The 72,089-nt window shown below is 36.7% G+C and overlaps 1 protein-coding gene across 1 annotated transcript; it reads right to left on the bottom strand.

Moving 5' to 3' along the window:
* Nucleotides 1–47,060: 47,060 nt before the first annotated feature.
* LOC149170203 (protein SENSITIVITY TO RED LIGHT REDUCED 1-like) lies at nucleotides 47,061–47,945 on the bottom strand. Its single transcript, XM_089425477.1, has one exon. The coding sequence runs from the start codon at nucleotides 47,943–47,945 to the stop codon at nucleotides 47,061–47,063; it is 885 nt and encodes a 294-aa protein (XP_089281603.1).
* Nucleotides 47,946–72,089: the final 24,144 nt, after the last annotated feature.

Here is a 72,089-nt window from a genome sequence, read left to right as displayed (position 1 = left end):
CAGGCTGAAGATTTCCATATGGTTGAAAATTAGGAAAGAGAAAATGTTGTTTCAGATCTGTCCATAGAAGAAGACAGCATGCAGGTAACATAGGAAAGTAATGTTCCAATCTCAGAAAGTGATGATGATAAATCAGATCGGGAGGTAAATTGTGATGAGGCAAAACATGTTGTTCCGGATCTCTTAAAAGAGAGTTGTATTGTCACGGCTGCCTCAAATGAAGAAAATGGAGTAGCAGACCTAAATGCTCTCATCTCACCAGCACTAGATCTTCATGAGGAGGTAGTTCATTGCCTCTATGAAAAACAAGACAAGATCTTCGTTCAAGTAAGTGAAAAGGTTTCTCTGGATGAATCTATGATAGCTGATAGAAATGTTAGTGTTGGGTTTCACGAAACATCTGAAATTTCTTTTCTCATGATTGATGAATGTAATGAGAATCTGGCTATCATGGCGACTGATTCCATTTCAGATTCTTCCTCATATGTCTCATGTTTTGAAATGTTATTTCAAGAGGAGATCTGCTCATCTACTTGTTCAGAATTTTTTGAGGACCAGGAACATACTCTTTCTGGAGTACATGATGAAGGCAGATCAGAATTTGAAGAAAAAGACACCTTGCTCTTTCAGCAGGAGGAAATACTTTACGTTTTTCAAGATCCAATGGCAGATCTCTTGCAGTCAACAGTGAAGGTGATTATTGCAGTATTCAGTGACGAAGGAGAATATGGTCAGCTATGTTTTTGGATGCCCAGTTACCAGTATTTAGTGTTGACCAGAGGATCTGATCAGGAGAACCAATCAAGAAGGCATCTGCTTGATTGGTTGCATTGGCATTTTGATATAGTTTGATGTATATTGTCTTGTAAGAAACACAGGTGGTTGTCATCATGATTTCAAATCTTGATGGACTGCTGCCTTTCAATAAGCTTTGTAAGTTCTTGTTTTAGTTAAGTCAGTCATGAGTCATTTGTAAGTCAGTTTTCAGTCATGTAGGTTTCATAATTGAGTCGGTTTGAATCAAGTTTCAGTCAATAAATGAGTCAAAGTCTTGTATTGTTTGTCAAATAATGACTCCATCGCCCAATGGATGAAGGCACTGTCTAGCTCTTACAGAGATCTGCGGTTCTTGGCACCTCCAAGGAGCTACCATCCCCATTGGAGCCAATGTTAGTGTCAGTCTTTCCAGCCTTCCTCCAGTGATCAAACGTGCTCTTACAAAGTGATTTTGAAGTGTCAAGGTCAAATTTTGTCATTTCAGTGAGTCTTCAAGCAAAATTTGGTCACTAGACATTAGGTCTAGGGTTTTCTTTCACTCCTTCTAAAGTTGCCCAAATGTCAGTCTATGTTACTATTCAGCTGAGTCTATCATCATTCATAGGGTTGTCATTATCATGTCAGTGTCTAATGAGTCATTTTACACCTTGTTCATGCTTCAGTTGCGCCTAGGCAGGGTCATTTCCCTCTCCTAGGGTTTTGAAAGCTAATTTCTTTTGGACGGTCAAATCATCGGCAAAACTTGTATCCAGATGTTCATACACCTTCCCCTATCCTTCATATACCTTATCAAATGCTTCCCATCACTGATATCCCCCAAAATCCTCATTTTTTCACAAACCCTAGTTTCTAGCTACAACCTAGCAATTTTCTAGGTTGGGCCTGTGTTTTGCCCTTTTGGACCCCTTCCCCTCACTCAATCTCTAAGATTCCACTTTCCCCTGCTTCCTAACATTCCTCCCTACTCCCAAAAATTTCCCCAAGAATTTAGAAGCCTCTTATCCCCTTCATTTCGCTCCATTTCGACAAAATTCCTTGTTTCACACATCGGGACAAGTTTCACTCAAAAGATGTTTCAGAGCAATCAAAGATGAATTTTGGAAAACTGAGAGAGGTTTTTGTCCACAATAGGCCAAGGAATAAAAACCTCCTTCACTTTTTTCACAGGTGTCATGGTTTTAGAGAAATGTCAAAAATACAATCGCCAGATCCAAGGAGGTTGGCCAAGGCACTAAAACGACGGAAAAGGCCCGATCCACTCCAAATTTTGGCCAAAGCCTCTTTGAATGAGCATGGTACTTTATTGGTGACTCCGAGCCCAAATTTCAAGAAATTTGGAGAAAATTTTGTCAATTGTGAATTTTTTGTGCCAAACACAGGTTTTCTTCACCAGCGGCGCGCGACCTTTTCGTTGGGCAACTCCTTTTTGCGAAAACTCAGCATTTTTGGATTTTTCATGCAAAGATACACTTGCTCAGCCATTGCCAAGAAATTTCACCAAGTTTTGGGCCTGTAGAAGGTCAAAAAACATGCAAAAAATGACTTTCTGCCACCTTTTTGACACACAGGAAGCAGTCTTGGGAGATTGCAATTTTGGAGGGGCAAATGACCACCAAATTCAGAAATTCTACTTGGGTTGGAAAGTAGACATCCAGACCTTTCCAACAAGCCCACCTTTTCCTTATTGGGACACCTGGAAGTGCCTCAAAAGCAGCTCCAACGTAGCGCGACCCGTTCAGGATTAGGGCGCGACCTATTGGGAAAGTTTGCCAATTTTTCATCTACAGCTCAGGAATTCGCCCAGCTTTGACCAGTTTTGACTTGTGATGGGATTTTTCACCCTCTTTGATGTAATTAATGTATTTTCATGTTGACATGACACTTATTTACCTATTCTAGAAGATTCATTCATGAAATAGCAAACATTTAATGAATGAATTGGTTTCCTAGCTTATAGAGGCAAGTTGTTTTGACTGCCTAGATTTTAGTGCTCAGTTTATAATTGGTTGAAATAGCTCCTAGAAGGATGAGCTCGACCCCTAGAGGCAAGGAAAGGTGTTAGCTTGCCTATATTATGTATTTTCTTAGTCATTTTCAGGGTTTGGAGAGGTTGGACTTTTGAGGGAGAAGCTACTATTGTATTATTCATTGTATCTCTGCAATTTTGGCAAAGGAAGAAAGACCAGGGTTTTGCAGCCTTTTTGGGATTCCTGTGGTTACATGTATTGATGGTGTGTATCTCTTTGTACTTGTAAATTTTTTATGTGATTCATCATCTTACTTTTCCTTCTGCAAATTAGGCAAATGAAGTGTTAAAGTAGAATTCATGATTGTCATGCTCTGCTTTTAAGTTTGCTTAGTATTTATGTTTTCATCTGTCTAAAGAGAATTATTGAAGGTTTCTTGCTCTCTTTAGCTCCTCACCGGTCATTCCCATCCATCCATTTAATTTAAAGGCATCAGTACAGTCTCCTACCTTGCCCCAAAGAACCCCCTACAAAAACTGTGTCCAATCCCCGCACCCAGAATTGCCTTTCCCCAATTTTCCACCAAAACCCTAAAAATCGCACACCAAACCTTTAAATCAGTTTACTAGCCTAAAATCAGTGTTTCCTTGTTGGTTATCTCGCCTGTTGAAAATCTTTGCCGAGATAGACCGGAGAGAGCCCTCTCGTACCCCGTAGGGCTAGCTACGAGGCTAAGTGGTTTGACGTTACCTTGAAGTTTACCTTTCTCAGCCTGAGGTGAAATTTCAAGCGCTAACAGGACCGAATATTCCAAATTTGTCAAAAGTTTTCCCACACCTGATTTTTTGAAGGATACTTTTCCTAAAGATAGTAAAATGGTATCTCATGACGAATCCTCCTCATCCATGTCGGCAGATATGATGATGATGTCTTCCAAAGTTATGGTAGCAACGAGATCCAATGATTACGCATCAAAGAGTCCTATTGAAAATGGAGATGACTCCAGTTCATGTAGTCAAACTTTTGCACCTACCCCTCCTCCTTCTGAACCATTAACCATATAAAAACCAAATCCTGATATGGTAATTTGTTCGCCTCCTAAGGGTATGCTTCGTAAGTCAACCTTTAATCCTCATTCGAGGGCTTCCCAAAATTATAACATTATCGAAGATCTAGCCATGTCACCTTCGGCCATGTATGCCCTTGAAGTGCTGCAAACTTCTCCAGCACAAAGGAAATTATTATTATCAGCCATAGGAGTTGTAGATCCTCAAGACTCCCATTTGATTGTTTTTTATCTCAAGAATCATGTCCTGTGTCTCCCACATCAACTAGCTTTTCAGATACCAGTTCACGTCAAAACTCATTGAATTTTTTGAACAATGATTGATGAAGGAGCGTCAACATGTATTATGTCCATTGCTTGTTGGAAAGCTTTAGGTTCTATGACAATCAATCAATCTCCCAGGACTTTGAAAGCCTTTGATGGAATAGGTTTTCTTCCATATGGAATTTTGAATGATTTGCCAATCAAGTTAGAGGGAAAAATAGTTGCAATAAACATTGAGGTTGCTGATGCTCAAGTTCTTTACAACCTTTTGCTTGGATGGAGATGGACTTATGCCATGGCGGCAGTAGTCTCGTCATACTTTAGGATGATTGTGTTTCTTGACAAAGGAAGAATTGTGAAAGTAGATCAATTGTCCTACTATACCTCAAACCCTAATTCTACTAACAGTATCCCATTTGTTGGAAAATCAACCACTCCTAATGAAGAAATTGGTGTTGGCCTACTCAAAGACTCATCTTTGATGGGAACTTTTACGTTCCCTCCACCCATTTTTCTTCAGAATGAAGCACAGATCATCATGAGTACATCAAGTAATTTTGAAATGGAAGATCCATGGAAATTATTGTCGGAATCAGAAATGATCTTATCTGGTGATGAAATGCATCACAGTCCTTTTGAGTTAGAATATGAGGCCATTTAGTCTTTTTCCAACCCATCAACATCTGATTACGACCAATGAATATGATCATTGATGAATATTCTCATTTGTTACGCTTGGAACCAATCTTTATGCCTGATCCTTTTAACAAAGATTTTTTAACTGATGAAGGGATTATGGAAGTTACGACCTTGGATGAAATTCCATGGGACGATACTCATCATTGTTCAAATTTCTTACCATCTTTTGATAAAATTGAGAATAAATTTTCATCATTATTTTCATCTAAGACCCTTAGCAATCCTCAAAATCCAATATCTACCCTTTCTTCCAGTTCTGAAAAGAATTTAGGGAACATATTAGAAACAGTACCTATCGATATCTCAGTGAAACCTGGAATAATTGAAAATATTCATATAGGAGCCTCTTGTTCGTTAGAAGAGATTTCAACTTACAAAGCCCTATTTTAGGAATTTTGTGACATTTTTGCCTGGTCCTATGAAGAGATGCTAGGAATCGACCCTAGCATTTTTGTACATGAAATAAAAACTTATCTGGATGCTAAGCCAGTTAGACAACGATTACGTACTATACATCCGTGAAAAGCTGTTGCTATCAAAATTGAGGTTGAGAAATTGCTAAAAGCAAGATTCATTTACCCTGTTCCTTTAACCGATTGCGTATCAAATACCGCGCCCATTAATAAAAATCAATGAACCATTCGAGTGTGTGTTGATTACCAAGATATCAATAAAGCTTCTCCCAAGGTCTATTATCCAACTCCGTATAGCAACCAAATTGTCGACGACTATGAAGGAAATGAAATTTTTTCCTTCATGGATATATTTTCTAGCTACAATAAGATAAACATACTCCTTGCCGATCAATATAAAACCACATTTATATGTCGATGGTGGACTTTTTCTTATCGCAAACTCCCGTTTGGCCTTAAAAATGCTGGGACGACTTTTCAACAAGAAATGTCTTACGTATTCCACGATATCAAGCATATTGTTTAGACTTATTTAGATGACCTCCCGACTCATTCTATGAAATGACAGGATCACCCAATGCACTTAAAAACGATTTTCATTAGGTGTAGGCATTACAATAATTGCTTGAATCTGCACAAATGTGTTTTTTGTGTGCAATCCGGTCGCCTTCTAGATTTCATCATTTCAAAGGAAGGCATTGGTATCGATCCTCTCAAGGTAGAGGCAAGTTTGAATTGTCCTGCTCCTTCTAGCTCGACTCAACTCCAAAGTTTGCAAGGGAAAGCAAACTTTTTGTGTAGATTCATCCAAAATTATGCTGAACTAACACATGGTTTTACTTGACTATTGTGAAAGGGTATTCCATTTTTCTGGGATGAGCTTGTTGATAAAGCTTTTGATGCATTAAAGCATGCACTGACTAATGTGCCTTCACTACATCTGCCCAATTATCATCAAGACTACTTTTTGCACTTAGCTGCATCTGATGCCACCATTGGCATGGTGTTAGTCCAAGATGATGATTCTAGCTACGAACATGTGATTTACTATTTGAGTAGGAGTCTCACTAAAACTGAGATTAAATAGGCACATGTGGAGAAGCTAGTCTTGGCAGCTGTGCAAGTTGTTCAAATATTTCGTCACTATATACTTCTCCAAAAAATGACTGTCATTTCAGATTGCAACCCTATGATGTATATTCTTATGAAGCAACTGCTGGGGGGAATATTTGAAGTGGATAGTAATTTTACAAGAGTTTGATCTGGAATTTGAAAAATCCAAATCAAAGAAATCCTTGGTTTTCATCGAACTATTGTGTGACTTCCCCCAGACTGATATAGAAACTATAACATAAGACTCTTTTGCTAACAAATCTCTCTTTCTTATTAGTGTGTCTGATCTGTGGTATGGAGATATCATTATATATCTCAAAACACAAACTTTTAGGCCTGACTTATCCAAAATTGATCGTCAGTGAATCTGATACCAATCCCAGCAATACAACATTATTGGCGACACTCTTTATCATCGTAGTGCTGATTCTGTATTCCAACATTGTTTAACTCTTGAAGAAGCCAAAGAAACTTTGAATTATTGCCACTTTGGAGCATGTGGTGGTCACATAGCTAGGAATTCTACTGCCCAAAATATATTACATACTGGCTATTTCTTGCCATCAATATTTAAAGACTGCATCACTACAGTCTGAAAAATGCCATAATTTCCAAATTTAAGATTGCAAAATGCGAGAACCTCCCACTCCTCTTCACCCAATCGTAGCTCTCGGTCCTTTCTCCAAATGAGGCATTGACTTTGTCACTTGTAACCCTTACTCGGCCGGGAGGCATGGATATATCATCCTTGCAATCGATTGCTTTACAAAATGGGCCAAGACGATGCCTACATATAGAGATGACGGTGAAATTGCAACTATTTTCATTTTCAATCATGTGATTGCTCGGTTCGACTTCCCACAAGCTATTGTTACAGACCATGGTAGTCATTTTTGCAACTTTATGATGGTCAAACTGTCTACGCAACTTGGCCTCCGCCATTATATCTCTACTCCGTATTATCCATAAGCTAATGGTCAGGTTGAAGCTGTCAATAAAGTTTTAACCAATATGATTAAACAGATGTTTGGTATCCATAAAGGAAACTGGCACTCTATGCTCTTTTCAGCACTGTGGGCTTACCACACTATTGTAAAAACATCGACCAATTTTACCCATTTTCAACTCGTTTATGGTTTGGAATCCGTATTACCTATTGAATGTGAAATTCCATCTCTTAGATTATTTATAAAATTATTACCTGTTGCCTCTGCAGATGAAGAACACTTTGTACATTTATCCCATCTAGATGAAAATCACTGTAATGCTGTATTGGCTAGTGAAGCTCACTAGAAACCTGACAAAGCTCAATACTATCAGAATGTTAATCCTCGTGCATATTCAAAAGGTGACCTAGTCTTGGTATATGATAAAGCTCATGACAAGCTAGATGCAGGGAAATTTGAGCCCATGTGGCATGGCCCTTACATCATAAAAAGCGTATTAACTAAAGGTTCCTATGAGCTGATTGATTATGATGGTGTTCCTTTGGGAAAACCCAGAAATGGTCTTTACCTAAAGAAATATTTTGCATAAATTTTTGGTGAATATTTGTACATTATTTACCATTTTTAGGTATGTGTGGTAGATTAGTGTTTTTTACTACTTCTTTTGCTTATCTCGTTTTTACACTTGATTTGCAGATGTCGATATTTTCTCCGACTTACATTGGCTTTGTTGATGGCGCTAGTTGTAGTACTCAAAATTTATCTTCCACAACCTAGGTTATCTATTCACCTAGTAACGAGCTAGTCTCTATTCACGGGATATGTCTCGGTCAAAAAACGAACAATATAGCAGAATATAGCACAATCATTGAGCTATTTGCTGATGCCATCACATTTGGTATCCGACGTTTGATTGTTAGGTTGGATTCATAGCTCATAATATTAAATTTAAACGATGTCTATTCAGTTAGGAGTCCAACCATGTTAAGGATGTTTTTACGAGTCCGTCTCTTGGAAAGATGTTTTGATGATATCGAATATCAATACATTCTGAGATATTTAAACACATTGACAGATGCATTGGCGAATCATGTGTTAAATAGATATTTGAAACATTTATAAATTAAAAACAATATTCATTTATTCATTGATTGAGATAAACATAGATAAAAGTAGAAGATTTTTCATTAAAATAGAGTTTGGGTGTGTCTAAAAAATATGACATCCGAGGACATAAGGCCCCGTGGCCTTTTATTTTAAGAATAGTATTAACACCAAAAGGTCAAAAATAGTCCTAGAAACTAGAACAACTAGGCATGGTGATTCTCATGATAACACACGATAGCACGAGCAACTCGATGCAAAAAACGTCTGAGCAGCCCAGGAACCCCAACTACGTGCCTCTGATAGGTGTGTGGAATGTCATCAACTCTAGTCTCTGGGATGTTGGCAATCACCCTCTCAAGGTTGTGCTCCAACTCTGTTAGGATGTCATTCGCCTCTGGGTTCACTATCGTGGCAACCATAGGATTCTCATCTCGTCTATCATACCATCTCATCCTGACTAGTTGGTTTGGACACACATCTACACATACATTTCAAATAATTAGCCTCTGAAGGCAAGAACACTTAAAAATTAAAAAACTTTGAAAATATGCCAAAATGAGAAAATCTTACCTAGATCACCCCACTGCGCCCCGATTGGAAGTGTGATATCAGGGTCACCTCTGTAATCTATCCCGACATATGAAAAGTCATCGATTGGAACAACCTGCTCGCTCAGCTAGTCAAAAACTCTGACGTATACCTCACTACTGGACTGTCACCACCATGGCATGCCATCAGTGCAACCCACCTCATCAAGTGTGGATTCCTCGAACCCCCCTCATTTGCCTGAATTTGCTGGGGCCAAAGAATAGGAACCCTTTCTAGGGAAAAAGCAACTAGAATGGCACCATAACCAAAAATTTTCAGCTTACCATTCTTGCACCTAGTTAGTTGACCCTTCATATTTACCACTACTACCTCGTACCAGTTGTATACCTTGGACTCCTAGGATTCCATGACTGTTTGCATCTGTGCCTAGGTGGCTAGATGGAGGGTAGCACTACCACACAATTTACGGATAGTGAAAGAAATGGTCATCAAGGGTAAAAGTTTGATGGACTGAATATCAATCCATCCATCTTTGGGAGGTACACCCCTGAAAAAGCGCTGTAAGTATCCATCAGTAGTGTCTCCCCCTATTCTCAATCCAAAAAGTGAAAGATTGAATCCCTAATGAGATAACCCAGCCAGGAAATATATGTCACTGACATCAATGGTGAGGCGATAATCAACAATCACGAAACACTGTTGCTGGACATTCCAGGTCCTCACCAACCATGTCATCAAATCTACCTGGGCTTTCATTCCAGGGATTAACTAGCATTTCAAGAGGTCAGAATTCCCGAGAGCTTGCAAAGTGTCCAGATCCACCAAAGAAGCCACATCATTGGCTTCGTGCTCTCTCTCTCCCTCCATTCCATTTTTTATCAAGCAAAATGACCCAAACTGACCATTTTAAACCAGTTAGAATCTTTCTTGAAATTAATTTCATGTTTTTTGGGTCCCAAAGGTTGTTTTAAAAATGGCCCACAACACCTGTGTGATCGCCCTTTTATCGATAGGGTGCTGTTGTGCAGAAATTTCTAGCAGAATTCCACGCAGTCCAAGAATTTCCATATGGATAATTTCATCGACCTCCGTGGGCCCGATTGAGCGAAACCCGTGCAAGGTCGAGGGCACATTTTTGGACAAATTTTTGTCCCAAAAAACCAAATGCAAGATTAAAATGAAAAAAATAAACATATAGAAAGCTAAGTTATGGAAATATCTTCTACCTGGAGGAAACGACGCGTGATTTCATCCACTGGTTGGTTTAGAATCAGTCCTTGAAGTTTTATGGTAAAACCCCCTCTCTCTGCTATGAATTGGTGAAAATGAAAATGGTAAAAATAAATTACTTTTTCCCACTTTTATAACTTTTTAAAGCTTAAAAAATATTATTTTTTATGTTTTGAAGCTTTTTAAGAGGGAAAACATTTGTTTGAGCAGTTAAGATGGGTTATTGAGTTTGAATGTGTAGGATCATTTACAGAGTCAAGATGAATAATTTTTGATATTTCAGCAGACCTTTATCGCTTTTTATGCTCTCTAAAAATTACGAAAAGTGAAAAAATCATGAAGTCTTGTTTTAAGCCCTTTTCAAACTTTTTCAAAAAAGAAAAGATTGTCGAGTACTTGCTTATTCAAACTTGAGAAAGTAAATGAAAAACCATCCACTCAGTATAAGTTTACCCCTTTTATGGACTAAGCCAGGACTATTTACGAAAAAAGTATACACTGATCGAACATGGTCAATAGAGTTCTCTCTCATAGTATTTTATCATTTTTCGGACTTGAGAGACTAAACTAACGAAAAAGAACCTGATGGATTCTACTTATGTTTTTCTTTTGACTCTCTAAAAATGAAAAACACCAAGCTTTACTTTCTTCGGTTTCATTAAGATTTTACGGTGAAAGAGATGAATGAGTTTTCTTTTTGTGTCTTTTTCAAATCTCTTAAAATAAAATGACATCGAGTTACACCTTTACTGGACTCATTAAAATTAAACAGAATAGGACTCGTTAAGCATGATGAGACTGGACCATTCCTTCTTAGGGTTCGTTAAGAATACTTTGATCGACTCATCCAAAGGATGATCTTATAGTCCAAACATATGTTATCCTCCTCAATCTTGTAAAAAATAAATAGGTACTTGCTAGTAATGGTGGGGGAAAATTGGAGAAGATGTCCATTTTACATCGTTAGTTAAAAGGTAGCATGTTGCTCTTGAACACGACACTCCGTCAAATTCATGTCCTGGTTGGGAAATCCCTTTTCCTTATAGTTAATAAAACCTCATTGAAAGTATTCATGGTTTTGGGTATTATTGTTGAGTCAAATGCTGCCAAATCATTAAAGTGTCATTATGTGTTCAAGAGAAGTTCAACCTTGGTTCAAATCATTTTGCAATTTTTTTTTCTTCATTCGCGTTGGCCATCCTTGAGTTAGTCCTTCCAATTATTTTCAAAAATTAATATCATGTTTCGTGTCGTAGGATTTCCTACGATGAATCACTTCCTATCACCTTCAGCTCATAATATAGGAAGATGATTTAGAAATCTTCAGTACCTTAAAGCCTGCATGCCTTAATGGTAGGTTTTTCACTTTTGACAATAGGTTCTCATCATTGGCCTTCGATCGAATGATTCTATGAGTGTTCGACCTCAGATCACATATTTACACTTCATAGATTGTACTGGGAGTACCTTGAGAACCATTGTCATTATTGGTGGTTTCTCTCGTGCTTGTTAATGGTTCACATCATTGATTGGTAATCAAGTGGTTTCTTCCATGTTCGACTTCGAGACATTCACTCGCATGGTTAGAATCATACTGTGGATCGAGAGATGGAGATCAAGACCCTGGATCTAGTTTCATCAATCCAAGTTGCAAGGAGATTTTATATTCATGATTATGTAGACAGATGGTTGTGTCCATGTTGTGTCTACCATCTATATGATCTTAGTTTTTCCATGCTTGTTCATTGAGTTCACTTTACTCTGAGTATGGGAATGCCTACCTCAAAGATGATTTTTGATATATATTTTGCATTATGTTCCCTTGAATGTTCCTTGCAGGTTTCCAACCATTTCCTCTAATCCAATCCTTGGAATGATAAAGCGCTTCAATATTTTAAACTTATTTTTTAGACTTTGCAGTTTAGGGGAAATCTGTTACACATCATATGTCAACATGACACTTGGTAATTTTATGGATATTATTACCATCTGTGAACATGTTGAAACTAGCTCCCTTAGAAGTCCACCAACTCAAAATATGTTAATATCCATGAGAAATTTGGGTCAAATAGCTCTAACACCTTGTTAAGTTCCACCTGCGCCAATTTCTCTAGTGTTTCCTGCACATGCACTGAAATCTACTCTGAGAACAGCACAGAGCTACGCTTTGTCTGTAACTATAAACCCACACAGGTGAATTATAGAAAGTAAAAATAAAAATTACATTCTAGAAACATAGTTGGTAGAATATTTCCCAATTGAAATCTTTCAAGTGATGACTACTCGAACTATAACCATCATAAGATGCATCTCCATCCCTTTTCTCATGGAAACTTAATCCTTCACTAAAGGAGGTTCATCCTCTTCTTAGGGTTTGAAACTTCTTGTTAGGTCCCTATAATACTAGTGATTCTCCCATTACTATTGTCATTTTAGCCCTTATTGTTATTGTTATGCCCCTATTGTCCCCATATTGTTATTATTGCGCCCCATAGAATCTCACTATTGTTATCTTTGTGCCCTTATATTATTATTGTTATGTTGGCTTTGATTATATTGTGACCCCTTAGAATCCTATATATAAAAAAAAGGTTTTGTCATTTGTATCATCAAAGAATTGTTCATTTGTGTAATATAAAGGAGGTTTCGCCCTTGAAGATGCTGATTTCTAAGTTGATGATCTATCTTTTCTATCTTTTTGTGAGCTGGTTTCATAACATTTGGTATCAAAGCTTTGGATTCTAGGGTTTTGCTGCTCCAAAACAAGTCATTGTGGAATTTTCGCTGTAACTTTTTTTATGTAACATTTCAGAAGACAAAAAAAAAACCCATTTGATCCAAAATCACGATGATCCTCAGGTCAAAATTTCAGATCTTGTCTTGCTATATTTTTAGAGATATGATCAAAGGAAGTTAGGGTTTTGTGTAGTCTCCCGAATTACATCCTAAACAGGCGACCTTGGGAAAATTGTCATAACTTTCTCTTTGAGTATCAGATTAAAATTTCATAAGAAGTTATAGAAAGATGACAGATTGTAGTTTTCGATGCATTGTTTTCGGGTCTGAATGATGAAACAATGATACATGGAACTTCGTACAAGTTTTCTCTACTGAAAAAGTGTATAATCAGCTCATCTTGGGAGATTGGGCATAAAATGTTCTTGTAGAATCCAATTTAGATCAGAGTTGTGGTGTTGGAAAGAGGACTCAGGGGGCTACCACAGTGCGTAATTTCAAACCTTGAAGACGTAATTTCAAAGATACATCAGATACAATATCTAGCTCCTACATAGTGAAAATAGGTGTGTAGTTTTTTTTTTTTTAATTTTGAATAAGTTTGGTTTGAAAAATTATTTTGAAGGAATTCAAAGGGCATAATGAAGCATAATTATCATTAATTGATTCCCTGAAGAAAGAAAATGGAAACACCTAGTAAGCAACTTGAAATATCTAGCATGACTCATGAAGAAGAGGAAGAAATGCAACATGATATATCAAAATTACGAGACCAAGTGCAACAAAATTCATTCTCACAAAAAGTAACAGAATCTAAGATGGATGGTTTAAAGAAAGATGTAGAAGCTAATATGGATGGCATGGAAGCTAGGATGGATGGTTTAAAAAAGGGTGTGGAAGCTAAGATGGATGGTTTAAAGAAAGGTGTAGAAGCTAAGATGAATGACATGGAAGCTAAGATGGATGGCATGGAAGCTAAGATAGATGGTTTAAAGAAAGGCATGGAAGCTAAGATGGAATATTTGAAGACAGATTTGACAAAGTTTCTACAAGAAATGCTTACTAATGGTGAAAGGGTAGTAAAGAAAACTCATGATGAGAATAAAATAAATGTAAATCATGATTTCATAGACTCTAACATTGGATCAAAGACCCACCGTGTTCCAAAGATCGATATGAGGAACTTTTATGGCAAGGATCCTGTAACATGGATACTACAAATGGAGCAATATTTTGATCTCCATAATGTGAAAAACACACAAAAGGTACACATTGCAACTTTATATTTGGAACCAAATCAGTTTGTATGGTATCGATGGCTTTGCTCTCCTAAACAAATTGTCACTTGGGCAATTTTTACGGATGAAATGATAGCACATTATGAGGATTCAAAAATCAAGAATTGCTTTAGATAATTCGTAAATCTCAAAAAAAAGGGTTCAATGATGGAGTAGATTGAGGAATTCCAAAAATTGGATATAAGGGTAAAATATATTCCAGAGGAGCATAGGATTGATGTGTTCATAGGGACTTTAAAGGATAACATCTCACATGAGGTTCGCCTTTGGGAACCTAATTCATTGGAGAAGACATTCAGGTGTGTAAGAAAAATGGAAAGAAAAATTATGGCAACAAGGAATGCTACCACTCACAATTATAAAGATGGAAATGTTGTTTCCCCTAGCCTTCCACAACCTACAAGGTTTACACCACAAAAATTGGAAGAAAAAAGAACAAAAGGGCTTTGTTATAGTTGTGATAGAAAAGACACTAAAGGTCATAAGTGTGTTGAGAAGAAATTATTTTACATAGATTGTGAAGAGGAGGAAGAAAAGGAACAATAAACGTCAAAAGAAGAGGATATACACCAGGAAAAAACCCTATAAAAAGAAGAAATGAATCCGACCATATCTTGTAATGCATTGGCTGGAATTACCACTCCTCAAACTATCAAGATAAAGTGACATATCAAGAAGAAAACGGTAATAGTGTTGAGTAATTCTGGCAATACCCATAATTTTATTCATTGTAAGATAGCCTAGGAATTAAATTTATTCCTATATCCAACACCAGAGTGTCAAGTGATGGTTGCAAGTGGAGGAACCATAAATTTCTCTCGAAAGTGCCATAATATCAAGCTATCCATGGGAGAATATGTATTGAATAGCCCAATTCTTACCATTCCAATGGGTGGTGTTGATGTTGTACTAGGAGTTCAATGGCTACAATCCTTGGGTACAATAGCTTTTAATTTTCAAGAACTTTTCATGAAATTTTCTTCATAGGGAAAGGAAGTTTAGTTAAGGGGTATCATAGGGAAACACTGAAAGATAATCAGCTCTAACAGAATGACAAAGCTTCTAAAGAAAGAATAATGAGGAATAACTGCACAATTATGTTCACTAGAGGTTCCCACATCGAAATCATCTATTTCTCTAGATCTCCAAAAAGTCTTGGACAATAATTCCAAGGTATTTGAGACTCCCAAAGGCCTCCCAACTATTCGTGATGATGATCATGTTATTCATTTGATTCCAGGAAGTGTTCCTCCAAACATCACGCCTTACAAATATCCCTATGCCCAAAAGAGTGAAATTGAACGTATGGTTGCAGAAATGCTAGAGGCTGGTATAATTCAACCTTGTCAAAGTTCTTTCTCTGCTCCAGTAGTATTGGTTCACAATAAGGATCGATCATGGCACATGTGTCTAGATTATAGGGAGCTCAACAAGCTCAGTATTAAAGATAAATTTCCCATTCATGTCATTGATGAATTGCATGGATCAATTTACTTCACCAAGTTGGATCTTCATTCATGATATCATCAAATCAAATTGAAGACTAATGATATTCCAAAAATACCATTTAGAACTCATAAGGATCATTACGAATTTTTGGTCATTCCTTTTGGCCTTACCAATACACCTTCTACATTTCAAGGTTTGATGGATTCCATTTTCAAACCCTTCCTTAGAAAATTTGGGTTAGTATTTTTTGATGATATACAAATCTACAACAAGTCTTGCAAGGATCATGTTCAACATGTTGACAGGGTGCTCAAACTATTGGAGGAGAAACAATTATATGGAAAAATCTCCAAATGTTTCTTTGGAGTACAAGAGGTGGAATATTTGGGTCATATTGTATCTCATGAAGGTGTTAAGGTAGACCCTAGCAAAATTAAAACCATTAAGGAATGGAAAATCCCAACATCCATAAAGCATATGTGAGGATTTCTCGAGTTGACAGGGTATTATCGTAAGTTTGTTAAGAATTATGGGAGAATAGAAGCACCTCTAACAAAATTATTGAAGACAAATTCATTTTCATGGACTCCAGAAGCAACGAAGGAATTTGAACATCTTAAAGAGGAAATTTTCCAAACACCGGTCTTAGTTACATTAGACTTCACAAAACCTTTATCGTGGAATGTGATGCCTCAGGAAATGGAATTGGTGTTGTTTTAATGGAAGAATAAATACCAATTGTGTTTGAAAGTTGTCCAATCAAAGGAAAGTATTTACACAAAGATATTCATGAGAAGGAAATGTTGGCAATACTACATGCACTTAAGAAATGGTGACCCTACCTAATGGGAAGACACTTCAAGGTAAAAACAGATCATGATAGTCTTAAATACTTTTTAGAACAAATATTATCTTCAAAAGAGCAGCAAAAATGGGTCACAAAGATGTTGGGTTATGAATTTGAAATCATCTACAAAAAAGGGAAGAAAAATGTTGTGGTAGATGCACTCTCAAGAAAGGATGAGGATGTGGAATCATTTATTTGTGCCATTTCTATTATCCAACCATATTGGATAAACTTAGCAAGGGATGAATGGAAGAATGACGAAGAAGTGTAGGAACTCATTGAAAAGTTACAACAAGATCCCAATACATCTGATACATTTAGATGGAGATATGATTTGTTATGGTACAAAGATCGGTTATAACTATGTAAGAATTCCTAACTAAAACAAAATATTCTTATGGAATTGCACACCTCTCCCTTAGGAGGGCACTCAGGATTTCTAAAAACTTACCACAGGGTTAAGAAGGGATTTTTTCGGGATGAACTTAAATCGAATATTCAAAAGTTTGTGGCAGAATGTTTGGTTTTCCAACAAAATAAAGTTGACACAATTAAGACCCCAAGTCTATTACAACATTTATCCATTCCAAGCCAACGTTGAGAGGAGGCTTCAATGGATTTCATCACAGGTTTACCCAAGTCTGAAGGAAAGAGTGTTAACATGGTGGTAGTTGATAGACTTACCAAGTATGCACACTTTTGTGCATTATCTCATCCATTTAAAGAGAGTACAGTTTCAACTGCATTTATGGAAACAATTCAAAAGCTACATGGAAACCCAAAGATTATTGTAAGCAACAGAGATCCCATTTTCACTGGAAATTTTTGGACAAAATTATTTTCTGGTGTTGTTACTTAGTTAGCTCATAGCTCATCTTATCATCCTCAATCTTATGGGCAAAATGAGATAGTAAACAAATGTTTGGAAGGATATCTTCGTTGCTTTGTATCTGATAAACAAACACAATGGGTCAAATGGTTGCCTCTGGCTGAATGGTGGTATAACAATTCCTTCCATACTGGAGAAAAATGACCCCATTTATGACACTTTATGGATATCATCCACCGTCCATCACATCATATTTAATAGAAAATTCTAAGGTTCAAGTAATGGAAGATCACATCGATCATCAACAACAATTTCTCTAACTCTTAAAGGATAACCTCACTTTGGCGCAATATAGAATGAAACAACAGGTAGATCAAAATCGCAGCGAAAGAAGTTTTGATGTAGGTGATTGGGTATTTCTATGGCTACAACCATATAAAAAAAGTCCCTCAAGCAAGCTAAGAAGGATAATAAATTATCACCAAAGTATTATGGTCTGTACAAGGTGTTGCAAAAGATAGGTACTATGGCATACAAATTGGAGCTTCTTGCAGCTTCCCAAGCGCACCTAGTTTTCCATGTTTCATGCTTAAAGAAGGTTATAGGTGACAAGATCCCAGTTCAAACAATATTTCCAGAACTTGATGAGGAAGGAAAAATCATATTGGATCCTGAAGCAGTCACAGAAACAAGAACTCGACAGCTATGAAATCGATCAATTTCAGAGTATCTCATCAAGTGAAAGAACTTACCCACTGAAGATTCCACATGGGAGGACGAAAATTTTATACAGAAGCATCTAGAACTACTCAAGTGTTGAGGACAACACTTTTTTGAAGGAGAGGGTCATGTTAGGTCCCTATAATACTAGTGATTCCCCCATTACTATTGTCATTGCAACCCTTATTGTTATTGTTGTGTCCTATTGTCCCCATATTGTTATTATTGTGCACCATAGAAGCCCACTATTGTTATTTTTTTGCCCTTATATTATTAATGTTATGTCGACTTTGATTATATTGTGACCCCTTATACAACTATATATAGAAAGGAGGTTTTTTCATTTGTATCATCTAAGAATTGTTCATTTGTGTAATGTAAAGGAGGTTGCCTCCTCAAAGAGGATGATTTCTAAGTTGTTGATCTATATTTTCTATCTTTTTGTGAGATGGTTTCATAACAGTCCCCCTCTTTGATCTATAAAAGGACTAGAGGGTTGAGGGATGTGGGAGGTCAACATTCAGAGAATACAAACTTATGTTATTAGTTGGAGATTGGAGAGCTTGTTATCTAAGGAGGAGATTGAAGGCATTTGGGAGGGACCTAACGACATCAAGGCAAAGGTTGTAAGTCTCCTCTTATCTTCTAATTAATACAAATGAGCACTTTCTCCCATTGATTTTGTCTTTTTTGAATGATGAATAGTTTGCAATTGTTTATTATGTTCATTAATGCAAGTTCAATCCCTAATTTCCTTGATCATTAGGTTAATTTGTTTGAATTACTATATCACAAGTGCTTTTGATCCTTTTTATGGTTTATGTTTGCAGGTTCTACTAAGCATTGAAGAGTTGCATCACGTCACAACCAGGGATATTCATCAGGCATTTCGTGAAACCTGTAAGAGTTCTATCCATTAGTTAGACTGCTTGTAATTCGAATGAGTTCAACTTAGGGAAATAGTTAGTTCATTTGTTATGATTGTTTCTAGTTTCCATTTAGGATCTAGGGAGATCGCTCTTGTCCACAAGAGGGATTTTCTGGTATAACAACCAACCATTGAGAATGTTGTTAACCAATGTAATATATCCCACCTTTGATGTTAATGGGAATCAAGGCACTAGGTACATTCTACTAGCCATGAATGGATTTTTTTAAGTCGAATGGACTGCAAAATTCATCCACCAAGAAAGATTGATGTATTTCCATAGTAGATGACAAGGACAGCTACCATTAAGGCATGCAAGCTCCTAGGATCCCAGATAATGTGTTGATGTCGATGGGTCAAGGGTTGTTGGAAGGTGGTCCTTAAGGTATCCCACATCAACCAACTCGAGTACAAACATAATGACTTTAAAGATACATGATTTGAAGAACTCATAGAAATTTACAAACTTTATTGGGAACTTTGTGCGCTAGTTACCTAGTTTTCAAGAAAAGTCCGTGTCCAGTTGCACCAAACAAGTTGGTTTTCACAAAATAACTTATTTTTCTCTTTACTATTTTCATTTGCTTATTTATTACAGTACTAACTTTCCTACTATACTAGAGAAAATATGTCATCCTTCAAGTAAAAGAGAAATTCCAATGAAGTGATGTGCAGATTAGGTAAAAAGTTATATTCATGCCCATATTTAACATATAAACTTTAGAAAGTACACGAGCATGAAAAACAAATAGTTTTGAAAGATGTGATACAAAGAGTATTTGAAGATGAGAGTGGTACTTTGACTAGATTTTTATCTGGAACCAATGCTCGGTGTAATCCTGGTGGTATTGGCCCATTTCTTCATTTGGACCACTCTGGAGGTCTTCCTTGATCATGCTAGGCAATCTTGGATAATTGGTCTATGGAATGCATACAAGACTTGTTGCTGGGCATGGTAAAATTTCCTCGATATCAAGTTTAAGAGGATGCTCTTCATCGGATTTGGTACATAATTTCTCGATCTCCTTGGTAGATAGGAAAGAGGAATCAAGGGAGACTTCCAACTCCTTTTCCAGTTGTGGAGAGATAGATAATTTCCTGAATGTGGCCAGGATGAAATCTTCCTGAGAGGGAGATATCCCGGCTACTCCTAGGATATGAGAAAGTGCTTCAAGGGGAATTATTCAAACTCTTAATGATTCATGAATTTCTCCTGCTGGTTGATGATACCTATCTTGCAACATGAATGAGTACACATGGGTTCTTACAACACCCCAAAAATGTTTTATCTTTAAAGAGCTTGAAACTTTAATCTAAATGAATTAAAACTAGTAATTGCAATAAAACTCACCAAAATTTAACTCCTAGCTTACTTCGACAACCAAAATTTGGAGCAACCCCACCATAGTGGATGCATGGCTCTTCACTCACGTCCTACCATACACTATCTACCCTTTGATTGTCCTGTAAAATACTCACCACACAACAACTACACTCAATTCCATTTAGCACCTCCCCAACAACGACGACAAAAATGTTGGGGAAATTATATGTGTTATAATTCCAACATTAAATTATCAATCCAGGGTCATAAGACTTAGAGGCACAAGCACAAGTAACACATGATCAGAGCGTCTAATCTAAACTAACATCATGAAATCTGAAATCTATTCCTAAATTAAGTATGAAATTTCTATTCCTAGTTTGAAACTAATCTATTAATAAAAATATGCTCAAGAAAAGGAATAAATCTAATCAAATGATGAACTAAAAAATTACTAAGAACTAATGAGCGATCTATTTAAATGAGTGCTATTTGATTCAAAACAACTCAACATGTAAATGGCTAAAGCTAATTTCTCACAACACAACACAATTTATTAATAATACATAAACTGCAAAATCAACAAAATATTAACTATGACGATTACTCTATTCACCTTAAGAGATCATAACAGGATTAATTGAAATCACACAACACACACTTCCAAAATAAATTCTACCAATCAACTAAAACAAATCAATTTTGAGTACAGAACACAACTATAGGAATCCTGAGTACAAAATCCAACTACATGAATCCTAAGTACAGAACACAACTACAAGAATTTACAACATTTTAATTATGATCATAATAGTTACCCTTTCCAAAAATCATTCACGAATCAAAATGTTAACTCTTAACATAATAATCGTTCTTCCAAATCAAAGATAGAGTGCTCAAATGAAGACCATTCATGAATTCAGGAGGATAATGTCGTAGTGGTTAAGTGTAGAATATTCAAATGATTCTCATGCAAAGGGTTGAAATGACTACAATAAAAACACATTTCAAAAATCACGAGAAATTAGTCAGTTATGACTACCTCTCATGGAAATGGTCATACATTAATGACTTACTTAACGCAGTTGAATCCCAAAAATGATATCTAATATAATGCACTGCATAAACCCCTAATACTTAAACACCTATGAAATCAACACACAACTTGCATCAATAAGTATCACTCTGTCACAAACCACAAGTCTATCAAAACTTGTATCATTGGTGAATTCTCATGATCTTGAATGATAAGTACAGAATTTAGTTCGAATTGAAAGATTAAGTTCATAACACAGTCATCCCTTTTTCTTCAAAGTTTAAAACACTTCCTTCTAAATATTCATGAATATAAATATAGTTTATGAGATCATGCATATACAAAATTAACGTTGTTCTTCTATTTGTAAAGACTTAACAACAATGTATTTATGGTTCTTTCCCAGACTTAAGAAAACAAAGCAAACAACGTAAGTACAAAACGAATCTACAAAAAACTTCGGGATCTATTTAGAAAATGATTGAAATAAGAAACATAAATATATGAATGAAAATGCCTTTCCTATGATCTACAATGGTTGCAGGACTTGGTTCCAGGTGGTGGTGGGCCCTTGCCACTTCTCGGAGCAAGTCTTAAATTAATTCAATACCTTAAGAATAAATGGACATAAAACTTACAAAAGAATATATGCCGAAACCATAATTATATTAAAGTTAAATGGAACATCAGTTCAGACATCGATAAGAAATATTTCACAATACCCAATGTTCTCTAAGTGTATATATCCTTACAGAAAACTATTCATCTCCCCTTCTTTACATACAAAAACATCGAGCTTTTTAAGGAGTTCAACTAATGGATAAATAGTTATAACAAATTAACTAAGTAGAGTAAAGAATGGATCAGAGCCAAGTAGATCAAAGATAATTCAAATGAAAATATTCTAGAGGGTGCAACCAACTATCCCAATCACCTCTGTGTGGCTGGTTGCTGAAACCGTCAAACCCAGGTTTTTTGTACTTAACTTAGAATTTCGGCACTGACTCTGTACTTAAGAATTACGCTGACCATAACCTCTTTGTGGTGATGAATTTTGACAAACTATTTCTGGGTTACTTGAATGAGGGTACTTTGAACAAGCTCCATGTCTCAGAATCCCTAGATTCTTCTTCATTTTATCACAAATTGATATTTTAATCTACAACCATTCTGTACTTAACCTGTAACAACTAGTTTATCTGAATGATGAAGAATTTCAGCAATAAATCCTTGTTGTAAATAAACTTGGCCAAACCATAATTAGAAAATTAAAGTCATCTCTAATCATTGAAAAGTTAAGAAAACTAATGATAATCAACCACAAAGTGTAAGATGCGTATTTGGCGGCAAGTTGTGGAATTGTGGTATGAAATGTGTTAAAAATATAGGAATTTAGGTTATGAATAGTGGTATTGTATGGTGGAAAAATGGGCATATTTGAGGCCCAACATGTTGTTTCAACCATTTTGTTGAGAATGACAAAAAAACCCTATTTATTAGAAAACATTTATCACATTATCAAATTGGTGAGAAAGACACATGTCAAATTCCTTGGATTTTCCATTCTAGATTAATTTGGCTTCAATAGAGGTGTGTGAAGAATTAAAAAAAGAATTATGCAGTCATATTTATAAAGAAAAAGATATTTTGTTTGATTGTGAAAATAAACTTGTTGTTATACAACCCAAAAGAATGTTGAATCCGTTAGGAAAAATACTTGTGGGGGTGGTGGGGGGGGGAGGGGTTGAGTGGGTGAATATGTATTTTTAAATTTTAATTTCTGAATTTTGTATGCTACTATTCATCATGCAACCAACGCATATATGTGAATCTTGTGAATAAAAACAATGTATATCCAGTTAAATTAATTTGACATATCTTTCATGAGTGAATTAACCAATGCATTATTAATTCATTCACCATCCATAATGCAGTAAATAATAGATAAATCATAGCACAGAAGAAACATACATAGAACACCAAGATTTTAGGTGGAAACCCAATGTGGGAGAAAACCATCATTTCCATTATCTCTATCTTGTTTCGTATTATATAAATAAAATCTTCATTACATTTTTGTGTTGGTGCAGATTCTTACTAGTATGCATGCACCCACCTATAGGAGGCTACAACCTCCACTTATCCTCTAACACCTACTAAAAGGGAGCTACAACCTCCTGAGTTCATTTACCAACTCCTACTGGAAGGGAGCTCCTATCCCCTTTTTGAAGGTTGCAACCCTCAGCTCCTTGTGGACCACTTTTCAGAACATTTCAAACATGATCTACCTATCAAACAATCATCAAACAACTTGTAGGCCACCTTTCATCAAATTTTCATATTGGACCCACACCATCAATACCGATATCCAAACTGAAATACTGAAATACAAATCTGAATAATAGAATCTCTATAAATCAAATGAATCTTTGTAGCATCAAACTATTGAATACAGAACCCAACCAGAACAAATGAATTTTAGAATATATACATGATTGTTCTTAATAGAATTAGTGTATATATTCACTTCCTCTGCATAAAACTCATGTACAGATCCTAGATCATTGAACGATGAATCATTTGGATCTGAATCACTATAACATTGAATCACTCACTAAATCAAGTACTGAACTAATCACATATCATTGAACCATACCCAATCATCATAACTGATCAATATAACAATCCATAACTCAATCAACCCAAACAACACTTCCAGATACAGATCATGCTTATCAAGACATCATTGACAAAAAACAACAAATAGAACAAACATCATCAATAATTATCTTTAAGCAACACTATAGACCAGATATAACTTAGATATATATGTGACAATTATTAAGCAGACCAAATTATATATGTGCTTATAATGTGAAACACCCGCGTATTGATCTGAACACACTAAAAAATACATTAATGAATATATACACGACTACCCAGACACAGATCCACGTATGTACGTGACTATTTAGAAACAAACCTGTGTACAAATCTGCAAATTTTCACTGCAAACACAATTCCCATTCCACAAACATCACTGTCACATATTCATATTACTACATCATTATAACCATAGATCTATCATTATTAGCTATAAGTATAAACATATAAAGAAAGTTTATTCATTAATCTTTTCTACACTTTCAGATCAATAAGATATGAGCCATCTCCATACTCCCTGATACACACATATTTCGGATCAAATCACATATGAATAACTTATTTACTTTCACATTTGACACCTTGATCTCCATCTCCTTATATATAGCTTTAGTCTTGGCCAATACCTTAGGTAAATACTTTGGTAATGTTGATAGTATTTTTTGACGGGATCAAATGTGTTGGGGGTGTGTTATAATATTTCCACGACTAGTCACATGCATGGGGGGGTTATAGGAGGGTGGTATCCCCCCTGAACAGGATTCGTGGCATGTGTCCCAAGTTTTTTTTTTGGACCCTATGTTAGGTGGCCGTACCTACCTATGGTTTTTTGCATGGGTTTTGCACAGGGTTTTGGGCATGATGGTTTTCTACCCATGGAATTTAGTAGATCCGGTTAATGGAACTGCAATTATTTTCTAATCGAGGGTTAATGGATTGGGGTCTATGAATGCTTCGACATGTATATGTATGTACTGTAACATTGAAAAAAACATAATGAAAAATCAATGTGGTAGTCCTGGTTTTGGGATCCAGGGGAAATCTCTATGTATGTGTTTTATATTCTCATCATTGTTTATTTTCTAGGTTTTAGAATTCGTCTGCAGGTAATTTCTGTATAGGGTTAAAACCTACATATGGTTTTAGAGTTGTTTCAACTTCAAGGGGACACCTTTGATGCTGAGGGGTTTTTCTCGGGCCTGTAGTAAACCATGTTTAGTGGGATATCTGCGGATCGATTCTTGTGATGAAAGAAGATGGTGAGCAGTTGGAAGATAGAGACCGATAAATTTAATGGCCAGATTTTTGAGTTTTGGAAACTCAAGATGGAGGATCTAGATGTGGATAAATATAAGTGGATCGCGGTAGATCCGTGAACTAAACCAACGATAATGTCAGATGAAGACTGGGTGAAGTTGGATCACAAATCAAGGAGAACAATACAGCTGTGTATCTCATATTCAGTATTATTGAATGCATTAGGGGAAGATATAATGAAGGCTTTGTGGGACAAGTTAGGGACTTTGTACAAATCTAAGTCTATGGTGAACAAAATGTTCCTATGGAAAAAGTTGTATAAGCTGAGGATGAAGGATGGAGACTCAGTGATAGATCATCTGAACACCTTTAATATTATGGTAAACCAATTGTTATCTGTTGATATTAAAATTTTAGATGAAGATAAATGCATCAATTTTATTTGTTCTCTACCAGATTTGTGGGATAGTCTGGTTGTTTCAATAGGAAAAAATACAACTACCTTGAAGTTTGATGAAATAGTCTCATCCTTGCTGTCAGAGGAGATGAGTTGAAAAAAATATGGAGGTCTAGAATGGAGATGTCTTGTCTGTATGAGTAGAGTCCTAGAATGGAAACAAAAATAATTCCTTGAGTGGGAGATCTAAATATCGAGGAAAACCCGTAAAGGTGTGCTAGAAATGTGGAAAGGACGGGCACTTCAAAAATGATTGTAGATCTAAAGCTCCTGAGAAAGGAAAGGGATCTGATTGTGCTCCTACTATTGAGGTGAAAACCACCTCAGATGAAGGTGGGGATGTGTACTTGGCTTCTTCTTTAAGTACACATGTAGATCATGAGGCATGGTTGATTGACTTAGGTGCATCCTTTCACTTCACTCCCCATAGGAAGTGGTTTTGCGAGTATGAGAAATATGATGGTGGTGAGGTTTTCTTAGGGGATGAAAGGAAGGCTATAGTCAAACACGGACAATTCAAGATGAATTTGTAATGTGGAAGGATTAGAACACTTTGGGTGTTCTTCATATTCCTGCATTGGCAAGAAATGTGATTTCTTTAAGCAAGATGGATGATGCAGGTGTAAAACAATGTTCGAGAAAGATAGTTGCAAGATGGTTTGGGGAGCACTGGTATTAAAGCGGGGAGTTTGGATTCGAACTCTGTACAATATTCTGGGTAGCACTATTATTGATGGGTACAACAATTCTGTGGTTCCTGAAAGTGGAGGAAAATCTAGTGGTCTCTTAAGAAAAGACCACGTTATGGCATCAAAGGCTTGGACATATTTGAGAGAAGGGCCTTCACATACTTCATAGTAATGGTATGGTAGAAGGTATGTCTAATTTCTCTATGGATTTCTATTTCTATGAACATTGTGTATATGGGAAGAAAAATTGGGTGAGTTTCCCTTCTAGTGCTAAGAGGTCGAAACGAGTATTAGAGCTTGTGAGCAATGATATGTTTGGAGTTGTGTTGGTTCCATCACTGGGTAAGTATGTGCACTATGTATCATTTGTAGATGAATTATCAAGGAATAGATGAATTATCAAGGAATACATGGATATATTTCCTCATGAAGAAATTTGAAGTCTTTGAAAGATTTAAAGAATTTAAGGCTTTGGTGGAAAACCAGACAGAGAAGAAGATAAACGTGCTGAGGACAGATAATGGTGGAGAGTTCTGCAAGAAGGAATTTGAAAAGTTCTGTAAGAAGTGTCGTATAACATGGCAGAAGAATACTCCATAGAAAACTCAAAAAAAAGGATTGGAAGAAAAAATGAACGGGATACTGATGGAAAAAGCAAGAAGCATGCTCAGTGGTACCAGGTTAGGAAAGGAATTCTGGGAAAAGGCGGTGGAGATTGCATGCTACTTGGTTAATAGATCACCTTCATCAATGTTGGATGATAAGAATCCACATGAGGTATGGACTGGTAAGAAACCCACTCTTTCACATCTGAGGGTATTTTTTTGTGATGCATATGCACACATTCCAAAGTAGAAAAGAACCAAGCTGAATAGTAAATCTGAAAGGCGCATATTTATTGGATATAAGGATGGTTTAAAAGGTTATAAGCTTTGGAACCTAGAAACAAGGAAGGTTGTGTATAGATGAGATGTGGTGTTTAGAGAGGTGAAATATGTTATTAAACATGAAGTCCTACCAAAGGAACTTGAGAAGATAGAGTTTGAGCTAAAGGAGGAAGAATCAGACTCTACAACATGACATAAATCAGAAGATGAAAAGACACAAAATCAAATTGTGAGAAGATCAATTCGAGAAAGGAGGAAACCAAAAAGGTATAGTCCATCTGCTTTCTGTTCAAATTTTTCTTTACCTATTATTGATGATGATCCCATAATTGTCAAGGAGGTAGTAGATTCAGAGGATGACAAATTTTGGAAAGAAGCCATGGTTGATGAAATGGAATCTTTGCAAAAAAATGAGGCTTGGGATCTTGTAGAGTTGTCAACTAGAAGGAAATCCATTGGAAGAAAATGGGTGTTTAGGAAGAATAGGAATGCAGAAGGAAAGGTGGAGAAATCAAAAGCTCGGTTAGTAGAAAAAGGTTATTCCCAGGTGTTAGGAATTGATTTTGGTGATTTTTTTTCTCCTGTTGCCAAGGTAGCTTCTATAAGATTAATTTTATCTTTTGTTGTTGCTTTTGATTTTGAGGTAGAACAGATGGATGTGAAGAAAAGATTTCTTTACGGGGATCTAGAAGAAGAGATCTACATGAAGCAACCTGAAGGCTTTGTGGTGAAGGGAAAGAAAGAAATGATATGCAAGTTGAAAAAGTCTCTGTATGGGTTAAAGCAATTGCCAAGGATGTGGAATCAAAAATTTGATACATATATATGGGGAATTGGCTTCACCAGAAGCAAACTGGATCACTATGTGTATATTAAATTAATTGGTGACCATGTTATTTATCTATTCTTGTTTGTGGATGATATGTTGTTGATTGGAAATGAAAAAGTAATTATCCAAGATTTGAAGATCCAATTATCCTCCAAATTCGACATGAAGGATCTTGGTGCTACAAAATATATTTTGGGCATGGAAATTAAACAAGATCGAGCAAGGAGGAAGCTTTGGTTAAACCAAAGGAAGTATTTCGAGACAATACTACAAATATTTAATATGCAAGATAGTAAACCAGTGAAGGTTCCTATTCCTGTAGGTGTAAAGTTATATGTTGAACAATGTCCCAAGGCAGAAGAAGAGGAAAAGGACATGTCTCGTGTTCCAAGAAGATGAAAGTGATCGAAAGTTTCAGTGGGACCTAGGGGCAAGCTGCCTGAAGTGTTGGCATGGGTCTCAGGGGTCTTGTCGCTGATGTGGAAGGTTTGTGCCTTGTATTTCCTTCGATTCCATTTCCTTAAGGTCACATACGATGTCGAATCCCATCATAGCAACCTATTGTCACATGTTTACCCTGATTGGCTAGTTACTTGGTTAGATGTGGGAGGAGGGTGTTAAATTTGTATATATAAGAGTCTAAGGGGTCATAATATAATTAGAGCCTACATAACAATTATAATGTAAGGGAACAACAATAAAAATAGTGGGCTTTTATGTAGGAGAACAATAAAAACATGGGGGATACATGGGCACAATAATAATAATAGGGGGCTACACTAAAATTAAAAATAAGGGCAATACACTAGTATTGTAGGGACCTAACATTCCCCTCTACCTCAAAAAAGTGTTTCCCTCAATTCTTGAGTAGTTACGGATGCTTCTGTATAAAATTCTTATCCTCCCATGTGGAGTTCACAGCGGGTAAGTTCTTCCACTTAATGAGATAATCTAAAATTAATCGATTATGTAGCTGTGGGGTTCTTATTTTCATGATGGATTCAGGCTCAAATATGATTTTTCCTTCTTCATCAACATCTGGAAACACTATTTGAACTAGGAGCTTGTCACCAATAACCTTCTTTAAGCATGAAACATGGAAAACTGGGTGTACTTGAGAAGATGCAGGAAACTCCAATTTGTATGCCATAGTACCAATATTTTTCAACACCTTGTAAGGACTATAATACTTCGGTGATAATTTATTATCCTTGTTAGCTTGCTCGAGGGATATTTTTTTGTATGGTTGTATCTGTAAAAACACCTAGTCACCTACATCAAAAATTCTATCACTACGACATTGATTTTCCTATTGTTTCATTCGATTATGCACCTAAGTGAGGTTATCCTTGAAGAGTTGGATAACTTATTGTTGATACTCGATGTGATCTTCCATTGCATGAACCTTAGATTTTTCTCTTAAAGTTGATGTGATGGATAATGGATGATATCCAGAAAGTGCCATAAATGGGGTCATTTTCGCTGCAGTATGGAAGGAATTGTTATACCTCCATTCAACTAGAGGTAACCACTTGACCCATTGTGTTTGTTTATCAGATACAAAGAAACATATATATCCTTGCAAAAATGTGTTCACTATCTCAGATTTCCCATAAGATTAGGGATGATAATCTGAGCTATGAGCTAATTTAGTGCCAAGACAAGAAAATAATTCCGTCCAAAAATTTCCAGTGAAAATGGGATCATTGTCACTTAAAATAATCTTCGGATTTCCATGTAGCTTTTGAATTGTTTCCACCAATTTAGTAGCAAATATATTGGATTTAAAAGGATGATATAATGCACAAAAGTGCACATACTTGGTAAGTCTATCAACTACCACCATGATGACACTCTTTCCTTCAAACTTGGGTAAAATTGTGATGAAATACATTGAGATCTCCTCCCAACATTGACTTGTAATGGATAAATGTTGTAACAGACCTAGAGTCTTAATTGTCTCAACTTTATTTTGTTAGAAAACCAAACATTCTACCACAAACTTCTGAATATCATATTTAAGGCCATCCCAAAAAAAATCCTTCTTGATCCTGTGGTAAGTTTTTAAAAATATTGAGTGCCCTCCTAAGGGGGAGGTGTGCAATTACAAAATAATATTTTGCTTGAGTTGGGAATTCTTACAAATATATAAGCAATCTTTGTACCATAATGAATCATTTTTCTAGCTAAATATATCAAATATGTTGAATCTTGTTGCAATTTTGAATGAGTGTCCACACCTCTTCGTAATTCTTCCATTCATACCTTGATTCGGTTATCCAATCAGGTTGTATAATAGAAATGGCACAAAGAAATGCTTCCACATCCTCATCCTTTCTTGAGAGTGCATATGCAACAACATTTTGCTTCCCTATTTTGTAGATGATTTCAATGTCATAACCCAACATCTTTGTGACCCATTTTTGCTGCTCTTTTGAATATAATATTTGTTCTTAAAAGTATTTAAAACTATCATGATCTTTTTTTACCTTGAAGTGTCTTCCCATTAGGTAAGGTCTCCATTTCTTTAGTGCATGTAGTATTGCAAACATTTCGTTCTCATAAATAGGTTTGTGTAAATACTTTCCTATGATTGGATGACTTTCAAAATCAATGGGTCTTCCTTCTTGCATTAAAACAACACCAATTCTATTTCCTCAGGCATCTCATTCCACAATAAAGGTTTTTTGGAAGTTAGGTGTAGCTAAGACCGATGTTTGACACATTGCCTCTTTAAGATGTTCAAAGGCCTTAGTTTCTTCGAAGTCCAAGAAAATGCATCTTTCTTTAGTAATGTTGTTATAGGTACTACTATTCTTTGATAATTCTTAACAAACATTTGATAATACCCTGTCAACTCGAGAAATCCTTGAAGATGCTTTATGGTTGTGGGGATTTTCCATTCCTTAATGGATTTAATTTTGTTAGGGTCTACCTTAATACCCTCATTAGATACAATATGACCCAAATATTCCATCTCCTATTCTCCAAAGAAACATTTGGAGGTTTTTTAATTTAATTGTTTCTTCTCTAATATTTTGAAGACCTTGTCAACAAGATGAACATGATCATTCCAAGACTTTCTGTAGATTGGTATATCATCAAAAAATACTAACACAAATTTTCTAAGGAAGGGTTTGAAAATGGAATTCATCAAACCTTGAAATGTTGAAGGTGCATTAGTAAGGCCAAAAGGCACGACCAAAAATTCATAATGACCCTCATGAGTTTTGAATGTTGTTTTCGAATTTCTTCAGTCTTCATTCTAATTTGATGATATCTTGAACAAAGATCTAACTTGGTGAAGTAAATTGCTCCATGTAATTCATCCAACAATTCATCTATGACAGGAATGGGAAATTGATTTTTAATAGTGATCTTGTTTATCTCCCATTAATTCAGACACATACGCTATGATCCATCCTTCTTGTGCACTAATACTACTTGAGTAGAGAAAGATCTTTGACTAGGTTGAATTATACTAGCCTCTAGCATTTTATGCAACCATACATTCAATTTCACTCTTTTTGGCATAGGGATATCTATAAGGTATGATGTTTGGAGGAACGCTTCTTGGAATCAAATGAATAACATGATCACGATCACGAATAAGTGGGAGGCCTTTGGGAGTCTCAAATACCTTGGAATGATTGTCTAAGACTTTATGGTGATATGGAGAAATAGATATTTTGATGTATGAACCTCTAGTGAGCATAATTATGTAATTACACTCAGTTGTTATTTATTCAAAAGTTTTTTCATGCCATTAGAGCTGATTACATATCCTAGTTTCCCTACAATACCCCTTAATTCAACTTCCTTTCCTTCCCAAAAAAAAATCAAGAAAGGTTGTTGAAAATTAAAAGCTATCGTCTGCAAAGATTGTAACCATTAGATTCCTAGTACAATATCAGCACCACCCATTGGAATGGAAAGCATTGGACTATTCAATACGTATTCCCCCATGGTTAGCTTGATATTATGGAACTTTCCATAGTAATTTATAGTTCCTCTATTTGCAACCATCACTTGACACTTTGGTGCTAGATATGTGAAGCAATTCAATTCCTTGGCTATCTTGTAATGAATAAAATTATGAGTACTACATGAATCAATTAACACTATTACCTTTTCTTCTTGATATATCCTTCTATATTGAGCGTTTGAAGAGTGGTAATTCATGTCAATACATTGCAAGATATGGTTAGATTCATTTCTTCTTTCTCAAGGGTTGGTTCCTGGTGTATATCCTCCACTTTTGATGTTTCTTGTTCCTTTTCTTCCTCCTCTTCACAATCTATTTAGAATAATTTCTTCTTAGCACACTTATGACCTTTAGTGTATTTTCTATCACAACTATAACAAAGCCCTTTTGCTATTTTTCCTCCAATTTTTCATTAAATTTGCAATAAGAAATGTTAAAAATAACATCTAGAAATTCCAATATAATTTGTCGTTGAATTAAATTGTGAATTAAATCAAAGTTCTATTCTCATAAAAACTTGTAATAATTAATTAAGTTAAATTGACTTAATTGACTTAGGAAATTCAAGTTGGAAGTCTATCTAGAGTCATGTAGAGTAATTCCTAAATTTTAGGGGCCCAAGTTGAGTTCTTTGGAGTTGTAATTAGATAACTTAGTTAGACTGAGTTATAGTAAGTTAAACTAGTTCTAACTGTTGGAGGAACTAGTAGAGGTCTAGTAGTGGAGTACTTCATGAGTGAATCACCAATACCACACTAGTTAACTGAGGATTCATTCATAAATAACTCATGCATGTCAGTTCAGAGGAAGACCCAGTTGAGATTAGAGTTAAGGGACAATGTATTGTCAATTGTATAATTTTCCGAGTTGTACAAATAGTGCATGCAATCAATAGAAGGCCTATTTTTGGATTGTACAGTTATAGAGAGGGAATTTACACATTAAATAGAGGATGATTCTCTTAGGAATTGTGCAAGGAATTAGAATATTGGAGGCTTCGAAATTTGGCTAAGTATTGGCCAAATGAAGTCAGTCAGGAAGAGGATAGAAAATACTTGTGCAGGTTGAACTCAAGGTTGAGCAGAGCATATTGTATTCATGCAGATTGTTTGACATAGAGCACAAGGAAGTAGGGGCTTGGAAAGCTATTAAATTGGCTAAGTGTTGGCCAGATTTAGCCTAAGAAGTAGAGAGTTAGATTGTACTATTGTTGGAATTTTCAAGACGAACAAGAATTGTGTTTTATTCTCATATCTTCTAGTTAATGCAATATAGATAGGTGGGGTTTTTAGCAGTTGCTTTCCCCAAAGAAATATTGTATTATGTGTGATTGATATTCTTCCTCTTTTTTTTTGTTTTCATCGATCATTTTTGGTTTCCGCTGAGAAGAGTAAAGTAGATTCTTGTCTTGTGTTTTAGAAAATCACGTAAGTTGTTGAATCTACAGTAAAAATCTACATGGTATTAAAGCAATATTTCTAGAAATTTCTACATGGTATTAGAGCTGAAGACATTATAAAAGATAAGAATTTGAAGTTGTCCTTGCATATTGATGGAGCTCTAGTTCATGGCAGATCCATAAGACCCTATGTGCATACTTCTTAAGGGAGCTAGAAGGCTTCTAGTGGGCATATCAGTGAGCCAATGTTTAGTGACATAAAAGGAGTTGTGATCATTGATATTGGTAGATTGAGGAGCAAGATATTTTTTGGGTAGAGATTTTGCAGAGAATATATGAACTTTTTTGTTGAAAATTTTCGAAAGAAAATATAATATCTGGATTCTTTGTGAAAAAATACCCAAATTAAAAAAATATCGTTTGAATCAGATTTCGGATGAGGGATATATCACCGATTTAAAATAAACTATTTTCTTAGAAAATTTCATGACGACAGGACATATAAAACAAATTAGTGTGCGAGTCAAGAACCTATATGCACTTGAGGTACAAGATGCATGCAAAGCCTTGAGAAGAAAGGAAAAGGTTAGATACTTTGTGGTTGAGAGGGAACATGGATTACCTATCAACATGAAGCCTCAGATGCACCCCCAGAAGCAGCCTTAGAAAGTTGTGGAGTAGCTACAATTGGAGAGCAAAGAGGAGACTGAGTGGAGACATCCACTCATGAAGAGACCTACAGTAGGAGGAAATTTCGAGCCAAGTGGGCAGAGGGAGCACATGCATCCATACCTCCAGGTGAGAGGTGGGGCAATGTGAAGCAATAGTCCCAAGAGTTCAAAAATTTGGGCAGGGTCCATTGAGAGGTTTTGTCTCATGGATCATTACCTTGCTACAGGAGCCCACAATACAAAATAGTAGGATGGATTAGTGGTGGTTGATGCAGGGATATATCAAAGTGACAAAGGTAGAGGATAGCAGTAGTCAGATACTGGGGAGCGCAGAGTAGAGTTGACAACAATGTAGATGGCACAGAGGTAGAGTTAGTAGAAGCATAGGGTTTTCAGTTGATAGAGGTAGAGCTAATAACAATTAGATACTTTGGTGACATATGCATCATACTAATTCAGTTTGGATGCTTTTAATTTGCATATGTTGCAATAGCAACAACAAAAGTGAAAAGTGTTGCATGTAGAACATTCCAAAGGTCCCAGATAAAGATAGAGTTGAATTCCTTTCTTGTTGAGAGGGAGTGTTGAAATTTGCAACAAGAAATGTTAAAAATAACACCTAGAAATTCCAATTTAATTGTCCTTGAATTAAATCGAAATTCTATTCTCATAGAAACTTGTAATAGTTAATTAAGTTAAATTGACTTAAATGACTTAGGAAATTCGAGTTGGAAGTCTATCTGGAGTCATGTAGATTGATTCCTAAATTTTAGTGGTCCAGGTTGAGTTCTTTGGAGTTGTAATTAGATAACTCAATTAGACTGAGTTATAGTTAGTTAAACTAGTTCTAATTATTGGAGGAACTAGTAGAGGACTAGTAGTGGAGTAGTGCACTAGTGCGTCACTAGTACCAGACTAGTTAATTGAAGATTCACTCATAAATAACTCATGCATGTCAGTTTAGAGGAAGACCCAATTGAGATTAGAGTTTAGGGACAATGTAATACCAATTGTATAATTTTCTGAGTTGTACAAATGGTGCATGAAATCAATAGAAGGCCTATGTTTGGATTGTGCAGTTGTGGAGAGGGAATTTCCACTTTAAATTGAGGCTAATTCTCTCAAGAATTGTGCAAGGAATTAGAAGCTTGGAGGCTTCGAAATTTCGCTAAGTATTGGGTAAAGGAAGTTAGTCAGGCAGAGGATAGAAAATACTTGTCTAAGTTGAGCTCAAGGTTGAGCATATCATATTGTATTCATCCAGATTATTTGACAAAGAGCGTAAGGAAGTAGGGGCTTGGAAGGCTACTAAATTGGCTAAGTGTTGGCCAAAGTCAGCCTAGGAAGCAGAGAGTTAGATTGTACTAGTGCAGGAATTGTTCAGGATGAACAAGAAGTGTATTTTATTCTCATTTCTTCTGGTTAATGTAATATAGATAGTCAGGTTTTTTAGCAATTTCTTTCCTCGGAGATATATTGTGTTATGTGCGATTGTTATTCTTCCTCTTTTTTCTTATTTTTTTCATCGATCATTTTTGGTTTCCACTAAGATGAGTAAAGTATATTCTTTTCTTGTGTTTTAGCAAATCACATAAGCTATTGAATCTACAGTGAAAATCTACATGGTATCAAAGCTATATTTGTAGAAAGTTCTACTTGGTATCGGAGCTGAAGACATTATAGAAGAGAAGAATAAAATGTTTTCCTTGCATATTGATGGAGCTCTAGTTCAAGGCAAATATAGAAGACCCTACGTGCAAACTTCTTAATGGAGCTAGAAGGCTACTAGTGGGAAAATCAATGGGCTATTTTTTAGTGACACAAAAGAAGTTGTGATAATTGATATTGGTAGATTGAGGAGCAAGATTTTTTTTTGGCTGGCGAGTTTGCAGACCAGATCTGAAATTTTTTGTTGAAAATTTAGAAAAAAAAATAGGAGATTTGGATTCCTTGCGAAAAATACCCAAATTAAAAAAAACATCGTTCAAATCAGAGTTCAGATGAGGGAGATATCACCGATTTAAAATAAACTATTGTTTTAGAAAATTTTGTGACGATGAGACAGATGAAACAAATTGGTGTGCAAGTCAAGAACCTGTATGCACTTGAGGTATAAGATGCATGAAATCCTTGAGAATAAAGGAAAAGGTTAGAGACTTTGTGGTTGAGAGGGAGCGTGAATTATCTCTCAACATGCATCCCTAGAAGCAACCTCATAAAGTTGTGGAGCAACCATAATTGGAGAAGCAGAGAGGAGACCAAGTGGAGACATCCACCCAAGCAGAGACCTGTAGTAGGCAGAAATTTCGAGCGAAGTGGGTAGAGGGAGCACATGCATCCATACCTCTAGGTGAGAGGTGGCGCGATGTGAAGCAATAGACCTAAGGGTTCAGAAATTTGGGCAGGGTCCATTGAGAGGTTTTGTCTCATGGATCATTACCTTGATACGGGAGCCCATAGTACATAGCATCATGATGGACCAGTGGCAGTTGATGCAATCAGATATTAGGGTGAAAAAGGTAGAGGCTAGCAACAGTTAGATACTGGGGAGCGCATAACAGAGTTGACGGTAATGCAGATGGAACAGAGGTAAGGCCAACAAAAGCGCAAATTTTTAGTCGATAGAGGCAAAGTTAATAGAAGTCAGATACTTTGGTGATAAATGCATCATACTAATTCGGGTTGGATGCTTTTCGGTTGCGTATGTTGCAGTAGAAATAACAATAGCGACAAGTGTTGCATGTAGAATTCCTTTCTTGTTGAGAGGGAATGTTGAAATTTGCAACAAGAAATGTTAAAAATAACATCTAGAAATTCTAATTTAATTTTTCCTTGAATTAAATCGAAATTATATTTTCATAGCAACTTGTAATAGTTAATTAAGTTAAATTGACTTAATTGACTTAGGAAATTTGAGTTGGAAGTCTGTCTAGAGTCATGTAGAGTGATTCCTAAATTTTAGGGGCCTAGGTTGAGTTCTTTGGAGTTGTAATTAGATAACTCAGCTAGACTAAGTTATAGTCAGTTAAACTAGTTCTAACTGTTGGAGGAACTAGTAGAGGTTTAGTAGTGGCGTAGTGCACCAGTGCATTACCAATACCACACCAGTTAACTAAATATTCACTCATAAATAACTCATGCATGTATTTTGGAGGAAGACCCAGTTGAGATTAGAGTTTAGGGACATTGTACTACCAATTGTATAATTTTCCGAGTTGTAAAAATGGTGCATGCAATCAATAGAAGGCCTATGTTTGGTTTTTGTAGTTATGGAGAGGGAACACATTAAATATAGGCTAATTATCTTAGGAATTGTGAAAGGAATTAAAAGCGTAGAGGGCTCAAAATTTGGCTAAGTATTGACCAAAGGAAGTCAGTGAGACAGAGGACAGAAAATACTTATGCAGGTTGAGAAAAGAATATTGTATTCATCCATATTATTTGACAAAGAGTGCAAGGAAGTAGGGGCTTGGAAGGCTAGTAAATTGGCTAAGTGTTGGCCATAGTCAGCCTAGGAAGCAGAGAGTTAGATTGTGCTAATGTAGGATTTGTTGAGGACGAACAAGCATTGTATTTTCTTCTCAGGTCTTCTGATTAATGCAATATATATAGTCAGGGTTTTTAGGAGTTTCTTTCCCTAGAGAAATATTTTGTTATGTGCGATTGCTATTCTTCCTCTTTCTGCTTATTTTTCTCATCGATAATTTTTGGTTTTCGCTGAGAAGAGTAGAGTAGATCCTTGTCTTGTGTTTTAGTAAATCACATAAGCTGTTGAATCTACAGTAAAATTCTACATTCTTTTGGTGTAAACCTTGTAGGTTGTGCAATGCTAGGAGAAAAAACACTTCCATCTTTATAGTTGTGGGTGGTAGACTTCCCTGTTGCCATAATTTTTCTTTCAACTTTTTTTGCCACCCTGAATGCCTTCTTCAATGAATTAGGTTCCCAAAGGTGAACCTCATGTTGTATTTTATCCTTCAAAGTCCCTATGAAGACATCCATCCTATGCTCCTTTGAAATATTAGTTACCTTAAAATTCAATTTTTGGAAGTTCTCAATGTGCTCTGCCATTGAACCCTTTCTTTCGAGATTTATAAATTGGCTAAGGAAGGTGTTTCTCTTTCTATCCTCATAATGTGTTATCATTTCCTCCATAAAATTTGACCATGTTATCACTTAGAATTTTCTCAAGGTTAAAGAAAGAAATTTTCGAGGTAACCACACTCCAACTTTTAGACTTAGGTGCTAGCCCACCTAAATCTAGAGAGGGCTCTCTCTTTATGATTTAGCTATGTTTGAAAGGATTTTAGGCTAGTATTAATGTTCAATGAGGTTGTTTTGTTTGAGAGTGGTGGGGTTCTTAAACGAATGGGCAAACTAGGCTTTTAGGCCATTAGGTTATGGAGTCAAACAGGGATAATTCACTAGAATAAGTCAAATTGCTAAGTTAGGATTTCAACAGGCAGGATAACAGAGTAAAAACAAACATTGAGGATTGAATGGGTGATAGTTCTGATCAAAACTAGAGGGCAATTAAGAATCCTCAAGTTAGGATTAGAAAGAGGAAAGGGAGATAGGTCAACTAGTATAGGCAATTAAGAACCCTATACCAGGAACTTATAAGAAAGACTACAGGGATATAGGAGTAGTTAAGAATTCCTTTATCAATATAGTTTAGAAGAAAACATGGAAATGGTAAACTGTTGATAACAGAGAGCAATATAGCTAGTTCTGATATACTTTGACTATTTTACCATTTATATTTAAGATGCATGAAACATTGAAACATATAGAAAACACATTAAATCACAAGGATAAAATACTTATTTGTAGTTATACTACATGAGAATCTAATGAAATGTCCTCAACTTTCATTCCTTTTCCAGCAAAAATCCAAATTTGAGTAGAAAAGATTTCTCAGCTTGATAGCATAGAGTTACAGAGATGTTATAGAATCCAACCAAAATACTTCAAATGAAGAAGTATTTATACTAATCTAAACTGAAATATCTTGAAGAAATACCAAGGTTGGTTTCAGAAATATCTTCAACTGTTTTACATTAATAGAACCTAAATATAGGACACTCCAAACTAATGAATCTATTTGGCACTATTTTTATGGATTCATGGTGACAAAGAAGAGAAATTTGAATTTGATAGCATCTCTTAAGTGATGATGAGGCATCCCAGTCACTAACTGCATCCTTCCTTTGTGCATTTTGCCTTAGAAATTATTCAAACTTAGGATCCAATGATATGATTTTATATATAAATCCGAGATAGATATGTAAAAAGGGAAAGAGGTTATTGTATACTAATGTTTTTGAGATAAACCTCTCTTAGTTTCCCAAAATCCAACTCCAACTATTCACAATATTCTCTGCAAAATGATGTCAAAAACAAGACTTTGCACAAACTGAAAAATAGGCTATGAAGACATGCATTTATCTCCCTTTTGGTAATACCTATGTAAATAGTGAGATATGTTTTTGTAGATTGGCCTGTTTGGAACAAAAATATCCTCTAGTTTCTCGAAATACTTCTTGGATTGGCCACAATAGTTTCTCCAAAACTATGACTTAAACAAGAGATTTCTGAAGAATGTACCATTTTTGCTCTGATTTCATCTTTTAACCTTTAACTTTAACTATTTTTCATTTTTACTTTGGCTAAACTTCATTGTTGCTGGTGAAAGTGTTTTCATCTTTGTTTAACCCTTATTGCATCCATTTTTACTTTTACTGTTTACTGTTTACTATTTACTTTTACCACTCTATTTTTTCATTTGTCTTCACTTTGACATGAATTTGTATGCTCTGTAACTGTCTTCCCTGTTGTTTATCTTCATGCTAGCTGCTTTACTTGACTTGGTCTTCAATCTGATACTCTTTAACCCTAATACACTTTGACTGTTCTTTACTGTGTCCTTTTACCTTCACTGTATATTTTAGGTTTTTTACTATCTATTTCAACAGTAAATCATTTAATTTCATGTTTCCTCTACATGTATTTTAACTGTATGTATTATTTTCCATCTCTGTTTGAATAGATTTGATAACAATCTTGGAGTGAAAAGGTCTTATGACTAGTATTAAGACTGTTTATCCAAGGTTGTAGTCTTCTGATCACCTGTAAAACAAAACAAATTGTTAAGAAAGCATTGGTTTGTAGGGGAGGTCGAAAAGGTTTCATTTGAGCTTGAGAGGTCAGTGGAGTGAGTCCAAAATGCTTTTTAGGAGGTAAACCATGCTCGAATCAGTTAACAGAGGCTTCATGTGGTGTAGATGGGTTGCATATGGTTTTCCTGCACAATCAGGTGAAAATGAGAAAAACTGGGGTTTTTGTGTTTAAACAGGTAAATGGTTGATATTGGTAGGTAAATGAGGATAGCGACAGTTGGCGTCAACTAACAATGGGACACTTTGTCGTTTAGTGGAGGCAGTAAGCGGGATTGATCGCACCACTTATGGGAGGTTGGTGGTTTTGGCAGAGGGTCGTGCGATGCCATAAATCAAACAACACGTAGCATTGGCGAAAAGTCAAAACCACTTATATCGTGTGGTTAACGTTCGACCAAAAGGCCAGCGCGATATGGGTGAGAGCCGTTGGATGAGGGAAGGCCAATCGGATGGTAGTCGGCAGCGGAAAGTGTTAGGGAGTTAAATGGAGGGGCCCGATTATAATTAAAATGATTTTAATTATATCGGGGATGATATGATTGGACGAATGAAGGATTAATAACTTTAATGATATCGGAGGTGATATGATTGGCGAGGAGGCTATTAATTAATCCAAGTGATTAATTAATCCCTTCTTAACACGTCGGGGGTTTTGGCTTATAATTAAAATGATTTTAATTATATTGGGGATGATATGAATGGACAAATGAAGGATTAATAACTTTAATGATATCGGAGGTGATATGATTGGCGAGGAGGCTATTAATTAATCCAGGTGATTAATTAATCCCTTCTTAACACGTCGGGGGTTTTGGCTCTTAATTAATCGCGGTTCGATTAATTAATCCAATTTAGTTAACTTTATTTATGGTTTATTTTTCAAACCATCGGGAAGGGATATTTATTTATTTTGGGATTTTTAGTAATAATACGGGAAAGGGTAAGTTGTTTCGGGAGTTACATAAATAATAAAAATTAAAAGTTAATATGACCATGGAAAGAAAATGTGCTAAGTAAATGTTTCCGAAAATACATTCATCATCCAACATTATGACTTAGGCTAAAATGTGTTTGGGGGGTTTTATAAAGAACCATTTATTTTTCCTAAGTAAAAGAGTGATTTTACCTTAGGAAAAGGATTTGAAGGGGATGAATGAATTATGAAAGGGGGTGAATTTTGATGAAGGGGTTTTAGCACTTAGGCCTTACAAGTTATTGGGCCGAGGGTCCGGTCCCTCCAAAAGTCAGAGAAATGCTCTGAGCCCCTTTAACTTTCAAGTTGTTGGTGCCTTTAGTACTTAAGGGAAATTAGTAAAATTTAGGGAAAAATGAGTGAGGAGGTTAATTAGTTGACTTTATGTAACTACTCAATTATCATCCATACTTTAAGTGCTTTTGATGATGAGAGTATATGACTTGATATCTGGATAATCATTCATCACACATAATTCTGCAACCATTCATCTACTTACCCACCTACACATCCTACCATTTTTACTTCTTTTATTAGGATGCACTTAAACTGGCAAACCCTTATCAAACTTTTCTTTTATTTTACAATGGAAATCTATCTAAGTCTAACCTTATTACATCCAAGGGATTAGGTTAAACTGTTGAGCATCCTTTTATTCACTCTACCTATCTACTTATTTGCCAAGATTAAACGATTTGGTCAGATTTTATTCTCTATCTTTAAGCATGAAATTGAAAACATGGAATAACTAAGATTTTACTATTTGGTTACCATGGATTGTGGCATAAGTAACAAGTTGCATACAATAATTATTATACAAAAAGTAAAATAGTAGTGGCATTTGGACTTGCACACTTTCATGGTCTTTTTGTTTTTGGGGTCCATATTCTTTATCTTTTTTGACATTTTTTATTCTTTCTGTCCTTTTATTTTTCTTTTAGGACATACCCTCTTTACATTTTTTAATTTTTTATAGTATGGAAAACATTTGCAGAAAGCAAAGGTATGTACATATTACAGAGTTAAAATCAACCAATCATAAATTATGACACCTATTGGTATAGGAACCTAATAGACCAACTGAAAAGTGGTTTATGAGAACAAATCCATCGATACCATACAAACTAATAGGGTTCTAAATATAAAGTTGCAATGTGTACCTTTTTGTGTGTGTTTCACATCATGGAGATCAAAATACTGCTCCATTTGTAGTATCCATGTTACCAGATCCTTGCCATAAAAATTCCTCATACCTTTGGAATGTGGTGGTCCTTAAACCCAACATTGGACCCTCTAAAATCCCTATTAACATTCCTTTTGTTTTCATCATGAGTTTCATGGAATACTTTTTTGCCATTAGGAAGCATTTCTTGTAGAAAATTTGTCAAACATTCCTTCAAACCTTCCATGTCTTCTTTTAAATCATTCTTTAAGCCATCCATATTAGCTTCCATTTCCTTTCTAGTTACTTTTTACGAGAGTGGAATTTGTTGCACTTGGTCGCATAATTTTGATATATCATATTGTATTTCTTCCTCTTCTTCATGCGTCATAGTAGATCTTTTTGGTTGCTTACTAGATGTGTCCATTTTTTTGTTTCGAGGAATTTCAAAATCAAGAAATGATATCTATGCTTCACTATTCCCTTTGAGTCACTTACATCTTATTTTTCAACCAAAAGTTATGCAAATTGTTTAAAAACTACACACCTGTTTCTTGTCTTTTAGGAGCTAGATATTGAAATTATTGTATCTCTATAATTTTGGATATCTAAGGTCTGAAATTCCTTGCTTTGGTAGCCCTCTTAGCCTTCTTTCCAACCCCACAAGTCATAATGATATTGGATTCTTCAAGAAAGACTTATTCCTAAACTCTCACAATGTCCTGATTATAGACTAGTTTAGTAGAGAGAAATTGTATGACGTGCCGCATGTCACTGTTTTGACCTTTGGCCTTGAAAATGATACCCAAAAAACTACATTACATCCAATTTCAGTAACCTTTTACTAAATTCAAATCCAATTCTTGGAGAGAAAGTTATGGAATTTTCCCTAGGTCACATATTTGAGATGGAATTCTGGAACTTGCAAAAACCCTAACTTCCTCAGATCATATCTTCAAAAATATAGCAAATCAATATCTGAAATTTATACACAAGGTTCAACAATATTTTTGCTCCATGTGGTTGCGATTTCATCTTCTAAAGCTTTGTAGAAAAAAGTTATAGTGGAAATGCTTATATGACTTGTTTGAAGAAGAGAAACCCTATAATCCATAGCTCTAATACCAAATTTTATGAAACCAGCTCAAAGAACAAAAGGAAAGATAGATCAACAACTTAAAAGGTGTCCTATTTAATGGGGAACCCTACTTTACATTAAATAAATGGATAATTCTTGGACGGTATAAATGATAAGACCTACTTGGTATATATAAGAGTCTAAGGGATCACAATATAATTAGAGCCTACATAACAATAATAATATAAGGGCACAACCATAAGAATAGTGGGATGCTATGTGGCACAACACTAACAACATGGGGGATACATGGGTACAAAATAAAAATCGAGGGCTACAGTTACGATAACAATAAGGGGAATACACTAGTATTAGAGGGACCTAACACCAACCTTGCAACTAATGTAAGAATCAGTAGTGGCTAATCAGGGTCTCCCTAGAATGAGAGGGTACCCATTAAACTTGGTTTTGTGTTGGAGGAAAGGAAATATATGGGATATTCCCAAGATCTGACAGAGATCATCAAATCCTCAATAACTCCCTTGGGGTCAACTGTGGATCTATCTGCAAGCTGCAACATCGTAGTGGTATTTCTCAAGGCTCCTTGGAGGTTAAGCTTCAACATGGTTTCATTAGTAATCACATTGATTGTATCCCCATTGTCAATCAAGGTGTTGGGGACTACAACACTGTTAATGTGCATATCCACTTCTGGCTAAAAGGATCCAAGTACTATGGGGAGATAAATCTCTCAAGCATTAGATCAAAAAACTGCCCAACAACATTGATAGTGGGGGCATCTCTTTTTCTTCTTCCGAGCCTCTTGAAATACTATTACTTGATAATGTTGTTGTAAATGGGGACATATTTGATGGCCTAGAGGGGGTGTCCTAACACACAAGTTCTTCAATTCTCCTAGAACTTCAACTTCTTCTAGGTTTTTTTTTATTTAGGCTGGACCAACCTTTTAGGATAGGGAGGTATATTAGATTGAGGGGTACTTTCTTCCTTCTCTTCTTTAAGATATTTAGGTCGAGAAGGTGGGTGAGCATCTGGAAGTACCTTCCCATACCTAAGGTTGATCTCTTAGATCTCCATAGCATAAGAAGGATAAGATGTTACCCCACTATACACCTGCTGAGCTTGCTTCAGTGGGTTATTGTGGGATATATGTGGTTGAGGTGCAGGAGGAGGCAATAAGGCAAGAGGTTTGGCTACTTGGGGCCTCCATCCTTGTGAAGGGTTGCCCCATTGAGGAGGTTGAGGTTGTTATGCATAGAAGGGTGAATTGACAAGATGTGGAGGATATTGAGGAGTATAGAACCAAGGAGAAGGCATGGACCAAGATGAGTGAGCTGGAGGACACCAAGGATGAAAGGATACATTCTAGTTTGGGTTGAAAGAAGGATAATGTCCACTTTGCATGCCTTGTTGGTATGACCGAGGGTCTTGTTGCCTCCTTTGATTGGTTAAGCAAAGATGCTCCAAGTCATTCTCTACCCCTTATTATACAACCTTAAAACTTGGAGAGGGACATTTGTTCATTGCATGGTTCTCCTCACAAACAAAGGATACATCTATAAAATTCAGTGGACACTCATTTATGAGGTACCTCTTGGTGCACCTAGGGAAAACTATACCTAGTTCCCTTTCTACTCCTCTTGCTTCCTCTTAATCTACATAATATCCATATACAAGGCAAAAGCGTACTACATATCACTCTTAAAATCTTCTAGTATACTCCCTATCTCATGTTTGATGGTTGAGATGGAGAGAAAAGAGTTCATCAGGCCTTGACTGGACCTACCCCTCTTTCTTGCAACACTAGAATGATTCTTGATTAGTGTCTTAATGTCTTCACAGTTCAATTTGTAAATATATCCATAAAACAACATGTTAAGGGTCTCCATTACATCTTTCCTAATCCCTTAGTGGAGTACAAGCTTCAGTGACTTAGGGTCAAGGGTACAGTTAGCACTTCTATAATTGAGTTGGAACCTTTCCTCATAATCTTCTAGGGACTCATCTGGCCCTAGGGTAATTCTAAAAAGTCTTTTCTTTTATGCCTCAAAGAATCAGGGACAAAACAAGAAGATTTCTACTAGAAACCCCAACTTGCACTAACAACCAACCATTTTTAGCTAATTGTGAGCCTCTTGCTCTGCCTATAAGAACCTTTAAGGCTCTTTTTAGTGAGCAAAAAATATCTTTCAGGAGCTTGCAAAAGGAGAAAGGCTTTCACACCCACCAGCGCTATGATTGAAGATAAATAACTAAAAGTGTTTACATTTCCCAATAGAAAAACATATAAAAAAGCTGAATGAAAAACTTTAATCCTTGTGTACTCACAATATTAAAACATGTCACCAAGGATAACATTAAATAATGAATACAACTTTATAGTGAATAAGAATCACTTAATACAACTTTATAGCGAATAAGAATCACTTACCATATCATCATTGTAGGTCACCAAGCATAACACTAAGAAATTGATACAACTTTAATGTTTATAAGGATCCGTTTCCATATTTTTTACTTGATGTAAAAAATTAAAAAAATATATGTTTGGAAATTTTTATAAAATGATGATATTATTTTTATTTTATTTAAAATAAATAAATAGATACTTATTTTTAAAATGTATATTAAATAAGATATAAAAATATTCATTAAATTATTATTGATGATAATGCAGGGAAATAGTGATATTAGAATTTATTTTGAAATTAATTTGTATTTTTAAAAATTAATAAGAAAATAATATTGTTTTAAAAATATCATAATTTTATTGAATTAAATAATATAAGTTTATTTCTCTATTTATAATTAGAGTGAATTTCTCTTCGACTGGATCGGTTTATCATGCTGGGGTTTTTAGAGTGATTTTCTAGCCTCCCGGGTCTTTTATCATACTGAGAGTTTGTGAATGTAATGTTAATAATATATATATATAAAACAGAGGATGACCTACACCCTTAATATCAGTGGAAAAATAGAGAAAAGACCAATTTAAAATGTATTTTTTTTTGTAATTTAAACAAATAGACAAACATACACATAGACAAAGAGACCAACTTATACATTTTGAGTTCGAAAATAAATATTTAAAATTAAAAATAAAAATAAAATTGTTATTAAGATCTTGTCTTGAAGATTAAGATGAATTATAATGGCTGGTTCAAAATAAGTTGACTAAATACTCTTTGTGATTTTACCTAAAAATTCTCATGAATTAACAAATTATGGATCACAGAAGATTGAACTCGAATCACAATAATATAATTATAATCAAAATAATAATTGGGACATGGTCTTGGTGATATATGGCTCATTCTACAGTAAATCTTGTGTCTAATTACAGCTTCTGCTTCTGCCTCCCTCAGACAAAATGGAGGATAATGCAATAGCTGAAGCAGCTGATATATTGGTGGCTTCCCAGACTGGTGACATGTTGTCATATACAAGACTGATAAAGTACGGAACGATCGTCATAGCAACCATTTTGCCACGAAAAAATGAAATGGCAGCTTAAAATATGAGATTTTTTAGATCAAAGAAATAGGAATACAAATCATGATACGCTTTCGTATCAAAGAAATGCCAACTTAAACCTTCAAAGGCGTTCATGTAGACTGGATCAGGATCAATAGAGCGCACACGTCCTCTTTCAGGTGAAGTTGAGCCGTCGTTAACAATATTAATACTATAATTAGGGCGCGCTGGTTCAGTAGCTGTTTGGGGCAGCGGTATTTCACGCAACATATGATCATTGTCTAGAACAACCTTTAGTCTCGTAGTAAGGTCCAGAGATTGAATTACTTTAAGCCCATTAAAGCTGTTGCCCAGTATAATAATGTGCTTCAAATTCGCGCGTCTCCAGTTTGCATCCAACACATTGTCATATAAATAGAAGGGGCAGCGAGGCATGAAAAATAGCGTGGGTCTCTCCACTGTACGTCTTGCGTCTTCGTTAAAAGAGAGGCACGTACAGTCCAAGGCATTTATAGCCTTTCGCTCAACTGCAGTGAGCTCTGGATCGAACACCACGATATCACTCACCCATTCGAATCTGTCTCGTAATAAAATGGCGAAGGCTAGCTGCATGTGCATGCGCTCCGCAGTCCGACCCTTCACAGGTTCAATCTTTCCAAGGCCATAGAGAACCACTTGTAATTTTGAATTACGTGGCCCTCTCCCTATTACCTTCTCTATTCGCACCACCATTTCAGGGTCTTTCATTTGTTCCACAAATTCTGCATAAAACAAAGATTTCTCCAACTTTTCTTGAGCGACCCGTATTTTAGTGATTAATTCCTCAACTTTTTCACCGGTTTCTACATCAGATAATTCTGGTTTTGGGTTCTGCTTTGGTTCTGAAATGTTCTCCAATGATTTACCAGAGGCACTATCCATAATTGCTAATCCAAGCTACGCAATGAGAGAATGAATAATCACAAGAAAAAAGTCTGTATATTCTATGTATTCATATATGATTTCACATAGTTGAAGAGGGTAGGGGTGTGTCGGTTAAAAGCCGACGGCTGTGCATGGACGAAATGCTTTACAGTTTAATATAAGGGATGGCGTAATGGAACTTTTGCATGTTATATATATATATATAATTATATAATTTTAAAAAAATTAAAATAATATTAATATTAATGTTTAACTTACACGGAGGTTAATCAGATTTTTTTATTTTATTTTATTAATAATTAACTTATAGTTTTTTTATATGCATAAATAAATAAAAAAAGCATTCATAAATCACCATAGTTTTGTTAAGTTTTATGTTTAAAAAAGTCAAAAAACAGTTCCTAAATTAATATCTTTTTGTTGAGCTAAAGGTTAAGAAAGTTGGTAGTGTGACAAATATTTTGAAAATTAGATTGAATGTAAGTATAAGATGGACAATTTAAGAGAAAGTGTTTTTATCTTCAACCTTGTTAAGATAACACATGTCACAATTTCTTTCATGGTATAGTATAGCATTTTGAGAATTGACCAATCTTCAATTTCACTATGAATCTCATCATAATTAGTTCTATTGTTGGTAATATTCATTTTCTTCTTAACATTTCGTTTTGGAGATTGAGGTTGATCACCTCATTATGATATTGTAATTTCTATCTTTTGTCTAGCTCTTTATTTCTCCAATTTTTTTTCTTTAAATTTAAAAGTAATACTATTTTTATTTTTTCTGGATTCTACAAGATGATCTTCTCCTTTATTCACCAATGGTTGATGCAAGATTGACCATCCTTATGCCACTATCACTCAAGCAAGATGATCTTCTCCTTTATTCACCAATGGTTGATGCAAGATTGACCATCCTTATGCCACTATCACTCAAGCCGAAGGCCAGTGCTCTGGCTAGAGTTAAAAGTAATTTTATGAAACTTCTTGGCATCCATGTTGTAGAACTTCTTCTTACATAGTGATAGCCATGCTTTGGCTAGAGTTAAAAGTAATTTTACGAAACCTCTTGGCATCCATGTTGTATAATTTCTTCTTACCTAGTGATAGCCATGCTGCAATGGAGAAAAACTTCTTCAATTAGGGGGATAGGGTAAGGAGTATTTCCTTTAATCTTGAGGTTGTAGGTTATAAACTACTTTTAGATTTACTTGGTCTTCCTCCATGACTCTCTCCGTATATTGCAAGCCCAAACCTCACATCCATAGAAAATAACAAGAGTGACAAGAGTCTCAAAGATGAGTGTTCTTTTATCCCAAATTCAAAATATATTGACTTACAATTCTTTTCAAGCCCATGGTAATATTTCCAACCCCATTTATCCTTTTCTCAATATTGTAATTCCAATTGAATTTATGGTGGATGTCGATTCCCAAATATTAATATGAAAGAACATCCTTCAAAACGTTGTTATGATAAATAATAGTGTCAAAGGTGATCTTTCTGGATTTAATTGTCATGATTTTAGTTTTGTGGGTATTTATAGTAATATCCATCTTGAATTAGAAATCCTCAAGGATTGCTTGCTAATATCATAATAACTCCTTTCCAAAAGAACAATACCATCAACATAAAGTAGAGGAGTTATTAATATTAGTGACCATAAGGGAAACATAACCTGCATCTTCCAAACACTCTTCTAGCTGATCAGTATATATACCAAAAAACGTAGGGAATAAGGGACACCCTCACTTGACTCCATTATTGCATTTAATTTATTTAGACCAATCCTTAGTGGTCCTAACCCCATCAGGCATAGAGAAGAAGGTGATACCATGTTCTATTAAGGAACTATTTGGTGTAAAGGTTACTAATCCAAAATTCAGTGGGCAAAAATCTAACCATGTTAAGGGTTGGTGTGGCCTAGGTCGAGTGCAATCCCTCGGTGATTTTGACAGCTTAGATGCTAGGTTTCAACTATTCAATTCACAACTTAGAAATGCCAGTCATGTCAAGACTCACATTATGTAGAAAAAAAAACCTTAGTGGTCTTATTATCTAGCAAAAGTGGGTGACTCCTAGGGAAACTTTTCTCCTATTCATTTCTTCCAACTGATAACCAGCAACCCTTGATATCCACCAAGCAGATGATGTAATGTGCCATTCATATCTCCCCCACTTGCATTAGTCATATATTTCCTTTCCCATTTGCCAAGAGTAAATGTTGGAAGGTGGAATTTTAATCAAAAGATACTTTATTCATTTTACAATCGTGTGCTTATGCTTGTTTGTATTTGGCGAATTTGACAGGGATTATGGGGTGACTTGGAAGAAAGAAAGGTCTTGGCCATAATATTATTCCCTCACCTTAAATGGGGAGTTCATTTTCAATCCTATCCCAAAGGGACCTCCCCTAATGGTCCAATGGGTGTAGGAGTGTTGATTTTTGAGTAGCTTGGGAGGTACTCCAAGACCTAGGGTTTGGGGATTCGAGGGAAAAGTACCACAAGAGTCACTTGTGGGCTTGGAACCCAAGGTAGGGGTTTTAAACCAATCAGGATTTGGGCCAAAACCATGAGCACATTTCAACATGTGATGGATGAGGATGATAACTCCTGGCAAGACGAATCTAATGCAAGAAGAATCATATGATTCCGAGTTGTAGAAATGGAGATATGAATTTTTGAATTTTATAATTGGGTTTTGCACATATATGTTTAGGTTTGCTTGGAGTTAAGAAGGCATGTAACAGTTGTTAAAGCCCATGGATGACGTTTTAAGGAGTCCTCCTTATGTGTATATATAGGAGGTGAGATGGAGGACATTTCCACATCCATTGTGCAACACATTACAAGTGACAAGCTTGTTGGAGGAGAGAACTAATCTATGTTTTAGCCACAACAAGGAGGGGAAGAACGACATGGGCATTGAAGGTTTTTTTAGGGTCATTCTTAGAAGGTAAAATTGCTAGAAGGAGGGCCGAGGGCCTTTCTAGAGGGTTGTAGTTAGAATAGGTTGTTTGAGGGCTCATTGAGGGTGGGGCAGTCCTTAAAAGACGCTAACATAGGCCTGTTTAGAGGTCCTATAGGGTGTCGCGGTAATAAAAGGAGGGAAGTCTATGCTAAGGGCTTGAAACTATCCAAAAGTTGTGACGTGGAGGGACAAACTCTCATTGAAGGACAACGATATTCCTTAGGTGCAAATCTAGGCATAAGTAAAGGTTGGAAAAGGGACTGTGATGATACCCTAACCAGGCTTAGTTTGTAGCATTTGGAGCAAACCTCATACAATGAGCTGTAGTATGTTTGTGATGACATTCTTGTAGGTGTTGGATCCAAGTTTTGGACGAGTTTAATTTGCAGCCTATGGGAGCCAATTTGAAGGCTTGGTTTTGTGATCGAGAGTCTTCATAGGAACATATCTTGCAGTGATTGGATTGGGTGCCATTGATATGGTGGAGGGCAGTGTGTTGGATACTCAAAGTAGCCCTAGACAAGATATCTTGACGTGACGAGGAAGAGTTTAATGTTGGGTGAAGATTGGTTCCGAAAGTGCAACACTTTGATGGAAAAAAGTGACTACTAGCATGGCAGATTGGGGCTTGGGAATTGGCCAACCTAGAGAGTAGATTGAATCAACCCGTGTACATGAAGTAGAAGTGACTTGTAGCAGTGTTAGGTGGAATCCCTCCTAGAGTCTCGATGTGTTATCCTTTGAAGGACTAAGGGGAATCTAGTGAGCGATACGAGAGTGAAGGACCGATAGGACAAGATATGACATTGAAGCCACAACAAAGTTTATCATTGTATCTTGTATACCATAGACTATTGTATTATTCATATTTGGTTTAATATAATGAATATTGGGTTGTACATTATTGTACAATATTTGTTAATTTTTTTTGTATACTTGTGCATATGTGATTTAGTACTTTATATTTTTCCATTGTACAAAGTAGTTGTTATTGAGATTCTTGGTTTCGTAGCATCAGAGATCTTAAGATTCTAACCTAGACCTAAGATTTTGGAAATTCTACTTGGTATCAGAGTGTGTCTGAGCTACTTTGGAAGTCAGTGAATCAGAGTTGTGCACATTGAAGTACATCTTAAGAGGGAGTTGGTCACATTGTAGGTGACAATGTTGAAGTTGTAGGCTAGTATTCAGTATGAGGATAGGTTGGAGGGGTTGTACAACTATACTCCATGGAAGGAAAGGATCAAGATGGTATTACAGGTGAAAAAGATCTAGGAGTTCACTAAGAAATCCATCAATAAGCCAACTGACCCAAAGGAGCTAGAAGTGTATGAGGATTTGGATACGAGGGTGAGATAGATCATCCTAGATGGTGTGAAGGATGCCCTAATAGCTCATTTATCTGGGATGAACAACACACATGAGATGTGGACGGCTCTTCATAATTTGTTCTAGAATAAGAACGAGAATCGAGTATTGGTATTGGAGGATAAGTTGAAGTTCACCAAGATGATAAAGGGTGGAGGAATGACTTCGTATCTGATGAGATTGTTTGAGGTCAAAGATGACCTTGCTACCATCAGAGTGACTATTTCAGATGGAGATATGGTGAGGATTGCATTGAAAGGGTTCAACAAGGAATGGAAGCCCTTCATCAAAGGAATGATGAGAGAGGTTTCTAGACTGGAATAGGCTATGGGACAACTTCATTCAGGAAGAGTTGTGAGACGATGATCTTCATCCCAAGAAGAAGAATTTCGATGATGACGTGGCACTTGTAGTGTGAATGAAGGCTAATTAAAAGAAGGACTTGATTAAGGTAAAGTGTTTCAACTGTGGCAAGATGGGTCATTTTTTGTCGAGATGTCTGATGAAGAAGAAGGGATATGACGAGAAGAAGAAAGGAAAGCAGGTCGCTAGTGTTGTCACTTTTGTTGAGATAAATGATCTTACCAGGAGATTGGAGGAGGACATTTCTATGATCTCTAATTTCTCACAGAGTACTATCAATGAGGATGGATAATACATGGACAATGGTGTGAAGAAAAATATGATAGGGTCACAAGAGGTTTTTGAGACTCTAGTTGAATGGGACTTGAAGTTGCACATGGTATTAGGTGACAAGAGTCAAAAGGAGATCCGAGGATCAGGTGTTGTGCCATTAAGGATGGAGACAAGATGAGTGATGTGGGTCCAGGATGTACTGTTTGTACCAGGACTTAGATATACCGTGATTTCTATCTCCATGATCAAGAATAATGGGTTTGAGGTCTTATTGCAGGATGGGGAGGCAAGAATCAAACCTAGAGGCTCTAATTCTGATGGGATTGTACTTGGAGTTAAAGAGCATGGTCTCTACAAGTTGACAGGAAAGCCTATAGATCATGGAAAGAAGAAGTAGGAGGAGCAGGTGCAGGTTGCACATAAGCAGGTGTAGGTGCAAACTTCAAAGGAACATGTACATGTTCTTGAGAAGAAGTTTCACCTTCCTGAGAAGGTCCAGATTCTAGAGACTGATAGGGAGTCGAGTTTTAGAGGGAGATTGCAGATTCAGAGGGAGACTTTGCAGTCCAAGAAGAGCGTGTGATCAGTGAGGAGCAAGGTGCCCCTATAGATTTCAAGAAGGAATCATGGAGAAAGTGGAAGACATTACAAGATAAGAAGAAGAAGCAATAGGCTTCTAGCAGTGACAATGACACTTTCGAGAGAGGTGTAGTTCACAAAACAGGGATTGCTGCATTTGTGAGTGCCGAGAGTTGGGCTAGTGTTGCGAGTATTGATGATGATGATGAGTTACTTCTTTTTCTTGAAAGTACCTCCCTTGCTAAGAGGGAGTGTTCATTTTTTAGTAACTTAGGAGGTACTCCAAGCCCTAGGGTTCAAGGATTGGAGGATAAATCCCCACAAGAGTCACTTGTGGACTTGGAACCCAAGGTAGGGGTTTTGTACGCATTAGGACTTAGGCCAAAACAATGAGCACATTTTGACATGTGATGGATGAGGATGATAACTCTCAGCAAGACGAATCTAATGCAATAAGAATCATCTGATTCCAAGTTGTAGAAATGGAGACATGAATTTTTGAAGTTTATAATTGGGTTTTGCACATGTATGTCTAGGTTGGATTAGAGTTAAGAAGGTATGTGACAAATGTCAAAGCCCATGGATGACGTTTTAAGGAGCCCTCCTATGTGTATATATAGGAGGTGAGATGGAGGACATTTCCTCATCCATTGTGCAACACATTACAAGTGACAAGCTTGTTAGAGGAGAGAATTGATCTATATTTTAGCCACAACAAAGAGGGACATAACAACATGGGAATTGAAGGTTGTTTCAGGATCATTCTTAGAAGGCCAAAGTGCTGGAAGGAGGCCCGAGGGCCACAACTAGAGGGCCGCAACTAGAACATGTTGTTTGAGGGATCATTGAGGGTGGGACAATCCTTAAAAGAGGTTGCCACAAACCTATTTAGAGGTCTTGTAGGGTATTGTTGTAATAAAGAGATGGCAAGTCTATGTTAAGGGCTTGAAACTACCCAAAAGTTGTAGTGTGGAGGGATAACCTCTCATTGAAGGACAACCATAATCTTTAGGTGAAAATCTATGCAAAAGTAAAGGTTGCAAAAAGGATTGTGATGATGCCCTAACCAAGCCTATTTTACAAAATTTGGATCAGACCTCATATTGTGAGGTGGAGTATGTTTTTCATGACATTCTTGTAAGTGTTGGATCCAAGTTTTGGATCGGTTTCATTTGTAGCCAGTGGGAGACAATTTGGAGGCTTGATTTGGTGATTGAGAGCCTTCATAGGAATAGATATTGTAGTGACTGGATTGGGTGCCATTGATTTGGTGGAGGGAAGTGTATTGGCTACCCAAAGTAGCCCTATACAATCTATCTTGAAGTGATGAAGAAGAGTTGAAGGTTGGGTGAAGATTGGTGCCAAAAGTGAAACACATTGATGGACAAAATTGACTGCTAGCCTGACAGATTGGAGCTCGAGAATTGGCCAACCTAGACAACAGATTGAATCATCCTGTGTACAAGCAACAAAAGTGACTTGCAACAATGTTAGGTGGAAGACCTCCTGGAGTCTCGATGTGTTGTCCTTTTAAGGACTAAGGGGAAACTAGTGAGGAGTACAAGGGTGAAGGACCGATAGAAGAAGACACGACATAGACTGTTGTATTATTTAGATTTGGTTTAATATAATGAATATTGGTTTGTACATTATTGTACAATATTTGTTAAAATTTGTGTATACTTGTGTATATGTGATTTACTGCTTTATATTTTTTCACTGTGCAAAGTAGTTCTTGTTGAGATTCTTGGTATGGTAGCATCAGAGATTTTAAGATTCTAACCTAGACCCAAGATTGTGGAAATTTCACAAGGAGGAGAAATACTTGAGAAGCCATGATTGAGATAGTGTAGCCCCATCTCTCTCTATTCCATACTTACCACTTTCCACCCATATTCCACCTCTCTTTTTTGGGTTTAATTGACCAATGACTATCTGGGATTTGGAACCCACACATCCTCATACCTAGGAAAGTCTCGGAAATGTACCTTGGGAGGTTGATGAAACTAAAAGAAATAGAAAAAAAATATGTGGTCACAATGAAAACAAAGGAAAAATCAAAATTCAAAAGATGGTCAAGACTTACAAATTAGCACATGGAAAAAGCTAAGGATGAGCTTTACCTCAGTCATATGGCCATCACCCAGTTCTTGGGCCAATTTTTCCCTATGGCATAGAAGACAAGCAACCCTTTAATGTCCCATCCCATGATGGGTAATGAATTTATCCGTCCTTGAGGGGGTAATAATTTCTACACCATAAGGAAATCTCTCATTCCTTGAGCTACGAGTAGTAATACAAAGAAGAATCAAGAGAAAGTAAAATACATTTAGAGGGGTGGAAAAAAAAACTCCAAGGTAACTCATGCATCCACAATTTCTCCCTCCTCACATATGTACACATAGGATGAATTATCCCATCATTGTTGGTCCCTTTGACCATGGCAGTTGGCCATAAAAATTTTCCCCTTCGTTCCATCATTATTCACATGTAACTTGTCGATTGAAGGGTGGACCAAGGACATGTCACTTCCTCTTAGGGGTTCAGAATACCTAATAGGATCATATATTAGTCACTGCTACCTAGGGAGATAACACCATTACATGAATAAGCCCCTAATTTTGGAAGAGAATCCTTAGATGAAGTGTTAATTTTCCCATTTCCTTCAAACTCGGTTCACTTAGATGCAATGATGATTAATGTACATAATGGTGAAAGTTACAACATTGGATATTTTGTGTAATTGGAAAGTGGATCCATCTATAGGTATAGATAATTTAACTAGGGTTCAAGTCCTCTAGAGGGACATATTGACACCCACAAGTAATTCGTTGAGAGCCAAGGGACTTTGGAAAATTGCAGAGAATTAATCATATCGATGGGAACCTTCAACACCCATAGAGTTCATGTAATTTGCTCAATATCGTTTATGGGATGATGCACTTATATCAACATGCCCGTAGTTGGCTTAACAATACTACAAGGTCATGTAGTTTATCTAGGGCCTATACGAGGTTGATCTCATGCCTTCATACATGGGATAGATAGCACCATATTCATTTCCCTGAATTATGGAATAGAATCAAACATTCATACCACTAGGAGACCTATGAAACCCATATTCGTACCCTAGTCCCAAAACTGGGGCCCATAAAGGATTTTGTTGGATATCTAGGGGCCAATCCCTAGAGTATGATTTGAGACGGAATATAAACTTTTCATGGCACTCAAGGACACAAATGCAAGCCATAGAAGCGAAATCCACTAGCATGACACCAACTTCTTGATCACTTCGGCTCACACATGTGGATATAATTATGTTTTTATGAAAGCTACAAGGTCGTTTATGACCTTGCTTATATTTTTACCATTATTTTATTTTTTGAAGGGCTTGTAGGCTAAAATTAGCCTTAGTAGGACACATATAAATTAGAGACCATGTCATTATGATATCTCATCATCACATATTGGAATTTCAGCCTCATTAAAGGAACTTGCACTTACTTTCTTAGGGATGTTTGGAGATATTTGGGCGCATTTTGATGTTTGGATTTCATTTTGGATATTATTTAGAGATATTATTTAGTACAATGGATGGGAATATTGAATGTTATCTTGTAAGTGCCCTTGATTGTTGAATTATATCTTAAGTGTCTAATGTATGGAATTGATTTTTTTTGGTAAATTGTGCCCTAATTTGTTGAAGATAAATCTTAATGTTATCTAGATGAATGTTGCATGCATTGTTCATACATAACATCTGATGAATTATCTTAATGGTGAATTCCTAGTAGCTTTCTCATAAAATTCCATTTTTCCATTGAGTGGGTAAATGCTTGAAATTTGATTGCTAAGGCATCAAATTTTGGCCTCCTTAGGAACAATTTTGGCTAATATTTATCACCCTAGATTCCATATTCCCAAGGGACACTGCACTCATGTAATTATCTAGTGATCATTCTCAAAATTTATCTATATTTTCAATCCCTCAATTTGGCCCTTTCAAGTCTAAGTTAGGAAACTAGGGCTTGCTGCAAATCCCTAAGAAAGAGAAAATTTGGTGGTTAGAGAGACTAAACATTAAGAGGATAGTATTTTCCACAAAATCTATCATTTTGGTGGGAATCCACCTCAATTGCATCCATAAATTTCCTTTCCCTAGGTGATTTCCTAAGAGGAAAACCCTAGTTCTCTTTCCATCAACTTAAGGGTTTCCTTTAAGGTTTGACAAGCCTCAGCATACCTAGCATTCTTTGTAAGAAATATTTTCTCCTAACCTTAATCTTTTTTTGCTCCAACACTTGTCAAAATTATGAAGCCTTAGGTGTTGTGCCCTCTTCTCTAGGTCTCATCATAGAAAGTGAATTTCTTCGTTGTGAAACCTTGTGCCTAAATTCCACCTTTATTGAAGATCTCCTAGTGATATAATTTCACACATTAACCATAAAATAGCTATTATAAGTGATCTCTCTCGTACTGAGACTCCTCCAATCAATGAAAATATGTAAAGAGTAGGGGGTTTTGGTTTTGGTAATAGTGGACTACTACCCAATTATTGCTTCTTGGTCTAGCTTATGATTTGTAAGGTTTCCCTCTCTAAGGCTTGTTAGATTTTATAGCAATAGGTCCTAAGCTTTGAAATAACATTATTGTACAACCATGTCATAATAACCCTCAACTCAAGAAGAACCGTTATCTCTTATAGCTTGTTTGATAGTTTTGTTCTAGGAATGGTGTCAAAAGATTTTCTAAAGTCAACAAAATGAAAAATCATATAAATTTTATTATTCCATCCTTCCTCTACAATTATCCTATGAGTAACAAGATGGTCCACTATTGAATTCTATCAATGAAATAAAGCTTTGAATTTATCTCTTCTACCATGAATTTCAAGCCGAAGGCTAATCTTCTTTTCCAAAATAAGCCCATTCAACTTTGGCTAAATTCGGTTAATCATGATGGTCCTATAATTAGAGGAAAATATTTTATCCTTGCTCTTAAAGATAGGGAGAATAAGGCTTTATGTCTAAGGCTTACATAATCCTTTCTTCACTATTAAATTAAAGAGCTTTTGTATGTGCGGGATGAGGATAGATTCTCTTATTTTAAATTCATTAGCTTGGTAGCCTTCAATGTCCTTATCTTTTACATTAGGGAATTGCTTAATCCCACACTCAATATGTTCCAAAGAAAATATATCATCCTACACACAAGAATTCAAAATGGTGTTCATGATGTTAGGGTATTCATAGATATTTTAAAGGTAAATAGTTGAGTTCTTCAAGGGAACCAAATGAATTTATTTAGTACTACTAAAAAAAATATTCACCCGAAACTTTCTAAGATTAAAATTAGAGAGATGCAATAACTACTCTTTCTTTATACTTATCTAGTGTCTTTCCTTTGTTAAAATAAGAGATTTGTGCATATTTATCTCATAAAGTTTTAATATTTTCTTAGGAGCATCGCTAATCACTTCTAGTATTTTTACAATCATTATCATTCCTAGGGTTGCTAATTCTATTATTCTTTTTGTACAACACCTTGGTATATAAATTACTAATGGTAGTAGAAAGAGTTGTAGTAAAATTATGATAGAGATTTTTAATCTTATCCTTATAAGTTAAGAGGTGTAATCCCTATTTAAATGCTTTAAGAAGAGATCCATTTTATTCTTGTTAAGAAAAAGGTGGCTTTGAATCTCACAATTTTCATGCACATGCTTGTTTTCCATGGAAATGTTTAGAGTTAAGTTTAAAGGTCTACAATCAGAGTCAGGCTCATCATCATTTAAGACGTCAAAGTTTACAATTTGGTTGGAAATAGGGATATCAAATATCACATAATCCATGATATTATTTCAAATCCCATGAATACAATTCATTTGGTTTGAGTTTTGCTACTTTATTATGCCATTTCAAACCATAAGGTATTGAAAACCATTGAGTTTGACTAACTTAGTACCAAATAAATTATTGGTTAGATTTTCATTTTTTTTTAATCTACCAGCTAAATCAAGTTCCTTGTGTAAATCCCTATTTAAATTCTTTAAGAAGGGATCCATTTTACTCTTGTTAAAAAAAAAGGTGGCTTTGAATCTCACAATTGTCATGCACATAATTTTTTTTCATCGAAATGCTTAGAGTTAAGTTTAAAGGTCTACAATCAGAATCAGGCTCATTGTCATTTAAGAGGTCAAAGTTTACAATTTGGTTTGAAATAGGCATATCAAATATCACATAATCCATGATACTATTTCAAATCGCATGAATACAATTCATTTGGTTTGATTTTGGCTACTTTATTATGCCATTGAAAATCATAACGTATTGAAAACTATTGAGTTTGACTAACTTAGTACCAAATAAATTCTTGGTTAGGTCTTCATTTTTTTTAATCTACTAGTTAAATCAGGTTCCTCATCTAGCCAATGATGACTAGGGTTTGAATCATTACTTAGAAGAATAACTTGGTTAGATGCGATTCTAACTTTAAAATATCCTATCAAGAGGATATTACCTTCTTTCCTTAAACCATGGATATCTTTCTCTAGGGTATTATAAGGGAGATTCTTATTTAAAGTGTTTATCTTATAAAATTTAGAGTCGATCCAAATGTATCAATTGAGGTGGTCCATCTTATGAAGGAAAGTGTGAAGACAAATACTCTTTTTTATATACCAAGCTATTCCTCCAATTCCTTTATAGGAGGATTTCTTGTTCCAAGTTCACCATAAAATGAATCCATCTATGTGAGGGACCTTAGAGTCATCATGCTCCCATTTTTCAACAAAATAATAATAATAATCACTCAAAATCTGACTTAACATGGGAACTTTATGTCATGGAAATCCATGATATTTCCAAAAGAGGATCTTGGGAGTTCCAAATTCCCTACTTATTAATCTCCTTTTCAAAAAACTCATTCTATTTCAAAACCTCATTTAAATTTAATTAAAATTACCACATCTTTATTATAATTATAATTAAAAATATTTTTAGATATAGAGATGTAAAATTTGTATATAATATAAATAGTATTATTAAGAACTAGCATAGATCCATCTTAACTCCAATCAAATCTCTCAAGATGAAAAAAAATCCTTATGTTTTTTACTAAAAGATAAGTTTGCATATCTAGAAACTTGATCCCTCTCAAAAATTGGTAAGTTTGGAATTAATATGAATCTATAATAATATCCATAAATCAAGTTGGATCATAAATCACACTAGACCGCAAAGTTCATCACCATAAAAATAGATGTAATTCATTAAGTCAAAATATTAATTTCTATATATATATATATATATATATAGATAACAATTAAAAGTTTTTTTGTTTTTTCATTTTTAAATGGATGTTTGATTTAAGAACATATTTAGAACCATCAACTTCCCTTTCACTACTACATTTGAGCTCAATATTTGATGTGAAATTGAGTTTCAAAATTTTGAACAAGATGAAAACATTGTTTTCAAATTATTGTAAAATTATTAATATCAATTACTAGATATTTAAAACATAAGAATACCCACAATAAGAACATATTGTAAAAAGTAGTGCAAATTGCATACACTGTTGTGAAGAGAAATCCTTAAAAATGATAAAAATTAAACAAATATAATTCACTTTGGGGGAAACTCCTTTTACAATTAATGTAATGAAGCTGATAGGATTTTTATAGTGAGGTTCCTCCTCACGAGACTATAACAGATTCATCGACCTTCAAAGAATATACCATTTTGTTGACGGTGTTGGACCTGCCAACATGTCAAGGGGATCTCCCCAGTAAGAAGTCCCAATTAGACCTCAGACCATTTGGTGCAGGAGTCCCACCATTGGGTCATAAGGTAATGCCATGACCGCAATGTTGCACAAAGGCAAGTAAGATAACTCTCCCAGTAGCAAGGGTGTGACTAATGCAGAGAGTCAAGGAATGTGTATGAGAGGTTCCAACACTTTGAAGGGAGAGGAAGGTGAAGGTGAGTTCTAAGTTGAAAGGGATCAGTCCCAATTCGGTTAGTAACACACCACACAAAGGACATGCACAAATTTCGACGGAGCAGTCCACTTGGATGTGGCAGTCACAACATACAAGGTAAGATAACACGAACAACACTCATGGATCAATCTGAGATGAGTGTGATGGTTGATATAGCAATGTTCATGAGAAAGGTCTGTCTAATGTCTGGTAGAGTAATCGACACGGACAGTGACAACATTAACAACAAGATTCATATAATTGAATACAAATCAGTTCATATACAAGTACATAAGTTAAACAACATATATCATTAAGGAAACCATAACAGTCCAACTACAATAACAACATATGCATGAAAATGTGCTCACTCTTATTATTAAAGAAGTGTAAGCCACAATCATACAATACACCATGTAAAACTGCTATCCCCAATAGTGTAATGTTATAGCCACATCCGCCTGCTCATCCAAAGAGATGTACTAGCTCTGTGCAATGGAGAAGCCAAGGCACATTACAATATTGTCCAAGCCTTCTTCAAGATAGCGTTAGTAGAAGATTGGCTGACCAAAAGCCTTTACAATGAGTTATGAGGGATTATTTATAGCAAAGGGTGGGGTGACCCTTGACATTCCCCTTTATGGCAATTCAACTACCCTCATGACCCTTCACCTACTCTATGACTATTACATCCAACTGTTGACAGTGGACTTACACTTGACATGACTCAACATTACAATGCACATGTACTCATGTGAGACAACACGGCTTGAGCAAGCCTTGCAAGACATCACTAACACTCGATCCGTTGTGGTGAGACCAACTCTTTGACATGCTTGTGATGGTGAAGCTGGTGAGCTGATGTCAAGCTTGGTCATCTGTGATGGTGTGCATGTACCTCATGGTGACATCTTGTTGAAGTGAACTCTTGCCTCCGTCGCAACTGGTGCATTGTTTTGACCCCTTCATCCAGCTTGTCTGCTAACATGCACATTGTATTCTTGGGTACAGCTGAACCGGAAACACACTGATGCATAGTGTCCATGCTGATCTTCAAGTGTGTGCTGGTGGTCATGCACATCAACTTGCAAAAGTGCATGTTCAAACCCAGTTGGACTTGCTTCTTGTCTTCTCCTTGGTGAGTGCATTGAATGGGTTGGATTGCATGCATGCACTCAACGACATGCATGCTGCTAGATCCTATGCATGTGATGAACAACACTGCTCACCATGTTTACTCTATGTCAGTGGCTGGGATGGATCCTTAACTTGTATTGGTGTAGTTTCATCTATGCGGGCATGTTGCACCCATTGTTGTTCCTGTTCATGCTGCAACTCATTGGACTTTCTATTCAGCTTCATTTTCTTCCTGAGTTGCTACTTCAACACATGCAACTCCTTCTTTGTTCCATCTTCTACCTTTGAGCAATCTTCATGTCGCACTGTCACTTCATAGCCTGAGTCTCCAAAGTTGCTTTCATTATTAGTGAATTTGCTTGATCTTGAAACTTTGATGTGCCTCTATGTTGTCAACAACCTTCCTCTTTCATTTGTTACATTCGCTTCATTCGGTATGCTACCTTCAGCTGCTATTCATGATGCTACTCACTTTGATGTTGCTGCTTGATGTCCTTGTCCATGAACAATTTGATGTCTTCATGATTAGGCAAGCTCATAGACACTTGATTGACTGCATCCCCAAATGTGCTTGGAATGGTGTCTTCATCTCTGCGCTCCTAGAATCCATTGTACCTGTACTGTTGAGAGGTAGATGAACACCTGCGACACCTGGGGACATGGAAACACTCATAGCAAGAAATATGTTAGTCAAAAACCAGAATGAACATGAGAACTAACTTGCAACATACCTGGGTGAATGATCATGAAGGTTGCACAATTTCAGTCGGGAGGTTGGGAGACCGACTGCCAAGACTGCACAAGGCATAGTTCACGCTACTGAGAGACTGACTAATTGTTGGAACTACATAATGCACAGTCCATTCTGGCTGCTGACTGCTGGGATTGCGCATTGCACAATTCCTGTTGGGAAGGACTGTTGGCCCAGGGACAAATTTGCGCAATTTCTTGAGCCAAGTGGCCACTGTCCTTCAGAAATGCGCAAAACAGTCCTGGAGGCTAGTGTTAGGAAAGAATGCACAAATCTGGAGAGGAAGGTGAGCCTTCCATCCCCAGATTGCGCAATGCAGCCTTGGTGAAAGCAGAGCTTGGGCCAAGGTTAGCCCAACTTGCCGAAGGGCAACTGAAAGCATGTAAGTCAATGAATGCATGGTGACACGAAGTGATAGTAGAAGTGATTAATAGTGCATGCAAAACATGAATGAAATATTCAGCAAGAATATCAACATGCATGTGGGTGAGGCAGTTCGTCGGTTGGGCAAATGTCCGTGCAAAACAGTTTCATGCATGCAACAATAGTGAGGTAGCAACAGAAACTGAAACAAAGCTAGGACAAGATAGTATACATGTAAATGGTAGCATGCATTCAAATAAATAAAGCAAAAAATACTCCTACAAGTGAAAACACAAAAAGCGATAGAAACACAACACAAGGCATGGGAAGCGGGCTTACCCCAAAACAATTGAGTTGAATTTGCCGATTGCTTCTAGATGTCATGTGGTATGTTAGAGCTACAAGGTTGATGCAAGGAACGAGCTCTGCAACGTTCGGTTGATGAGATTTGGTAACATCGAGGTTGTGACACACATGCCACAAATCCAGGGGAAGCGACACTTGGAGGGAGGTTTTTGAATTGTTCCTTGCATGTAACCTCAAAATGCTAAACACAGATCCCTAAAACAAGGGATGCATTTGCATGCTACCTTTGGGAGAAACAACCCATGCATGCAATTCTTTTTTTCTTAGTCCCAAAGGGAACCGGTCAACTCAGCTGCACATGTAAGAGATTGCTTGATTACTGGAGAAAAATACGCATTTTTGGCTGGGAGCTGCGCTGACTGGCTAGAAGATTTGCACAATTTCTGGGCTGAGCAGCTAGCTGCTACCCAGATTTGTGCAAATCCTGGGTTGAACAGCTGTTGATGGGAAAAATTGCGCAAATCCTACTGGGAGGGTTGGCTAGCAGGATTGTGCAATCCTGGAGCCCAACAGACTATCAGAGGGAATTGCACAATTCCTAGAGGGAAGGCTAGTTTCCCTCCAAAAATGTGCAAATTTCATTGGGAAGCTACTCAACCTGCAGCTGGACCAAGTCTGGGTGAGTAGCCTATGAAGGGAAAAGATCAAACTGTGATTGACAGGTTGCCTTTGAGCAAGAAAGACACTGAAGCTTGAGGACTTGATGAAGCAAGGCAAGCTACTATGAAGGTTGGTAGGGAGGCTCCAAAATAGGCTAAGGAAAAATTTTGGAGGGTGGTTGTAGCCACTACAACACTTAGCAATACACTGGTAGAACTCCATCTCTCTGAATGGACCTTGTTTGTGAAAAGCAAGTCTAACACCTCCGGAAGTATTGTTCAGTTCTTAGCTCATCTTGGCTTCACACTAGCTTGATGTAAGGTGTAGAATTTGCCAAACTCTTGGTTGATTGAAACACATTCCAAGCCAAGGAAACACAACTGTTTTGATTGGGGTTGAGGGGTATATAGGTGAAGAAGCATTATAGTCATCAGAGTCTTAGTTTCATCTCTAGTGTTGCTCCAATGCTAACAGGTTTAGATAGTACCCCGGTGGAGTCACATAGGAACACAAGCATGGCTCCGCTACCAACGAGCCTGGTCAGTACCCCGACAGAGTTACTGGCATCACCTCCCTGTGAAGGAAGCCTTTCTCTTCTTTTGCCTTATTCATTTTTCATTTTTTTTGACATTTTTATTTTCACTGTGCATAACACTTATTCATTTCAGAGGCAGAAGAGGGATCCCAACTTATTGAGAGTAGAAGAGGTTGTTCCAGCAGAGAAGTAGTTTAATGTATCTTTGACATGCCTGTTAAGGTTTTTCCCCCTCAGCTTACTCTACTTGACTAAGCTGACAAGGGTTAACCCAAAAACAATCGACTAGAGAAGGTGACACTAGTTGTAGAAAATCTGCTGTAGGTTAACCCGATAATGTAATATAAATCAAAGAAGAATACTATAACCTACTTCTACTATCAATTTGTGGAAGCTTAAATATTGAGCTGAAAAATATAACCAGAAGAAGAAGAATCAATCGCACAATACACATGAAAATACTTGGGGAAAGCCTCAGCTAAAAACCCCACTATCTATATTATCATACAAGGTGGAAATACATAGGAATTATACAAAGCCTTAGCTCTCACAGCTAGCCAACTCTCAGTACAATCCTCATAGATGCTCACAGGAAATCCTGGCTTCTCTCAAGCCTTCATCTCTTCCCTCCAAGCTCCTATTTCCTTGCGCTGTTCCTCTGGGATGATCTCCTTCAACCGAGTGGAAAAAAGAGATTTACCAAGTGGATGATCTCTTGATCTCACACACTGTCAGAACTACGCAATCCTCAAGGAATGATTCCTTCTACATGCATGAGTTTTCTTTATAAGAAAACACATGCAACTGATAGTACATTGTCCTTGACTTTAATCTCAACTGGGTCTTCCTTAGAATAGACATGCATGAGTTTCTGATGAGGGAATCTTCAGTTAACTGGCGTACACTAGTTGAGTGCATGCATGCATCAACTGAATGTTATCTCTCTGTTAGTTCCTCAAACAGTTTGGAACTAATTTAACTGGACTTAACTCAGTAAACTAAGCTAACTAATTACAACTATATAACTCAATATTATCTCCTTAATTTAAGGGATAACTCTTGCATGACTTCAGAAAGACTTCTAACTTGAATATATACAACTAATTAAGTCAAAATAACATAATTAATTATTTCCAAGTAGCTGTTAAGACTAAATTCGATTTTAATTTACAATTTAATTCAAGGAAAAATTAAATTGGAATATTCTTGTTGCCACATTTCAACACTAGTTAGCGTGCAAGCGTTGTGTTTACACCAAGGTTCGCTTCGAAGAGTACATATTTTCCTTTGACGTATCATGGACTAAGAGTAACAAGTTCATCATAAAAAGGCAAGATGACAAATAAATAAGTAGCGATAGCTGTACAAACCCTCTTGTACTTTACCCAGCTCATTTCATGAATCAGACATGGTTTCATGCGAACTAACCTACGAACAAAACTAGCGAACAAACTAACAACAAAGCCAAGCAAAAGCAGAAGAAAAAATGAGAGCAAAGCAAGCAAGAAAACAAGCAAGCAAACAAACAAGAAAAAAAAGCATGAAAGCAAACAAGCATGCAATCAAACAACTGAAAGAAAACATTACTCGTACTCCTACACTAACAATGCATGGGCCTGATCACGTGAAGTGATACTTCCAATGCAACCACCAATGCATTGGTAGACCCATGTGGATAAAGGTGTGGTCTGCGAGTAACCTAGTTGTACAGACTAGCATACAAGAAAGATATAATAGTGAAGACAGCCACACTTCGTGTTTCAATGTGCCCACAGGACAGAAGTGAGTGCATGTGTATGATAGACAGTTTGTGGACTTATCATGGTGCTGTGTGACACTACATGCAACTTTGAAGGGAAAGCACACTCTTGACTGAGACATGCAAGCAAATGAAAGAAACAAAGAACTTCTGTCGCAAATGAGTGCTTGTAATGTAAGACTCCTCCAATTCATGAGAAATGGGATCGTGTAGTTTGAGTGGAGGAAGTGTGATCTGTGTGTGAGATGGATCTTCAATGCATACAGACGAGTGATGAGGAGCCTTGGGTGATTGAAGAGTTTCATGATTGGAAGTGACACTGACCCCAAGAGAGCGAGGGCCTGACATAACGATCAACTCGGGCTAAAGTGCCTCGATAGTCTTGGGTGTCTCAACTTCATCATCAGGTAGATCATCATAAACTGGTGGCTTTGAAATATCAGCTGGGATAGATTCATGATCGTAATAAAAAATGGAAGAAAATGGATCATGACCACCACGATCAGAAAAATCAATGAATTCTTTGGCATCCTCATGATCAGATGAATCAAACAGAGGGCTAGAGGAAAAGCAAACGAACTCATCCTCTGTATTTCCAGAAAAGAAAGATGAAGGATCAAGCTGATCTTCAATGAATAATTATCCTCTCCCTTGTCAAATGATGGACTAACATCCGGTGAGTCCTGCGAGTGATCAACAATGGGTGCATTCATGGATGAAGACACACATGCAAAAACATGGATGGAAGGTTCACTAAAGAGGCTAGGAAAGAATGGAGGGGGCTTAGATGGAAGGGAGTCATCCTCTACCAAGTGTTAATGTTCAAGCTCCCATTCATACTCTTCATGAATGACAAAGCATGTTGGTTGTGCAATACCAACTCCATTAGTGGGTTGTTCCTCATTCATAACAAGTGAAGAGTATAGAATGGACGAACACAAGAAAAAATCATCTGAAGGAACACCTGAGCATGAAGACGGAGGTCAAAGAAAAGAATTCATATGGTAACTCGAAGGAATCACAACCAACTCTGCACAAATTTTGAGTGCAGTGATGTTGGGAGGGTGTGAAGGGTGAACAAATGTGCAAACATGATCCTCAACATCACTAGACAATGGTGGAACTGTTGAATGAGAGGGAGGCAGACAATTTGTTGAGACAGTGCCTTCTCCCACATGGGATTGCGTAGTTCCATCAACGAAGAAGGTTGAGTGAGGCTTGACATCAAGCTTCCTCTTGGGATGGGCAGATTTCTTAAGACAATACTCGAACTGGTCCCAAAGATAAGTAAACTTCATCTGGCTCCTTAGAGCTTGAAACTGAAAGTCACAGAAGCGCTGCCAAAAATCAATAATGGATTCATGCGAAGCCCTCCGTTGCTGCAGTAGTTTCTGGTCAAGATGGTCTGGATCAAAATGATAGAACGTGTCTTCAATAAGATCACAAAAGTTCTTACATGAGTCCATGGTGTCAACCGGTAGGCTGAGCACCCAACGAAATGGAGATTCGCAAAGTGTGTATGCAAGCAATAGACCGGCCAATTCGTTAGTAAACTCATCTTCCTCATAAATCATGGAAAGAAAGTTATGTAAGTGTTCAGGTCAGGCCACTTCGTCTTCACCATCATATGTGCGAGTGGAAAAGAGATTGAAAAGCTTCCCTGAGATGGAGACATCTTCGCAATTCAAAAAACACCTCGGGGGAAGAAGAATGCAAGAATCCATGAAAGATATGCAAAGGTTCAAAACTGGATGAGAGGACACTGCTTGTCATAGGCCCTCCTTCTGGCACCAGAAATGTTGATGGTGATGGACCCGTTAACATGTCAAGGGGATCTCCAAGGTAAGAAGTCCCAATTAGACCTTAGACCGTTTGGTGTAGGAGTTCCAGCTATGGGTTGTAAGGTAATGCCTTGACTGCGATGTCACACGGAGGCAAGTAATATAACTCTGTTAGTAGCAAGGGTGTGACTAATGTAGAGAGTCAAGGAATGTGTACGAGAGGTTCCAACACTTTGAAGGGAGAGGAAGGTGAAGGTGAGTTCTAGGTTGAAAGGGATCAGTCCCAACTCAGCTAGGAACACACCACACAAAGGACATGCACAACTTTTGGTGGAGTAGTCCAGTCAGATGCGCCAGTCAAAACATACAAGGTAAGATAACACGAACAACACTCATGGATTAGTTTGAGATGAGTGTGATGGTTGATATAGCAAAGTTCATGAGAAAGGTATGTCTGATGTCTGACAGAACAGTTGACACGGACAGTGACAACATTAACAACATATGCAACACATTAACAACAAGATTCATTTAATTGCATATACATCAGTTCATATACAAGTACATAAGTTAAACAACATATATCATTAAGGCAACCGGAACAGTCCAACTATAATAACAACGTATGCATGAAAATGTGTTGGCTCTTATTATTAAAGAAGTGTAAGTAACAATCATACAATACACCATGTAAATCTGCTAGCCCCAATATTGGAACGTTACAGCCACATCCGCCTACTCCTCCAAGGAGATGTACTAGCTTCGTGCAGTGGAGAAGCCAAGGCACGTTACAATGCTGTCCAAGCCTTCTTCAAGATAGTCTTAGTAGAAGCTTGGCTGACCAAAATCCTTTACAATGAGTTATGAGGGACTATTTACAATAAAGGGTGGGGTGAACCTTGACATTCCCCTTTGTGACAGTTCAACTACCCTCGTGACTCTTCACCTACTCTATGACTGTTACATCCAACTGTTGACACTCGACTTACACTTGACATGACTCAACATTACAATGCACATGTACTCATGTGAGACAAAATGGCTTGAGCAAACCTTGCAAGACATCATTGACACTCGGTCCGCTGTGGTGAGACCAACTCTTTGACATGCTTGTGATTTTGAAGCTGGTGAGCTGATGCCAAGATTGGTTGTCTATGATGGTGTGCATGTACCTCATGGTGACATCTTACTAAAGCGAACTCTTGCCTCCGTTGCAACCGGTGCATTGGTTTCCCCTTCATCCAACTTGTTTGCTAACATGCACATGGCCTTCTTGGGTATGGTTGAACCGACAACACACTGATGCATAGTGTCCGTGCTGATCTTCAAGTGTGTGTTGGTGGTCATGCGCATCAACTTGCCAAAGTGCATGTTCAACCCTAGTTGGACTTGCTTCTTGTCTTCGCCTTGGTGAGTGTGTTGAATGGGTTGGATTGCATGTGTGCGCTCAACAACATGCATGCTGCTGGATCCTTTGCATGTGATCAACAACACTGCTCACCATGTTTTCTCTGTGTTAGCTACTGGGATGGATCCTTAACTTGTACTGGCGTAGTTTCATCCGTGAGTGCATGTTGCGCCCACTACTATTCCTGTTCCTGCTGCAACTCATTGGACTATTTGTGCAGCTTCATGCTCTTCTTGAGTTGCTGCGTCAACACATGCAACTCCTTCTTTGTTCGATCTTCTACCTTCACACGATCTTCATGTCGCATCGTCACTTCATGGCTTGAGTCTCCAAAGTTGCTTTCATTATCGATGGATCTGTTTGATCTTGCAACTTTGCTCTACCTCTATGTTGTCAATAACCTTCCTCTTGCATTCATTGCATTCGCTTCATTCGGTATGCTGCCTTCAGTTGTTGTTCATAATGCTACTCATTGTGATGCTCCTGCTTGATGTCCTTTTCCACAAACAACTTGATGTCTTCGTGATTAGGCAAGCTCATAGACACTTGATTGAATCCATCCCCAAGCATGCTCGGAACGTTGTCTTTGTCTCTGCTCTCCTGGAATCCATTGTACCTGTGCTATTGAGAGGCAGATGAACACCTGCAATACCTAGAGACATCGAAACACTCATAGGAAGTAATATTTCAGTAAAAAACCATAATGAACATGAGAACTAACTTGTAACATACCTCGGTGAATGATCATGAAGGTTGCGCAATTTCGGCCAGGAGGTCGGGAGATTGACTACCAAGACTGCACAAGGAATAGTTCAGGCTACCAAGAGACCTACTGACTGCTGGAATTGTGTAATGCATAGTCCATTCTGGCGGCTGACTGCTTGGATTGCGCATTGCATAATCCCAGTTGGGAAGGACTGCTGGCCCAGGGACAAATTTGCGGAATTTATTGAGCCAAGAAGCCACTGTCCTCTAGAAATGCGCAAAAAAGTCTTGGAGGCTAGTGTTGGGGAAGAATACGCAAATTTGGAGAGGAAGGTGAACCTTCCTTCCCTAGATTGCGCAATGCAGCCTTGGTGAAAGCAGAGCCCAGGGCAAGGTTGTCCTGACTTGCCAATAAGAAACTGAAAGAAAGTAAGTTAATCAATGAATGGAGACATGAAGTGATAGAAAAAGTGAATAACAGTGCATGAAAAACATGAATGAAAGATTCAACAAGAATATCAACATGCATGTGGGTGAGGCAGTTCGCCGGTTGGGTGAACGTTTGCGCAATACAATTTCATGCATGTGACAACAGTGAGATAGCAACGAAAACTGAAACAAATCTAGGAAAATATAGTATACATGTAAACAACAGTAGGCTTTCAAAGAAATCAAGAAAACAATACTCCTACAAGCAAAAACACAAAAAGCAACAGAAATGCAGCACAAGGCATGGGAAGTGGGCTTACCCCAAAACCACTGAGCTAAATGTGCCGACTGCTTCTAGATGTGATGTGGGATGTAAAGCTACAAGGTTGATGTGAGGAATGAGCTCTACAACATCCGGTTGATGAGTTTTGATAACATCGAGGTTGTGACGCACATGCCACAAATCTAGGGGAAGTGACACTTGGAGGGAGGTTTCTAAATTGTTCCTTGCATGTAACCTCCAACTGCTAAACATAGATGCTTGAAACAAGGGATGCCTTTGCATGATGCCTTAGGTGAAATAGCCCATGCATGTAAGTTTGTTTTTCTCAGTCCCAGAGGGAACCGGTCAACTCAGCTGCACATGCAAGAGACTGCTTGATTGTTGGAGAAAAATGCTCATTTCTAGCTGGGAGATGGGCTAGCTGCCCAAAAGATTTGTGTAATTTCTGGGCTGAGCAGCTAAATGTTACCCAGATTTGCATAAATCT

This window comes from Pinus tabuliformis, chromosome 4_2 (genome assembly GCF_031772625.1).
Source record: "Pinus tabuliformis cultivar Carrire ecotype Pingquan chromosome 4_2, CPIR1, whole genome shotgun sequence".
Lineage (NCBI taxonomy): Eukaryota > Viridiplantae > Streptophyta > Pinopsida > Pinales > Pinaceae > Pinus > Pinus tabuliformis.
Note: the sequence above shows the minus strand (reverse complement) of the source record. Positions and strands in the feature narration are given on the sequence as shown.

Bases quoted from the DNA above. Each gene is read 5' to 3' on its own strand.
- LOC149170203 (XM_089425477.1), bottom strand. From the start codon at position 47,945: ATGGATAGTGCCTCTGGTAAATCATTGGAGAACATTTCAGAACCAAAG.